The following is a 71,495-nucleotide window of genomic DNA, read 5'->3' as shown; positions in this document are numbered from 1 at the left end:
ATTCTTTGACAAATTATTGTCATTACACATATTGATGATATTTATCATGTTTTTATTTTATTTTATTTTATTTTTGTTTTTTTTATGACGAAGGAACCATCACTGAGAACCAGGTCACTAGTGGGCCTGCCTTCCTGCAAGTTAAAACTCCGGGTTGGGGACACGACCACTCAGCCTTACGTGCCCCAATCGATCATATAAAAGCAACAGCAGCCCCATGTGACAGAGGTGTTCGATCCTGGGCCTTCTGCTTGACACAGGACCCTGCTTACCACATGGGATACCACATCGGCAGTGATATTACTTTTGAAAATATCACGATATATTCAATATACCGCCGATATTGGTTACACAGGTCACGACTGGGCTGATTAATATGGGCTGAGGGCAGACGTTCTTGTCGCTTCAACGAATGTTGGTGGGCATTTCCGCCATTTCCAGGAAAAGTAAAAAAGGCTCTCACTTTTCCGGTTTTGGACCCTGTGTGAAGCGTCGCTATCGCCTATCGGCGTGCAACAAAGTCTAAACCTCATTTTTTATCTTTCACCTCTAACCTGTGAAACCAAAAAGCACTTTCAGAAAAAGTAGCAAAATGACGAAACTACCATCAGTTGTTTTTAAACTTGAAACTAAACAAAAAAGTGTACTGATCCGGCCAGGTCCAACCTGGACCGAACCCATTACTAGGTTTGGTTAGTCTCAACAGCACCTTATACCGTAATCAGAAGCAGTTAGGGTTGGGAAACAAGACGATCGCGGCTCATGTTTCGGCTAGTAACCAGCTTGTTCAAGCTTGTAAAATGGGCTCAACAAGCTGTGGATAATAGGTGTTGGGCAAATAATGGTGTTCATTTTATTGTGAGAAATTTCAAACTTTTTTTTCTGGTGGTTTTATTGGCAAAATTTTAATTAAAAACAAAAACAAGTATTTAAAATAAAAAGAAATTATATAACAAATTATTATTGCCATATACATGAGAGCAGGTTTTGGTGATCGACAAGATCATGACCGAGCTTGATTTGAGATGAGAGTGGAGAATTTGGGAAGCATGTAGTGCTCCACAATGAGCCAAGTAGCTCGAGCTTGGCTTGGATAAAGTAAACGAGATCGAGCTCGAACAAGTCCATGACGAGGCTCTGCTAAGCTGGTGTGCACGCCGCGGATAGACTCATCGGGATGGTGATGGGATTTTCGATCATGATCAACTTGGTCACTCTCCAAACTATCCAATCCCCATACTATGTCCCATAACCAATCCGAGCTGCTTGTGACTCGGCTCAAGATCAGCTCATAAAAAGCTCGTTCCAACTCGTAAAATATGGTCGGCAAGCTGAACATGAATTATAGGTACATGGCTTGGCTCAAATCATATAAGCTCATTAGGTAGTAAGAAACACATTTTTAGATATATTTTACTTATACTTTACATGCAACGGGCAGAGCCACATTGTGGGGTGTGTGCATGCCCACCCTGACCCAAAATGTAGGTGGGCAGTGCCCACCCTGACCTGGACTGGACTGCAGGTAGGCAATGCCCCGGGTCAAGGTATGCACCACTCATGTCCGAGCCAATTGGCAAGAGCGCTCTCTCTCTCTCTCTCTCTCTCTCTCTCTCTCTCTCTCTCTCTCTATATATATATATATATATATATATATATATATATATATATATACTTTACTCCTCATCTCCATCTTTCTCTTTATTCCATTGACTCCCCTGACTCTATAGCCACAAGACACGGCACATGTGACAGGCCCATCCGCCACAGGTCACTACCCACCTCACTATAAGTTTTCGAGGGCACCGACCATCGCCCCTTGTCTGGAGGTAGCCTCTAACGCATCATGCTTGTTGCAATGCACAAAAGACCAAGTCCTCTCTCTCTCTCTTTCTCGCCTTCTCATGTCGGTGCCCTGCGTCTGGCCATCAGCAGTCATATTTTTTTTTAAGATTAGGGTTTTTGGTAAATTTTAATTAGTATTTAATTAGGCTTTTATTATAGTTTTTTTAATTAGAATTTAAAATTAAAATTATTGTTTGTTAGGATTACGATTTGGGTTTTGATTTACTTTTTTCTTAAATAGTAATATTTCAATAACTAGGGTTTACGGTTTTTTGTGATTTTTTAAATTAGCATTTAATTTTTTTATGAGATTGATATTAATTAGTTATTTATGTATTTTTTTAATCAACATTAGACATGATCCACATACTTGATTTTAGTTAGAAATTTTGGGGGTTTTGTTATTTTTTTTTATTTTAATTAGCTTATGTATGAAAACTATGAGTGATGTTTGCTAGGATTGAGGTTTTTATTTTATTTTTTTAATAACATAGATATTTAATTAGGTTTTAGAGTTTTTTGTATTTTTTAAATAATATTTAGATTTTTATTTTATTTTTTAATAAGATGAATATTTAATTTAGGTATTTTAATATTTTTAATTAATATTAAACATGATTCTACATGCTTAATTAACATAAATGCATATTTGATGATGTAAAAATTAATGTTTCGATTTTGTATTTGTTTAAATGTCAAGAATTTTGAATTATGCTTTTAAGGTGTTATGTATTTTTTTCTTTTAATTATCATTAAACAAGAAGAATGAATACTTGACTTTAGTTAGAACTTAGAATTTAGTTTTTTTTTTCAATTAGCATAAATGAAAATTTAGGTTTTTTTTATTTCATACAGCATGTATTTGCTTTTCCAATAACAATAAATATGATTCCATCTTTGATTTCCGTTATGGTTTGATGGTTTTTTTTATTTGTTTTAGTATCCGATATATCTATATTGTCATAAAAATTATTTTTCTTTTTTACGTGCATTTGTGCTCACCCTTGTTTAAATTCCTAACTCCACCTTTACTTACATGTAATTTTTTTAATCCTATTTCTTCCTGTTCTAAAATAATATATTTTGTATATAAACAACCCAACTCGAACTCAGCTTGGTTCACCACAAGAATGAGCCAAGCTTGGACACTTCAAGCTGGGTTCATTCAACTTGTTTACCTGCCCTACTTTGACCTGATATGTTCTCGATGTCATGATTCAGTTCAGATGTAGGCATTACTGAATCTGAGCTAGTCACATCATGACTAACCCGATTCATTTTTAGATCCGAGTCGACTGGGAAACATTATACCAAGTTGAGAGGGGGATATTTAATCAGATATGTTTTGTCTATTCAAAGTTCAAAGTTGAAATTCAGAATCCAATTGGGATGTAAAACTGCATATTCAATCCGATACTAGCTAGGGGAGGCAATCGAGTCGGGTCGGCGGGTTGGTGGGTCGGGTTAACGGGTTGGCGGGTCAGAATACCTCAACACGAACACGACCCGTTTATTAAACGGGTCGAATGTGGCAAACACGAACACGACCCATTTATTAAACGGGTAACCCGACACGACATGGTTAACATGTTTAATAAACAACTCGGGTCGACACGACACGATTATACGACACGACAACCCATTTATTAAACGGGTCTACCCGATAACATAGACACGATAACCGACCCGAGTAACCCGAATAACACAATTAGAAACACAAAAAGGGTGGTGGTGTGCGCCTGTGCAGTGATGGCAACGAGGTGGAGAGGAGAGGTCTCAGGCTCTCGACTACGGCTGGGTAGGAAGGAGTTAGGTGAGTGACTAAAGTGTAAAGTTAGGAGTTAGGGTTAGATAAGTTTATATATATATATATATATATATATATATATATATATATATATATATATATATATATATATATATATATAAACGAGTTGCAGGTTGACGGGTTCGTGTAAACGGATTGACCCACCCGCCTAACCCGTTTATTAAACGGGTCAAACGGATTGGCAGGTTGGCATACCCCTAACATGAACACGACCCGTTTAATAAATGGGTTAGGTGGATCGACCCGTTTACGACGCGAACCTGTTTAAGCCAAACCCTAACCCTGCTAAGAAGCGGGTTGGCGGGTCGGGTCAGATTTTGCTACCCCTACGCTCTACCCAATATGGCTAAAATGGATTCGTATTGGGCTGGATACCGAAACCAAATCCGATCCGTTGACATCCCTGAATGCCAATCTGCCATAAAACTGAAAAAGGGAAATCGAACATTTTAAAACATAGGAAAATAAAAATAAAATAAAATAAGAGGGGGGGGAGGGCTGTACCTGTACGTCCACGAGATCACACGGCGTTCCGCTTAAAACCCTGGCAGGAAAACGCACGCAGGGAATGTTGTTAGTATCGGTATCTGCCCTGAATCGTTTGGCCACCGATTCATCTGTATTAGTCGATACCGATACTCAAGTGAATCGTTTTATATCTGCCAAAAATGATAAAAAAAATATTACGTTTCAATCATAAAGTGACACCTGTTAAAACATTAAAATAATTTAAAAATAGTATTACAATTTTTTGGTAAATTTATATTTATTAAAAAATAGCCGATTCAGGCTTACAGTCTCTCGATTTTCTGTCGATACGATTCGTATCGGCCGATACAGGACGATACGCACCGATACTCTGAGAAAAGAAAAAGACGACGACGGAATCAAACAAAAAACCAGCGGGCTCCTTTTTTGCCTCTCAAATGTCTTTAAAAAACTCCCACCTCTATCTTCCCCACTCACCCCGAGAACTCCATTTTCATTTCCTTCTCTCTCTCTCTCTCTCTCTCTCTCTCTCTCTCTCTCTCTCTCTCTCTCTCTCTCTAAAAGGTGTTTCTGTCTGCTTTGTGGAGCCTCTTTCCTCGTTAAGAATCAATGTGGCGTGGTTTTCTGCTGTGACTGAGATCAGAGAAAGAGACGTTTGTGAATTCTTTTGAATTTGGCGAGATTTTTTATCTGGTCGTGGTGATTCTTGAGAGTTTTTTCCTTTCTTGACGTGTTCTCTGAGTTCTTCTCCCCGGATATTTACGTCCTGGGAGAGGCATTATCCGAATTCCTGGTTTTCCGAGTTTTTCTCTGAAAAAAAATTAGGCCGAAGGCCAGTCGTATTCTTCAGATTGCGTAGTTTCTGACATTTTTCTCGGCAGGTTTGTTTTGTGGATGATCAGACCGAGAATTCTCGTTCTTATAGTTTTTGAGATGTTATTCTGAAGCTTTTCTCAGGAAAATCACCCAGAAAGGCGCCTCCTTGCTGAGATTTCATAGCTTCTGAGATTTTCCTGCGAAGCTTTTTCCATGGAAAATTAGTCCGGAGAAGTCTCATTCTCGAGATTCTGTAATTTCAAAGATTTTCCTCAAAAGAATTAGCGAGAGCGAGTCGTCACTCTCCTCTCGCGTTCCGCCGATCCTGAAGAAGAAGGAAAACAGAGAAACGATTGAATTTTCTCGGTTTCTACAGAGAACGTGCTGTTGTTCTCTGAAATCTTCTCGAAGAAGAAGAAGAAGGAAACGTCCTCTGTACGCTCTTTTCTGCAGAACTTATTGAAGAAGAAGAATCTTCCCGCATATCCATCCCGATGAATCCCTTCCGGTTCCTCCCGATTCTCCTCCTCGCGGCTCTCCTCCTCTGTCTGGGCGACTCGGCGACCTATCCGATTTCCTCCTCGCAGCCGATGAACCCGGGCGAGTCTTCAGGAACCGTCCCGGCTTTTCCTGTCCAGTCCGAGGCGGAGTCGTGCCGGCTGGACCTCTCGACGGAGCTCTTCGGCGGGGTGGAGGAGGCGTGCGGGCAGGGGCTGGACCGCAGCCGGTGCTGCCCGGTACTGGCCGCGTGGCTCTACGCGGCCCACGCCCGGTCCGCCCTCCGGCCGGCGGGCCCAGCCCCGTCGGACATGCCCGTGATGCCCGACGATTCGCAGAGGTGCGTCGTCTCGCTGCAGGCCTCGCTGCAGGGACGGGGGATCACCCTGCCTCGGCCCAACGCGACGTGCGATACGGTTCTGTGCTTCTGCGGGATCCGGCTCCACCAGATTGGATCGCTCAGCTGTCCCGCCGCGTTCAACGTCTCGGCCGCGCCCACCCCCGCGGTCCGCGGCCTCGAGGCTAGCTGCCAGAACTCGTCCTACGCCGGGTGCACCCGCTGCCTCACCGCCCTCCAGAAGGTAAGGGATCACCGCACCCACTCGTTACTCATTTTTTTTTGTTGTTTTTCTATTTTTCTTCGTCATCCTTAGGCAGGATCTGCGTCAGTTTGCCTAAGGATACCCCATACATTTGGCATATTGTGGAACCTTTGTCTTAGATCACAAACTAATTCACCGCTACAAACTTACTCATCTAGCGTGGAAACGTTGGAGTTCAAGAACTTGCTCAAAATTGCATAGATCTTGGTGTGGTGATGCGATCATGAGCATAGGGGGTCGTGTTTGGTTTGGCCCTGTAATTAAGGGCCTTTTGGCAGGTAAAGGAACCAAGTAGCTCGTGACTTGTTCGGTTTGGCTCGTCATGAACTCGTTCGTGATCAATTCGTATAGTTGGCGAGCCGAGCCATGAGTAGCTCGTTTAACTTAAACGAGTCGAGCCCGAACACAAAGTGTTCACCTCAGCTTGGCTAGATTACTGGTAGAGTTTGGATCATAATGATTCTTGAATTTGAATATTACAGTTCCTACCCTAACTTGTTTTTAAGAATATATATATATATATATATATATATATATATATAGAGAGAGAGAGAGAGAGAGAGAGAGAGAGTTACCTTTTTTAATAAATTTAAAACCCAATTAAACTTGTATCATTGGCGATTTTTTTGCAACTCATTTTCTTGGTATTTTTTTCAGCTGTCTTTTTTAACGCAAAACTTTTCAAATAAAATATTCAGTATTTAACGTTTTTTTTCAGTTTCGTGTTGCTAACTATGGTCCAACTAACCAATGGGGCTCCGCTTGTCTAGTAGGAGCAGCTAGTGCACGTCACCCTTGTCTTGGGAGATTGCAAGTTCAAATCCCAATGGTATCGTTGTAGCCTAATCCCCGCTTGCCTTTCAAAAAAACTACGGCCCAACTTTGGATTATTCTTTCATGGAATTAATTATTTCAACCCTTTTACCTTTAAAGATTTGCTTAACCACAATACGGCCGTTATCCCAGTTTTTAATAAAATGTTTCAGTTTCTTTTGTACCAAATTGTAAGACTCTTTCTAACTTCAAAAATTTCTTCAGCCATTCTTGGTTAGAGTGGCACCTAATAAGGTGTTTGGTTCATGGCACCACTCAATTCAGTGGAATTGAGTTTTTTTTTTTTTAAAGGCAAGCTGGGGTTAGGCAGATCCCCAACCAGTTATTATTCAATCGTACCACTGAGGTTTGAAACTGCAACATCCCCACTACCAAGAAACGTGCACTGACAGCTCCTACAAACCACGCATGGAATTGGGGTATTTGTTTCTGCCAAAGGTGTAGACAGCTTGATTGATCTTTTTTTTGTAACTGGTTGGGGGTCTGCCTGAGCCCTGCTTGGTAATAAATAAAAATAAGAAAATAAAAATAAGAATTTCTAATATGTATGTATTCCATATCTTTTGGTCAACTTACCAAAGAGGGTGGGGTCGCTTGTCTGGTAGGAGCAGTTGGTGGACGTTGCAATTTTGAATGCCAATGGTGTGGTTGTATAACTGGTAAGGGTCTGCCTAACCCCAGCTTTCTCTGTCCAAAAGAAAAAAAAAATCTTTTTGGTCAACTTGGTACTAGTTGGATTACCGCCCAACCAAATGCTAAACCAACAAACTTTTCTCTATATGTGGATGCATCCAAACATACTGTTCACCGGTTACATGCCAAATTAAATACATGCGTCTAAGATCCAGGGCATTCAAACACGATGTGGTCTTGCTACATCTGACTGATTTTCCAATTGGATCTCACGTTGGCCTCCCATACCCAGCTCGTCTGATTTAGAGTTCTGGCTGTTTCCTTCTTGCAGCTCAAGGATGACGAAAACAACACAAACGACCGGGCGAGCAAGATGTTCAGCAGAGACTGCCAATTGATGGGCTTGACATGGCTTCTGGCCAAGAACAAGACCGCCTACATTCCGACTGTCTCAGCGGTCCTCCGGGCCATCATGTACAGCACACACCCTCCCCACCAGTCCAAATGCAGCCCAGACCAGGAGAACATGCCTCTGGCCCTCGATTCTATCCAATTCTTAAAGGCAGAAGAAGCATCTGCCACCATCAGTTTAACCCCACCAGCAGTGGCCATCTTCTTGCATGTCTCACTTCTACTGGTTCTGCCATGGTTTCACTAATGGAGGTCTGGGGTCCAAAGTCATTTGATCCGGACCGGGTCATTGGGATCCAGTGAGAGGTGTGGTCACCTTCTGCATGTATAAATGATTAAAACCATCACTAGGCCCTCTGCGCTTTGGTGGTTTTGAGTCTATGACTTTAATTCATCATATATGCTTGTATTAGCGTAGTGGTTGTCCATCACCATCAGTGTTCTATGAATGTTAGCAAATGCACCTTTTACTATTCATCTGGCACCGTGCGTGTGCGTGTGGGCGGCTGGTTTAGGTCCGCACTCACCGCTAGGCTTTAACTGGGTTTGGTGTGGATCAAGTCTGTAGTCTAGACCCGTCTCAAAAGCAGGTAGTAAGAGAAGTATATATGGACTCAAACCCCTTTATGCATGGCCTATCTTTATGCTCAACTCAAGTGGTTTTATGCAATTTGTACTTGAGAGGTGGAGATGTTTTTTCTATAAAAAATTCTTTTGCATTAGGGCAACTGTTCACCTACAACACATAATTCCATGGAGTTGTCATAAGAAGAGCTTCTTTGAGAAACACATGAATGTCTTTGTGTTTTATAAACTTGTATATCTTTCTTACTTGGAAAACATGCCTGTATAAAATATGTTAGAATGATAGAATGAAATTTTGACGTGTGTTATACACATTTATAAATGCATATGTTATGTTTGAGAGAGACTTCTGTGTCTTGACTTGTTTAAAAAATATTGTATGCATTTCACGTTGGGCATGGGCATGATTAACGAGATTTGACCTATTTACTTTATATTATATGTTAATTGCTTGATCATTATCCATTTATACGAATGAATGATTGCTATATTTTTCTCTCTCTCTCTTGGGCATGTTTGGCCACCTTTCTATTTATTTGGTCAAACTACCTTTCTCTAAAAAATACCCACTGCCATTTTCTGATCTCTTTCTCGCTCATGAGTGTGGCCAACGACCCTTCTCTCTCTTTCTCTATCTATTTTCAACTCTCTCTCTCATTTTTCTCATGCTTGTACAAACAAGCAAAAACTTTTCATTTTAGAAAAGTCTTTTTTTTAAAAGTCAAGCTATGGTTAGGCAGACCCTTACCTTTACGCAATTATACCATTGAGCAATTATACCATTGAGTTTTGAAATGACAATGTCCCAACACAAGGTGACTCTGTTGATTCATTTAGAAAAGTTATCATATCAAAACTTTTTCTATGAGAATTTTTTTTTTCTATGAGATTTTTTCTTGATTTCAAATATGCCCCGAGCTTACACAACCTTAGGGAATGAGTCAAATCAAGATAGAAGTTTTGCAATTTTAGACGGTTTTGGTTCAGATTTTGAACTGAATCTTAATGTATCTAGGTCTTCCATATTCGAACCGTTTGCATCCCCAATCAAGCTTAACGTTCAACAACTCGTGTCTCTATTTGCTCTGATCACGAATAAATTCAGGATACACTACAAGAAAAATGCGGATTAGCGACGAATAGCGTCTGTCGCATAATTCTGGTCGCTAAATAACGATAGAATTATTTTGTCGTTAATTCATCGCTAAACAAGCACGGATTTGGTTTTGCGATAGAATGTAAGTTGTCGCTAGTCCATCACTATTTTAGCGACGGATTACATTCCATTGCAAAACCAAATATTAGCGACAGATTGTATCCGTCACTAATCCATAAAAAAAACAAATCTAAACGAATCTGGTCTGATCCATAAGAAACCGGGTCACAAACCCGTGCCGGGGGAACCCCCGGACCCCCTTCTATATATATATATATATATATAGCCTCACCCCCGGCACCCAAGGTTTTTGAAAGTGTTGCACCCCCCACCCATGTGACATAGATTGCAAATTAGCACTCAATAACACATCTACAATATCAAAAGTGGCATCTTCTGTGCACATCCAAGCTGTAACTTGACAACAAACATAAGGTGTGAATCGATGCACGTAATGTAGATTTATAAAGTATCAAGAATATTAATTTCCAAACCATATCCAATCATGACATAGGAAATACCAAAGATCAAAAGTGATGGTTACTTTCATGTTTCTGCTGAAGGTGCCTCAAACGCTCAAGTAGGTGGGAACCAACAACAGCACAATGCTCTTGACGGTTCTCCTTGTTGAGAATTTTCAGTACTGCAAGTCCACCAGCAGAACAAACAGGGTTCCCACCAAATGTGTTGAATTGAACTTTCTCTGACAATACATATGCAATTTCTGGTGTTGTGATTACTGCTCCTAAAGGTACGCCATTGCCAATTCCCTGTTGGTGCCAAATGAAACAATCTCAAAGCAGGAAATACATCTAGCTGATTGTTTATTGTGCACATTTGATGCAAATTTCGACTAATCAGACATGAAGCAAAAAGAAACGATTATAAGATAAAACAGAATGCTATTTGCAAAATCAGAGGAAAAAGTTGAGACCTTCGCCATGATGACAATATCAGTAATAACACCCTGTGTTTCAAATCCCCAATAATGGCTTCCAGTTCGACCAAATCCACTTTGTACTTCATCTGCTATGCAAACACCTCCAGCTTTATGAACAATGTCATATACCAGTTGTAGATATCCAGGGGTCAGCTCAACTGCTCCTCCAACACCCTAAACATGACAAATACTAGTTTTGCTCCAGTCAATGTAATTAAACCAACCATATGGATTTTTTCATAAAACACTATTTCGATTATCTTTTTATGAATATTTCAGATCAATGAAGATTGGCAAATTAATGAACTTTTTAGTTAAAGTGAAAATAAGAAAAAAAAATGCTTGTTGTATGCAGATAGACTAGGGGAGAAATTTGAGAACATAGAAACTAAAGTTATAGATTCCAATCTAAAATTTGGATTCAATGCATTCTTGCTATCAACAGGACATGCCCCATTAATAACAGAACTATTCTTTTCATTTCCAACCCCGGATGCCTTATCTTCTTGTTTATGTTAATGGACAATAATTTCACATTTGCAATATTCAGAAGGATAAACAAATGTAAACCAAGAATTGAATGGCTGAAACAAAAAAAAATCACAGGTTTTAAAGAGAACAGTGTCTGAAACCTTGTTGACATTAAAATTTTATTTTGCAAGAGCAACCCACCTCTCACAACCATCATAAAGAAGAGAGAAAAGCATTGGAAAAAGATAAAGGAGAAACAGCATGCCTCTCAAGAAAGAGAAAGACATTGGAAAAAGAGAAAGGCAAAATAGCACATGAAAATGAATCTACAAGTCAGCATGCAGTATCTCCAACTAAAGAAGCAAACAGCAAAACATCTATAGCTTGCAATCACAAGCAGATTTGGAACCTGAACCAAATACCAACCTGAAGTATGTTGTATTTCCATGTTTTTAGTGCTGTCAATCCCAGCGTACCTGAACTCCCACCATGATATGCATTTCTCAAGACAATTATGCTAACATTACCACTGTAAAGCCGAGACATAAGCATCACCAGTTCATTTGCTTCAGTACCGGAATTGACAAAATATATAACCTGTGCTTTGTTCATAACAATAAAACCTTAATCAGTAATATTGCACTAGGAGTCAATTGATACAATCAAATCTTAAAGTATAATCCAGCACAATATTCTTTAGCCTATAAGAAAAATAGTCAAGTACATCACCTAAAATAATGATCAAATTCCACCTGAAAATGAAGCTCAATGGAAAATCTTGAACCATGAATAGAGAAAAAAGATAAAGGATACAAAGAAGGGACCTGTGCTGGGGGGAACCCCCGGACCCCCCTCTAGTAAGAAAAATATATGATACTGCTAAATAGTATAATACAACACTTGGGAAAAAATGCCATTCTTACTTGAAATGAAAAAAAAATGACAATAAGAATGCATGAAGTATATTTAAATGAAAATAAAGTAAACACAGTTGAAAGTGGACAAAGCAAACATGATTAAAGATAGAACAAAGTAGTATTAGGCCATGCCAGATTGCCTGCAATTCATTCAAGTAACAACCTTGTAGAGCATATAGGATGTTCCAGTCTCTATTTGTGATTCTAGAATAGCAAACCAGAGCTTTTGTGCCTGCAACCTTCTTTGCCTTGCCCTGTATTGAAAACTAAAGTTGCTTAAAAAAGCAAATCAGAAAAAATTGCAAAGTTGCATAGTCCTTAAGTTACATAAGCCAGATAGAATACCTCTCTTTCATACTTGGCATATAGCATTTCAAATTCATCACCCCAGCAATCAGCTAGACCAGGAGCCTCATTGGGACAGAAAAGTGACCATGTTTCATTGTCCTGAACCCTCTTCATGAAGAGATCAGGTACCCAAAGTGCACAGAAAAGATCACATGCTCTGTTTTCTTCCTGAAGGTCCACATCTGGAAATAACATGTCATACTTGGATCAGATATCCGACCAAACCCGAGGTCCACCACTAATCACAAGGGGCAGGTTCAGTCCATCATTAACCATCTTCCCTATAAAACAAGAACACCGATAACAACAGCAAAGATGATAAAAAAGACAATGATGATCATTCAATTATTATGAAGAGAACAAGTCAATTAGCTTCTTTGTTTTGTTTTTTGGATTAGATGTCAATTAGAATTATTGACAAAGAAATCGGTGTCTACAGTTACAAAAACATATGCTTGATTCTTTACAACAAAACTTACAAAGGAAAATCGCCATCAAACAAAACAACAAAAATACATGTATCAAGAAATGAGAATAAAAAAAGCTACTGAGACATCTATTTTCATGCAGCAACTTTAGAAATCACAGAAATTGGGAACAACAAGCCCTGCAACGTGAGGTGCTGCCATGCTTGTGCCTGATATCATTGCAAACCTTTCACCTAATTTAATAAAATGATCGAATGAAGTTAAGGCAAATCACTCTAATTTAAAAATTAAATAAACGTCTTAATCTCCCTTGTGTGTGTGTGTGTATATATATATATATATATATATATATATATATATATATATATAGAGAGAGAGAGAGAGAGAGAGAGAGAGAGGTCATTGCCAACAGGCATATGCAAGCAACATGTTACTGGTTTATGCAAACTTTCAAAAAGAGCACCATCACTTATTTGGTGAATTGCAGTCCAAGTTTGTATGACCCACTAACAAGTAACATACCACCCTCTAATTGCCATCTTCACCAAATTAAATATAACACAAAAATGAAAAGCAGAAAGAAAGACAAAGATTTGGAAGACAAAACAAAGAACAAATCTGCCACCCTCCATCCGTAAATCCGGCTGCCTGTATTCATCATCACAGTGGGTAGTCACTGTTTTCTTAGAACAATCCAATGCTTGCTAGAACAGATCTTGGAGACCACACACAATTCATTTCTTTCATATAAAACGACCAAATCAAATCCTTATGACTCCCACAAATAAAAGAGAAAAAGCAAATAAGAAGACAGAAATGCTAATAATTCCACATGTAAGGTCTCTCTCTCTCTCTCTCTCTCTCTCTCTCTCTCTCTCTCTCTCTCTCTCTCTCTCTCTCTCTCTCTCTCTCCATATGCTAGAAAGAAAGCAAAAAGGAACTGAAACTCTTAAAATTTCATCCCTCTCTCCTTCAACCCATATGCTAGAAAAGAAAGCAAAAGGGGAATGAAACTCTAAAATTTCATCTGATTAAAACCAAGAACAATCAAACCAAAAAAGGGCCGATAACATAAGCCATCAATGATATCCCATTTGGTCACAGAAAGAAATAAAGGAAAAGGGGAAAAATAGAAAAACACATATTTTCAACTTTCAAGAGAGAGTCTGTACATACATTCCGATAATCCCCAAGACACCCTCCTCTCTCGCTGGAGGAGGGCCACCGACCACGCTCACCTGGACGGAACCGGGTGGTGGTGGTGAAACGTCTTGGCGAGGCCGTTCACCACCGAGTAGCTCCCGGAGCTAAACCCCAAGCATCCCAGCACGCCCTGCCGGTAAGGTAGGTAAGTCCTCTTCCTCATCTCAGACCAACAGAACCGACACTTGAGTCGAGAACCACAAGATCAACAAAAAGCTTACAGACATTGGGAAAAAGGGATCCAATTACAAATTCATCAGAAATGTCAGGGCAGGAGAAACTAAAAAGGAAACAGAAAAAATTCAAATGTGAACGATTAGGGATGACGATCCCAGTAGCTGTTGGCATCATCAACATTAGGGAAACCAGTGACGGATTGCAGAAGAATACGATCCTCGTAGGCACAGAAGAATACGAAGGAGATGGAGTCCGGTTCTTCCTTCGGGAGAGCGTTGATGGCGGAGAAGAAAGTTAACACAGGAGAAAGAAAGGAAGAGGGGAAAAGAAGAAGGGAAGGGAAAGGAGAGAGGAAGGAGGGGAGGACAAGAGTCGACCGACGGGGGTCGGCGACGACGTGGCTTCGACCGGTCTGCGGACGAGGACGAGGAAGAGAAAGGAGAAGAAGAGAAGGCTAGGGGGGCGGCTGATTACAGTTAAAGGGGAAAAAGTGCGAAGGGGGTGAAAAAAAATTCGCTGTTTAACCGTCTCAAAATCAATCACTAATTAATCCGTCAGTAATTAGCGATGAATAAATTTTCTCACTCATTCGTCCCGAAGTTGTAACAACAACAACAACAACAACAACAACAACAACAACGCCTTCATCCCAAAATAATTGGGGTCAGCGATATGAACCAAAAAAGAAATTCATTTTGGGTCTTCCACATGAATCATTTTCCTCCAATCATTTCTATCCAACGCCATGTCCTCGGTGAGGTTCAAAGCATTCATATCCTTTCCTATCATCTCCATCCAAGTCTTCCTAGGCCTACCCCGACCTCTTTTAACTAATATATTTTTTCATTTCTCCAACCTTCTAACTGGAGCATCATTAGGCCTTCGCCGAATATGTCCAAACCACCGTAAACGATTCTCTCGCATCTTATTTTCAATGGGTGCAACACCTACCTTCTTACGTATCTCTTCGTTCTGAATCTTATCTTTTATTGTATTTCCACACATCCATCTAAGCATCCGCATCTCAGCTACACTCATTTTTTGAATATGATGTCTCTTGGCAGCCCAACATTCTGTACCATAAAGTAAAGCGGGTCTAATAGTCGTCCTATAAAACTTTCCCTTCAACCACAATGGCATTCTACGATCGCACAGCACTCCAGTAGCACTTTTCCATTTCATCCACCCAACCTTTATCCTATGATTTACATCTCCATCAATTTCTCCATACTTTTGAATGATGGATCCCAAATATTTGAAATAATCATTCACCGGTATATCTTGCTCACCAAGCTTCACTACACTCCCATCACTACTTCGTTGCTTACTAAACCGACATTCCATATATTCAGTCTTACTCTTACTCAACTTAAAACCTCTAGCTTCCAATGTCTGTCTCCATAATTCTAACTTAGCATTAACCCCAGCTCTAGACTCATCAATCAAAACAATATCATCAGCAAACAACATACACTACGGTACATTTTCTTGAATTGATCTCGTAAGCTCATCCATCACTATCGCAAATAGGAAAGGGCTTAAAGCAGATCCTTGATGTAACCCGAAGTTGTAACAGAGATGAAATATTTTTGTCGCTAATTAATGATAGATTTTACGATGAAAAACTTTTGTTGCTAATTCCGTCGTTAATTTTAATTATGAGAATGACTAGTTTTCTCTAGTTAATCTATCATACATTTGCGACAGAAAAAATCTATCGTAAATTTTTGTCGTTAATTAACATTTTTTTTTTAGTAATAAGGATGGCGGAGGATCAAGACTAGGATAGGGGACAAGGTCTCCACCCCGCCCCGTTTCAAAATTTGAACCTTCATTCCCGCCCAGGGATGAATTTTAACCTCCACCCCTGCCTCCATCCCCGTTTCATGTCCTCCATCCCTGGTCCAAACAGGCATGAGGCGGGGCGGAGTCCCGTTTCCCCTCGATCTATAGTCATTCCTTAAAGAATTGGGAATGGGGGTGGGGAAAGGCGGGGATCGAGACGAGATAGGAAAGGGGAAAAGCATAAGTTCATCCCCACACCGAGATAGATTTTAACCTTCATCCCCGCCTCCATCCCTGTTTCATGCCCTTCATCCCCGGTCCAAACGGGGCGAGGCGAGGTGGGGGGCCGTTGTCCCCCGGTCCACTGCCATCCCTAATTCAGGACATGCAAATCCAAACCTACCCACGAGCTGCTCGCTTCTTTTTCCAGTGAACAAAAAAGTAAAGGGTCCAACAGCCAAATGGTTATGACATGCTTAATACATGCCAGCTTAATACATTGCTCTCCTTTTTTTATCCCATTTCACAGTCAAGCAATTACATGCTCTGCTTTCTGAAGTGCTTTTCATTTAAGAGGTTGGATCTTACCAGGCCCAACTAGCAATCAGACCCAACATATTCCTCGATCCGCTCTGAAGAATGCCATCCAACAGCGTTGATCAATCCAGATTACTGCAAGGCCATCCAACAACTTGGACTGCAAATGGATCCGAATGGTAGGATGTCTTCGAGTCTGGATTATCTTTAAGTAAGATTCGAATATGCACTCGGATCTGTTCAACGGGATTATTTTCTGATTTAGATCAGTAATTTAAGTCGGATCTAAAATTGATCGGATCAAAAATTGATCGGATCAAAATCCAATCTGGTCACATTTTTTTATTTTAATAGTTTGTTTTTTCTTTCATTTTTCTCGGATTCAGTATTATCAACTTGCATTTCAGATTTGGATTCAATTTACCTAATCGGATATGATTCGGATTCAGATATACTGTTTGCGTTTTGGATTCATATTCGGATCTGGACAGATCTAGCCTGAATTCGATCCGTTTTCACCCCTAGCTGCAACGCAAGAGTCCCTATAGTCAAGGAACATGCCTGATCCGGATCCGTACAGATCCGAACCTAAAAAGAAGCCGAGCATCTCCCAGAAAGGCGGACCCTCTGAATCGGACGGCAGAGCTTTCATCATCGTCACAATCGGACGGCGGTCCTCTCCTCGACTCCCCCGCCCCGCCTTCTCCCGCCACTATAAAATGCACCCCCGGCCTCCGTCCGGCGCCACCGCGGCTTCGCTCAGGGATTTTCCGGCGGCCGGTGAGTGAGGAGGACGCGAGGGAGAAAACCGCCTTCCAGGAGGCCGTCCGTTTCCCGGGCGGTTTCGGAGCCACGGTAGCGGTTTCGCGGCGATGGGGAAGGAGCGAGTCCCGCCGGACGAGCTCCGCTGCCGGCGTACGGATGGCAAGGAGTGGCGGTGCGTCCGCCAATGCATGGAGGGCCTTACGCAGTGCGAGGTCCACTACCTGCAGTCGATCCACCGCCAGCAGAAGCAGAGGGTCCCGGAAACCCTAAAGCTCAAGAGGCGGCCGGGCGGCAGAAAGAAGGCGGCGAAGGAGGATCGGCCGAAGTGTGCGGTCCCGGCGTCAACGGAGAGCCCGTCGGAGGAGTCCCCGAAGCTGCGGGGCCGGGCGAAGAAGCCACGCGTTCTGGTGGTGAGGGCGAAGGATCAGGGGATTCGCGGGAGAAGGGTGATGAAGAAGGGTGGGATCGCAATGGGCCTGAAGGAGGTTCTCGGGAGGGCTTTGAGCTTGAGCCTGAAGAAGATGAAGATGAAGAAGAGGGATTTGAAAGGGGAATTAGTGAGAATGGTGGTCAGTAGGGAGTTGGAGAGGAGGGCGAAGAGTGAGTCTCTGGTGAGAGATTTGCCCAATGGCGTCATGGTGATCCCCGGTTCGGAGGATATCGGAGACGCCGGTGATGCGTCTCAAGGGAGGGTGGGGTCGTCGACGACCTCGGTGGAACGTCGGCCGGTCCGGTCGAAGAATGCTGAACCAGCCATTGTAGGAACGTTCAAGGTAGCGGTTTTTGCTTGTCGTTCGTAGTATCTGTTTTATTTCTTTCGCTTTAATTGGAGGCCTTCGTATTCATTTCTTCTTAGTGGTGCGGTTTGGATCACGTATATGTGTTCAATTTTAGGCAATGCCGGGGAATTTTCCAATTGGAATGAATAGGAAGCACTGCCATCAGTGTCGGAGAGGTGATAGAGTGATGGTGGTTCGATGCTCAAGCTGCCATATGAAACAGTTTTGCCAAGATTGTATAGAAAGATGGTAACCTTTTGTTTTTTGAAAACCTTATTAAGTAATTTCTGCTTCTGTATAGCGTATTGCATCTTATGTGGAAAATGTATGAGTAGATTGTAGCAGAATTAAACCCAATTTGTTGAGAGTGTTGTTTCTTTGATTAACTATCCGGATAAGCCAAACAGAGAATGCCTTTTTCTTGATCGGTTTTTGTTACACCATTGATTTTCTCCAAGTATTCAAGGGCAGTTTTATCACTGTCTGTCCCGTTGCTAGATCAATGCTATGCTAATTTTTACACTTCACTATTCCTTTTCTCCTAATACCCCAATAAAGGGATGCGACACCATATGAACTTAAACAAGGGGAAAGGTCCGTGATATTGCTTTTCCTATACATGCACATTTTATGACATGCAAGTACACAAGCTAAAATAGATACGTGGCATTCAAAAGTACATATAGCAATTGCATATATATATATATGTATATTTATTTAGAGATTAGTACTTCCCATTAGATATACTTTTTTCGGGAATATGAATCGAAGCGAAAGAGTAAGTAAATAAACTCATTAAAGTATAGTATCATGAATGTTTGTAATCCATATTATGCAAGGAGAATTTACTTTTGCCTAAGCGTCTTAAAGCACTTCTAAAAGGCATAGTTGCAGGTGTTGTTTGCTTAATCCAAACCCACATATGTGCTTATCATTGGTTATTATGACCTACTAAATGAGAACATTTAATTTTTATTTCATCAAGTTTTAGTGCAATATGATCTATTGATTTTATCACTCTAAGAGTCTAAAAGTACATCCAAGCACCAGAATTGCTTAATATGATACTTTTTGTTTGCTACTTAAGCTACATATGTGCCAAAACTCTTAGCAAGTTGCCGATAGAACATGTCGTGAGTCATTGATTTCTAGGAATGCAAATAAATCTTGAACTGTCTAATAATGTCCTAGTATGGATATTTCTCCTTGAACTTTAGAATTAAAGGGCACCTCATGGACATAAATTACCACACGAAGGACATGGAACATATGCTGTTTGCTAGACTATGTATTGAGGTCCCTCTGAACTTTTCACCTATTCCTAGTATTGAAATCTAGATGGAGAACATTAAGAGTTTTACACATTGTGGAGTATGAGAGAAGTATCAAATGCTACATAGGTTGTGGGTTGACCCATTATTATGCAATTTCATATCTATATCATGTTGTTGTGAAACTAGAACAACTCTATAGCTAAGGTCATGATCACAAGATGTATTTGGCGCAAAGCAATCTGAATGGGGCTTCACTTGCAGATGATGACCAGGCTCCTTGGTGGATACACGCGTATCATGTCTGATTCTTCTATATGAGAACCACAACACTAGATCCAAGGTTAAGAATCCTGTTAAAACTACACTAGTGACTCAACTCAATGGTCTTCACTTTCAAGGAGAATCAGTAATGGTAGAAGCACCATTGTCTACCATTAGTGTTGAGACACAAAAATCAACAGGATTGGACCCTCGTTGACCATTTCTCAGTTTTGCAGCCGGTTGTTGAGAAAATACTTCTCACTTGAGGAAGGTACTTTTTGATGGCTCATCGGAAGTTTTCGGTGACGGCCTTGCGTCGAATAATCTAGAGTCTTCATTACTATCAGTTTCCCAAGATGTGGACTTGTCGGACTCCATCCTATTGGTCCAACAAACCTTCCAAGTCATCACGAGTCTGACCTACCCATGTTAAGAAACTTTTTGCATGAAACTTTTTAACAGTGTTGATTGCTACTCTCACTCCCATAGGCATAGAGTCCTACAAGGAATTTCAGTAGGAAGCCTAGCTAGAGTAGTTCAATGTTGTTAGCAAACAAGCAACCCTTAAAGACCATAGAGAACAGAAGAATAAGCCACAGTAACGTTAGGTTCAAATCAGAATATGAAACTTTTGTCCTTGTTCTTAAGGGTTAAATGACTATGTACAAGCTCATGGCATTGGATAATTTGATTCATGACCTGGATGTCCATGAGTGTGGTGGATATAGGAATTATCGCTTAACTGGTGCCACTTGAGAAAATCGCGATACCCTTCTAGGTGCTTTGACCTTTAGTTTTATTGATGACATCCAAGCCAGTTACTGGTTATTAAGGCTGATAAATGAGCTGAATGTGCCGAACATGAGGTGTTCAAGCTATGTTTGTTTTGGTGGAGAGTTAAATCTGGCTCCTTCACAAAAAATACATTTTTTTGGAGCTGGCTCATTTACAAATTCTTAATCGTTGGGCTCATGGGCTGCTACATGTGACTTTTGATGTGCTCTTCACGGAAACCAAGGACCTTGAGGATATGGTTTCCTTTGTGGCCAGTTCATCTGTTCAATTTTCTCTAATAATCATTCTTGGGTATCCTGGTTGATTATTTTGATTCAACAGCTGGACCAGTCTAAACAGGCTGTCACTGATGATCGATTGGTACAAAATTGTTGTTTGTCAGCCCTGCCCTTCAATCTGTATGTTGTTAGATCTAGCCTCCCATGATGGAGAGCGCTTGATTGGAAGAACAAATCCTCAGATTGGATTGTAACTTGTAACACATGAATCTCTTGTACCTCACTAATTTTTTGCTCTTTAGAGAAAAGAAGGGGCTCTTAATCCCTCAGCTGTTTGATTGTAAAAGACAAATTGTACTTTGATATTTTGAATTTGAAAAGTGAAAATGACTTTTTTTGACCCAAGAAAACAGCCATGCATTTTAAAGGATGCCATTGCTTTTAAGGGTGTTTTCATTTTTTATTAAGTTGAATGCTAAAAAGTAACTTTATGAATCTATCAAATTTTGCTTTTTGACCTCAAAAAGTAACCATATATTTTCAAAAAATACTACTTTTAAGGGTATTTGTCATTTTAATATGGTTGAATTCATCTAATGTTAAACACAACTAGTTTAATGTTAGATTATAACCCATATATATAGAATAATTTGATGTAAGAATGATGTTAGTCAACAGGATCATTTTTTGCTTTGTCAGGCAGGTTTAAAGTCGATCCAAACATCAATGCCCAGGTATCCATGTGAAAAAAGATGCCACCAGTGGTTTCTCTGGCCGTGGCAAGGTGAGATATTAAAGTCTTAGCCTTCAAGATGGTGTGAACTGGAAGTAGAAAAGAATAATTACTTGTAAGAGTAGGAACCTGCACCATTCAAAGAACTAGTTATGGAAGTCCTGGAGTATATGTTTATCCACGATAAACAGGAAATAGCATGTGATATTGACAGCAAAGATAAATGGTGTTCACATTTGAGACTATTGTATAACAGTCTTCTTCTTGCTAAGGATTCTCTTCTGTTTCTTATTTCCCATTTATGGGTCAGCATTACCTGTAGGTATTTGAAGTGCTTCAATATTTAAATCCATGATTTTTCTTCAGAAGAAAAAAATAGATCAATGATGTTGGGCTTTACTTTCCTGGTAAGATAGTGTTGCTTATGCTGCCTTGTACTTAGAATTTATATTATACTGCTTATAATAATTTATCATTTTGATGTATAAACAGTTGGGCATAACATGTATTTTCTTTTCAACCACTTGATAACATAGCTTCTTCGTTTTATTAATTTGTTACCTTCCCCCCCTTTTTTGTGTCAAATGCAGGTATTCTGATATGTCATCAGAAGAAATTGAAAGTGCTTGTCCGGTTTGTCGTGGGAATTGCAGTTGTGATGAGTGCATGCATGTAAGAGAGGGAGCTAAGGTCTGTGTCATTGTGCTGGTTTTTGTGTTCAGATCAAGACCAGTTTTCCCTTTTTCCCTTTTCATCATCGTTCTTCTTTTCTCTCTTAAAGTCTGCTTATTTATTGTTTAAATCTTTTTATAATAGGGATCTGTCAAGGCGACAGATAAGGTTAACAGGATCCGTCATGCTCATTATCTGATATGTGTGCTTCTTCCTGTACTAAAACAAATCAACCAAGAGCAGAAAACTGAGTTAGAAATTGAGTCAAAAATGCAGGGTATGGTCATGGCTCTTAACAATGTTCTATTGACTTGGGGTGCGTCTTTTCTTTAATCTGTCTATGTCATCACAGGGGTGACACTGTCAGGTGTTCAGCTGCAACGGATTGAATACGGATGTGATGAGCACCTGTATTGGTATGTTGGTGTTGTATTTTTAATGCTCTAAAAAAATAGTTCATCACTGTCTTGACTCTACTTTCAATAATTATGATGCACCGTCCGGTTTTTGGAGCAGTGATAACTGCAAAAGTTCTATAGTGGATTTACACAGAAGCTGTTCAAAATGTTCATACGACCTTTGCCTCAGCTGCTGTCAAGAGATTCGTAAAGGCAATCTACCGAGAGGTGTGGGGGCAGCAATTGCCAAATATAATAACAAAGGAAGAGCTTATATTCATGGTGGTGAGCCTATCTCTGCTTTAGTCAAGCAGTTAGTTCCAACAAGATTGTTTCTCATTAGCCCATCTCTTGGCTCTGCCAAGCCACAAATATGGAAACCTAATGACGATGGCAGTATTTCTTGCCCTCCGAAGGAGCTAGGAGGTTGTGGGAATTGTAATCTGGACTTAAGATGCATTTTTCCTTCTAAATGGATATCAAAGCTAGAGGTAAGTGCAGAGGAAACAGCTTACAGTTATGACTTCCCTGAGATGGCCGATGGTTCTGTCCACTGTTCATTTTGTTTCAGCAGCAATAGCAAATTATCTGAACTCAGCAGGCAGTTGAGAAAAGCAGCTGGAAGGGAGGACTCTGATGATAACTACTTGTACTGCCCCACCATACCTGACATTCAAGGAGAAGATATTGAACATTTTCAGAAGCATTGGATGAGAGGCCACCCTGTAATTGTCCGTAACGTTCTTCAGGATACAACTGAATTGAGCTGGGATCCATTGGCCATATTGCGTACCATGTGTGAAAGGAACAATAACAGACTTGTTAGTGATATGAAGATGGTAAAGGCAATTGATTGCTTAGATTGGTGTGAGGTTTGTGCTGCTAGACGAAATTTAATGTTATTCATAATTTTTAGTCACAAGATTATCAACTGGCATAATGCACTTTGTGTGTGTGTTAAATTCTGGCATGATCAATTAGAAGTTTAGATTTTAGAACACTCTTAGTGTATGCTTCTTAATTCTATATTCCTTGTAGTGAAGATCTCCGATGTGCATATGTTAGATACTTGAATATAAACAACTCTGTAAGCAGTCCATCCACTTGGTTCTAGTGTAAATTGGGCACTTGAAATTAGATATTGGTTTCCTAATCACATGAAAAAATGTTCTACTTAGTCGGGAATGAATCTCATCCTTTTGGGTTTATGACAACAAACCAAGCCTACTCTAAAGTTGGATTTTTCATGAAAACTTTAATTCCCTTTCTCAAGGAGCATATAAAGTATTATGTGGCATTTGAGGCAATTTATTCTCATCAGACAATACATAATCATTTTCAATGTTTTAAAACCCAGTGACTTGGGACTCGACTCACCGGTACTTGACTCGTGACTCTGCCAGTCAACTCGCTGGCTCGTCCGAGTCATGTTAACTTTTTAATGTATTAAATCAAACATATATATAGGTAATTACATATATAAATATATATGATGTACAATTACATAAGTATGTTTATCTATGACACACAGACTCGCCAAAGAGACTTCCGCACCCGCATCGATGCTGATGTGTTACCCGACACGACAAAATTCATGTTTTGCCGCACCGGGTGCGGTCAACCAGCACCCAGGGTTATCGTTGTACAAAATGGGCTCGGTCAACTTTGACCTAGTCCATTTTGGTCCAAAAAAAGGAATTTGGGGGGGGGGGGTAGGGCATGACCCGATCCCGACTCCTCCTCCCCCTTCTCGATTCCTCTCTTCCTCTTTCGATGGCAGTGACGGCGATGATGAAGACGGCTTTTATGTACATTTTTTTTCTCTCTATATGTTCTTCCTCCGCCTCTCTTTCTTCTTCTTTTTCCTTCTTCGCCTCCTCTCTTCTTTTTCCTTCTCCTTCTCATGTATTTCTTCTTCTTCTCCTCCCTCCACCGCCTCCTCCTCTCTTTCTTCTTCCTTCTCCTCCTCCTCCTCCTCTCTTTCTTCTTCCTTCTCCTCCTTCCTCCTTCTCCCCTCATTGGCGCAAGGGCCAAACCCAGGCCTGGGTTTAGCAGAACCAAACCCAGGCCTGTTGGGTATGGTTTTGCTGAACCCAGGGCCGAACCCAAGCCTGGGTTCACCAGGCTTGCTGGGTTCGGTTCTGCTGAACCCATAACCGAACCGAGGCTTGGGTTAAAAATTATATATATATATATCCTCCCCGCACCCAAGTTTTTGAAAAGTTCCGCACCCACACCTATGTGGCAGATTCTTACATATACATTATGCCAAATCTATACAATGTAACTCATACAATATATAAATAAACACATTATATATATATATATATATATATATATATATATATATATATATATAGAGAGAGAGAGAGAGAGAGAGAGAGAGAGAGAGAGAGAGAGAGAGAGAGTAGCTGCCTACACTGATCCATGCTTACCGCTGCCTATGGGGCTTTTGAAGGGTTCTTTTCCATATTTTTCTCTAATCTGACCATACAGATGTGTTCTACGTGTTTGATTTTATAGGAATGGACTCTTGCATCATTCGATTCCGACACACAGGTAGGTTTTTATAAGGTTTGAAAATCGATGGTGTGAATTTTTTATAAATATCATAAATATTCAAGGCTTAAAAAATCATGTTTTTTTTTATCGAAAAAATACGATCCAAGTGTCGTTTCCTAGCAAATCGACCATGCCGAATGCATCTGCGTGGTCAGATTTGGGAAAAACTACTCGGAAACCCCCTTCTGTCGTGGTAAGCTGTTGTAGGCAGTTACTTTCTTCTCTCTCTCTATATATATATGTATGTATATATATATATACACATACCCAGCGAGTCATAGCCGCGTCGTATGAAAACTCAGCTGAGTTTTGTGGAAAACCTGGTCAAACAATTTTTCTGATCAGGTGAATGGGTGAGTCGAGCCGAGTCACTGAGTTAACTTGGCAAGTTTTTAAACATTGATCATTTCTTCTAAGGCCATTAAGTGTATCCATTTTTTCACTTGGGCAGGCTTCCTAAAATTTGCATAGGTTTGTGGGAAAAAAGTCAAGTGGTTGCGTCCAATATTTCATTGTTGACTCCAGAGAAGTGGATCTTTCCCTATAAAACTTACTATAGTTTTGTTCGAGGCCTCATCTTGGCTCCTTTCCCTGTTAGAGAATACATTAATCGTGGTTTCATAGTTACCGCTTAGGAGGATCTCTACTTTGGGCTGTGGCATGCAGCCCGTGACCCACCTTTCCAAGCATACTAGGGGTCATGTTGTTAATGATCCAATCCCAGCGTACCAGGTTATTAGGCACCCACAAACCACAACCCAGGAACCTGGTGAGTGGTGACTGGACCAGAGTGTGGTCTATTCATGGTTGGAGATAGATACTTGGCATTCCTTTGTCATTTTTTGTTTACTGATGTGTTTCTACCATGAAATCTTTGTTTAATAACAGTGCAGCTATCTTGTTGCTAGTTCAAAAAATTGAATAAGGTGTGGAGTTGTAGATGAGTAGGGTGAGGTAAGGAAGAAGACAGATGGAAACACATTGGAGAATATGTTTGAGACAGGAGCATGTATATAAATGTTCTGGAAAAATAAAACTGTGCATTGATGGCAAACCATCTGAAAGTGAGCATAAGGTGTTTATTACACTTCATTTCCATTTCATGGAGAAGTGAGGGAGTCGGATTTTTGAGAGAAGTATTCTCTTCCCTGTAATATGTAGCGATGTCCTTAAAGGCCTTGTGTGTCCATGGCCCACAGGACAAGGTATTCTCATTGAATATTTATGCTTGGATACAACTACTTGACGTTTCTAGTTCATTTGTTTATACAATTTTTTTTCAGTCATTGCCACCAATAACATATGTGGCTATATCTCAATGAGACAATTTCTGATGATATTTTAGGTTTTTCTAATTTTTGGAAAAACAAAATAAGAGAATACAAAATGGAAAACAGATTTTGGTTTCTTTTCTGGGAAAAGTGTAAAGAAAGCATTAAAATATTTCTAAAATCTAAGCACATAAAGAATAAGAAAAGAACTGTTGGAAAAAGGGGCAAAAAAGAAAAAAACTGTACCAACAGATGTCATGCCTTGCCATTGACACTCATATTCGTCCTGAAATATGTTCTCTTATCTGCAATCACTGTCTTAGGCCCTGTTTTTTTATCTGTTTTGTTTCCTTATGACGATCTTGAAAGTGTGCATTATGCTTTTGTTATGTTGTTCTATGTTATGAATGATGCGAGCTTCATATTGTTTCTACTTCTACATATTGTACTAAGAAATTGAGAGTCTGTTATTTAGTTCGTTGCCCTTTTTTCTTCACATTGCAGGTAGACATTAATGTCCATCAATATTTCAGAGGATATTTTGAAGGCCGTGCACATGGCAATTTGTGGCCTGAGATGCTGAAATTGAAGGATTGGCCCCCCTCAAACATGTTTGAAGATCGATTACCATTCCATAAGGCTAAACTTATCAGCGCATTACCATTTCAAGAATATACTAACCCTCATTCTGGTCTTCTTAATCTTGTGGCAAAACTGCCAAAAGAGTTCAAGGCTGATACAAATCCAAAGACACATATAGCTTATGGATTTTCTGATGAACTTGGGAGGGGTGATTCTGTAGACAAACTACATTATGAGATGTTTGATACGGTATACGTCACACTTGAGTTTTTGTTCCCTGTTTATACCTGGCAACTTTCAAATTAGTGCATCATATTTCTAAACATGGGATTTTGTGTCCGAGTTGCATATGTTTGTGAGGTATATTTGTAATAATTGAAAATAACTGTGTAAATATCAATATGAAAATACCAAGTTGATAAACCCTATTGCTTATGAACAGACTACATGTTTTTGTCTATCCTTCACAATTACATCAAATGGATTCATGTTCACGAATAGATCAGTTATCTTATTTAATGTTACGTCCCTCTTGAATTGCCTTATTTTTTATGATTGTCATTTTAGTATATTGTCATGGGTCTAAAATTTTTGCGCCCATGATGATGCACAAGCACCTGTCTCTGGCAAGCCAAAGGGGTAATGATTCCTTGTCTCCTTAAGTTTTTGCAAGTATCATTGATCTTAGCTCCTATTGGACATGGATGGCATTTGATAAAGCCATAAAAGCACAACCAGCCTATCATGATTTACGTTTCTATAGACCTGAAACACCTCTTCTATTGCTACTCAGATGCAGTTATAAAAGGTAGTCTTTAATCTGAGGCAAATCAAGGTGTTTGTAATTTACAAAAAAATCTCTTTTGCTACTGTGATTTTCAGAAAAGGGTTGAGTTGAAGTGCAGCTGTTAGGGAGTGAGCATCTTGTTTGGGACAATATGCAGAGGATGTATTGAATGCTATGTCACATGGGTGCGGGTGCGGGTGCGGGGATGCGGTATATATATATATATATATATAAAGTCCAAAAGTTGGACATAAATGACCCTGGGTGCGTTGACTGCACCCAGGGTCAGGTTGACAGCATTGGGTGCGGCACCTAGTTGGAGAATCCCTGTGACATATAGGGCAAAAAAAATTCCTTGGAATTTTTTTTAAGTCTGAAAAATTGGACCAAAATGACCCTGGGTGCGTTGACCGCACCCAGGGTTGGGTTGACCGCACCCGGTGCCGCACCCGTGTCGCGTCGACGCTGGTGCGGCACCCTGCTAGCCGAATCCCTGTGACATAGATTGAATGTACAGTAAATAATAGACTAACTGTATCCTCTGGTATCCATGCATTAGTGCCATACTCAGTCGATATGGGCATTACACCAAAAGAGGGCTTATCTCCAGGACATGGATCTAAGGTGGTGCTTGGGATTGTTGGCAGCCATGAAAAGATCAGGTGCAATATGATTGCACAAATATTTGTGCATTAAGCACCTGATCACACTCCATCTTGGGGACAGGCCTGTTAGTTGTGGGGCCCAAGGTCTGATGGAGGGCGATCTGGTGCTTAATGCACAAAATTTGTGCAATCATATTGCACCCGATCCGGATTCCTGGCAGCCAAAATGTGACATGAAAACTTACCTTAGGATGCATGTCTTATGTTGATGAAACATGATACTAGAGACAATACTTTGCGCCATGACACTTAATGGCCATTGTCAAACCTGTGTCAGATATAGATAACACTTTACCTAATTTCATTTTTAATGATTTTTACTTGCATTTTCTTTTTCATATTTCAACTCAGAGTTCAGTATCTAATGTTTATTAATCATAGCGTCCTAGAAATTAGAATTGTAGCTTATCACTTTAGATTAAGAATTTTGAAGGTGTGTGTTATCCTAGTGTCCTTGTTTTTAGAAAAACCTGTGTGTCCTGTATTTGTGTCTGTGCCTGTAACATAGCTGTCGGCATATCCAGTAGCAGTAGTATAATGATGAAAACAGTTCTTCAAGAACAAACTAAAGAATCAAATGTGTGTAGTTTAGCTGATGAAAATTTCTTCCTATGGACATGCTGATGAACTAAAATAATCTTGCTAAAATACCTGCCAGTGTTCAAAACACGCCTGAAGGCGAGGTGAGGCGCACACTCAAACTGATTGGCTCAAATGGGGGTCAAAGCCCCTGTTTGACTTTGACCCAAATCTAATACATAAAAAAAAAGAAAAGGGCGGAGGCCCGATGGATTAGGGCACTTCCCCTCTTTTACCTCTCTCTCTCTCTCTCGCTTGCCGAAAGAAGAACAAGAGGCACATACCCCCTCTGTCTCTCTCTTTCGTCTCTGCTTCTTTTGTTTCTCTCCTTTTTCTTCTTCACTTCTTCTTCTTCTTCTTCTTCGGTTCTTTTTCTTCCGGTCTTCTTATTCTTCTTTCGTTCTCCTCCTGCTTTTTCCGTTCTTCCAGTCTTCTTCTATCCTTCTTTTTTTCTTCCCTCCTTTTTTTCTTCTTCCCTTCTTCTTAATGACTGGTTTTTTGCAATTAATGGGCTATATGTAAAAACTTAATATGTCAATTTTGTTAGGTTGTTTATATAAAAATTATACATGTGAAATTGTTACTTTCAATTTGTATAATTATTTGCAAATATGCATGTGGCTGTGTATGTATGCAATTGACTGTTATATCATGGAAATTTAAAATAATTTTTTTGTTAAATAAAAATGTTTGTTTTATTGTTTGTGAGACTGTGTAGATATTGATTATTATGCGTGATTTTAGTAGTTTGATAGAGCTAATTTTTCAAACAAGCATCATTAAAAATGTTTGTTTAAAATCATCTTCATTATCTTCTTCCTATTCTCCTTCTTCGACATCCACATCGTGCTCAGGAAACATGAATACATTATGAATTGCACAAGCATGAGGTCTATGCAATAGGCAGCACATGGGGTCCAAAAGAATGACCCAATTTTTTTTGCAAATTCTTTCCGTGCCGCCCTATAATTTATTCTGCTTTATAATTTGCTGCATTATTAGCAATGAACTGGACAATGTTTTGAGGTTGAATCTCTTCTACAACTTGGTCAAAAACTCTCAACAATACATCTGCTGTCTTGGCCGTATCAGACAAATCAAGTGATTTAAAAAACATGGTTCTTTTGGGGCAATAGATAAGAAAATTTATCATGGTCCAAGACTTTCTATTTGTCTACCCATTTGCCATGATGCTACACCTGACTGTCTCATCTCATCACAATAAACTTTCATTTCATTCATATTAGCATACAAAATCTTTCCACTTAAAGCATGATATGAAGACATCTTGTATTTAGGTTGGTTATGATATCTATCATGGCCTGAAAATAAAAAGAATTTTTTGCATTGAAAGAAATGAAAGCATCATAGAACCATCTTCTAACCGTGACATCCGCCTGCTCAACTAAATGCTGAGGAGTTATAGTAGTACGAATGTCGGGCTGCGCCCCAAGGGCAATCCTTGGAGGAAAAAAGATTCTAATAGAGCCTCTAGCTCTACCTCTTGGTCTTACTCTATAAGAACTCCCTCTTGCTCTTTTTTTTTTGTATATGCGACACTACTAGCACTAACCAGACCTTTTGCCTTCGTTGCAAAACTTTTTACTTTTGTTCCTATGCTATGGGTTGTAGGATCAGAAGTAGGAGCTCATCTTCGTAATACACATTTTCACAGGGCTCCACGTACCCCATTTCTACCTCATTCATCTCTCTTATTTTTTTTCTCTCAGATCATCAAGTAATTGTTGGCATTGCCATTTTACGACATCCGACAATTTTCTTGACGTGCATGCTTGCACATTATGATGTGTCTCGTCTAAATGATGCTTCAACCGAGAGATATCACCCGAAAAACTATTTTGACAATAGTTGCATTTGATTCTTAATTGGTTTCCACTTGTTACTTGAGTACCCCATTGCCATGTCGGATCTTCTAATGCCATCTTTTCCCAAAAACACTCAATAACAAGCAAAGAATAAAGACCTTTTACCTTAATCCACTTCTTTGAATGAAAATACACTCTTGAGAAAATCGCAAAAAGCTTCTCTCTTGTGCAAGAATCAGCCTCCAAATTGATCTTAGGTGTGTGAGTTCCTTTGCAAGAGCCTCTACACATGTGTAGAAGTCTGCCTTTAAGAGAACTTTTAAACACAAAACGAAAATGTTTTTGAGTCTTTTAAAGTGCACGAGACTCGTATCGTACGATACGGGTCGATACATGGATGTATCATACAATACACCCGATATAGGTATGAGTGTGTATCGTATCGTTGGACCAAAAAGTAACGGTACGTATCGTGCTGTATTGTACGATATGGCACAATACAGACAACCTTGGTATCAACTACTAAAACAAATGTATTATCTCAATGCCACTTAAGAGTTAAGTATCGTTGAACCAAAAAGTAACGATGTGTATTTTTCTTTATTGTACGATATGGCATGATACAAACAACCTTGATATCAACTACTAGAACAAGAGTATTATCTCAATGCCACTTAAGAGCTTACACACAAAAGTGTGAATAAACATCTTTTGTCTACATATAATGACACTCTATGAGTGTATCGGCTACTAGAACGAGAATATTATATCAATGTCACTTATGGGCTAAGCACACATAAAAGTGTGAATAAATATCTCTTGTCTACGTACAATGACACTTAGATACGAGACATAAGAGGAGAAGACACTCGAGATAAGAAAACTTGTAATGGAAACACACTAATGTCACAAAAAAAATATCAATTTTAACAATCTTTCGAAACACCATGGTTTTAAATAATAGATTTCCATCACTTATAAGCATCCATAAAATGAGTAATAAAACACTCATAGAAACCAAGGTCAATCACCTATCATTGAGTGATAAAACACACTCATAAAAACTGAGGTCAATCACCTACCAATTAGATACATATCTAAAATGACAAGATGACATGAGATGCACACACAACTCACCCCAACGACTAACTCAGATTTCCAACAACAAAGAGTTCAGAGGCCAATCATCCATCAATTAGACCCAAGGCAAATGACAACACGTCACTCATAAAATTGAGAATCTAGATTGATAAGATGACATAGAGGTGCACACACAACTCATCTCAATGGCTAACCCTGACCCAATAACAACAAGGCAAAAAACAAATGATGCATTATATAAAATTCAGTGATTGAACAATTCAAATGCCATAAAAAGGCAGTATATACTCACGAACATTAATTTTCAAATAGGTGAGTTCATATCAAATATCCAATTTGAAAAACAAGTTTCAAATCAAATCCAATAAATTTAGGTAAAAACCTTAGCATAAAATTAGTGCAATCATATGTACAACAATATGTCAATTGATGCAATTATATGCAATACATGATGTTTGAGAATCCTTCAAAAGATCATAAATCTACCAACGAGAAACAAGTGCACTAAGCACATCACGTACAAAAGGTCAATAAGTCTCATTAAAGAGACAAAACCACATATGATAAGAGGTTAGAGCTAAATCATAAGTCTATTATGAGGCAATTAAAGACAATCATATGAAGATTCTTAAAGGGTTATAAAAACACTTAAGTGCACTAGTGCACAACCACACAAATACAAAGCCACTAGTGGGCAAGATACAAAAAAGCCAACTAAGGGCTACGGACAATCTTCATAAAAATAATATAGATGTTTTCTGATAAAATACTCTCAAAGAGCCATAAAGTTGCACACATATGTGATCACATCAAACAAATTTTTTTTCTCATAATGTAACATTCTTCAATAAGCATGATGTAGAATATCAATACACAAGAGAGAAATCATGAAAGATAAACACATTTATTATACAATAACAAGTTATGCTTGTGCCATTCAATAAAGAGTCATAAAGAAAGTCTTAATCCAACATGTGTCATTGAAAATAATTATACATAATAGAGCAGATATTGCTTAGCCTCATTAGAAATCGACCACAATAAAAGCTCATGCTTGATCACATCATAATATTCCAAAGATAGTCCATATGTATTTAAGAAATGCAATTTTTTAGTACTTTGCATAACATATAATATTTTAAGAAGCTACATATTCAACTTGAGTGAATAGCTACAGAAGTGTTCTCTAAGTAGCACACTCACAATACCCACAAAGGGAACCAAGAAGATGTGTTTTAAAAGAACACAATCACAAATCCCAAAAAGGGGATACACAATAAGATGCAATATAAAAAAATATTTTTATTTAAATAAGTGATTGTGCAAAAGCATATATATCTTTGCAAAATATAGATTTTCACTACGCATATCAATAATCCAATACATATATATATCAAAACACAACAATTTCTACATACTTCAAAAATATTTATTTTTAACATAATTCCTTTTAAAACTTACCGTACATATGAAAAACAAGAAGCCAAAGATACATACCGGAATGCGAAATCTTTGAATTCATTATGCGAATCTTTTCTAAGACCCCGATGCCTTGATCTGATACCATGTCTTGAAAATAGAACAAATCCCAATGCACTCTGGAATGCATCCCATAGACCAAGAATACAATGTAGTTAAGCACACATTCACAATAGAAATACCCATATAACACAAGACTTAAAAATAAACAATTTCATTAAGGATGAAATTCAAATAATACAAAAGAAATGAAAAATTACAAAACGCCTCACTACAAACACTCAAATCACACAAAACCCCAAAACTACCTATCACTCTCACGCTTACAAAGTGACACACCCACCCTTTATATAGAGAAAAAGAGGGAGAAGAGGTGATTAAAGAAGGAAAAACGGGAACCAATCTAGCTCCAACGGCAGCAGTCCAACAGCCAGCTCCTCAAGTCAACCAATAGTTGACTTGAGTATATAATATATATATATATATTATATATATATATATATAAATATACGTATATATAATATATAAATACATACCTACATACATATACAATATGTATACATATATACATATATAATATTATATATATGTAATAATATCTTAACACAGAAGACTCTACAAAATCAGAAACAATAAAGTTTTTGAGACCTCTCTCTCTCTCTTTCTCTTAATGGTTGTCCCTCTATATGGAGTATGCGAAATATTTATTTAAGAAGGTGAATTGGAAGAGGCAGCATAAACAAAATATGAAAATTGATGTAGGGAGAAAATCAGTAAGAAAGATATTTGAACAAAAACAGGCTGAAGAAGTAGGCTGTTAGTGGAAAGAAAAGGAAAGCATTGACACTAGAATGAAAGGTAAAACCATGGTTGCCAGTTGAGGAAGCGGGAGCGGGAAGCGATACGGGAAGCGGGAGCGGGAAGCGAGGCACTTTCAAAATTTTAGGAAGCGGGGAAGCGTGGGACCACTTAGGAGCGATTCGGGAAGTGTCTCGGAAGCGACCTAGGAAGCGTCTCGGAAGCGACCTAGGAAGCGTCTCGGAAGCGAGGGGGAAGCGAAAAAAATAAAAATAAAAAAATAAAAAATACAAAAAATTAAAAAAAAAACAGGGGAAGCGAGGGGGAAGCGTGATGGGAAGCGCGCTTCCCATTAAAGGGAAGCGCGTCCCCCATTAAAGGGAAACGCGTCCCCCATTAAAGGGAAACGCGCTTCCCAAAAAAGGGGGACGCTTCCCCCCACGCTTCGGAAGCGCGACGTTCCACGCTTCCGAAGCGCGCTTCGGGGAAGCGCGCTTCCCCTTTTAGCTAGGCGCTTCCGGTAACCCTGGGTAAAACTGATGAAGGAGAAGTTGTCAGTAATTATGACAGAGCCCCTGAGCTTACAGGCAAGGGATAGGCAAATTTGACAGATCAGATGCTTTAACTAGAGCTGGTAAACGAGGTGAACAAACCATAGTCACAAGTATCAGTGGCTATATCTCGGCATGCGATATTATAGTTTTGGTGATAAATCTCAAAAAAATCTTGGGGCTTAAAAAGTGTTAAAAATAATAAAAATAAGAAAATATCATGTTTAGACAAAAAATACATAAATAATAAAAGAAATAAGTAAAAAATGTAAAAGAAAGAAGAAAACATATTTAAAATGTAAAAAATAAATAAAAAACAATAAAACTAATTGATAATATTGTGATAATATCACGAGAATATCACAATATTCTCGTGATGATATTGCGATATTATCAAATTGGCGATATTTTACATATATTATCGTTTGCTGAATTTATAACGATATTATCGTGATATTTTGAAAATATTGCCGATATCTGTGACTATGAAACAAACCGATCTTGAAGTGTTCAAGCTTGGCTCATTCTTGTGGTGAGCCAAGATGAGTTCGAGCTCGTAATGAGTCTGAGTTAAACGAGCCAAGTTTGAGCTAGCTTGTTTATAGAAAGAATACATTGTTTTGGAGCAGGAAGGAATAGGATTAAAAAAAATACATGTAAAATATACCTAAAATATATTTCTTACTACCTAACGAGCTTCTATGTCACATAGGTGCGGGTGCGGATGTGGCAATTTAAAAAAACTTGGGTGTGGGGGGTGCGGGGAGGGTATATATATAATTTTTAACAATTTTAAGTTAAGAATGCGTGTATGTGTGCATTTATGTATTCATATATATAATATAGATAAAACTGGACTTGGTTAGGGTTAACTGAATCTACTTTTAGACAAAAATCGACCTCAGTGTGGTTGACTTCACTTGACACAAAGGAAGCCATGTCCAAGTGTCACACCCGCATGAGTGCGGGTGCGGTGCCCTGTTAGAAGAGTCTATGTTACATAGACGAGCTTCCACGTGTCGAGCCAAACTGAGTACTTATTTGTCCATATTCAGCTTGCCGAGCTGATTTTGTGAGTTTGAATGGTTCTTTACGAGCTGAACATGAGCCGAGCCACGAGCGACTTGGCTTGTTTCCCAGCCTTAGTCTTAACTTTATGTAATATTTGGAAGGCGAAGAATATTACACATTGTAGGTTGCCTGGAACAGATTATGTCATCTATTGGAAAACAGGTATCCTATTCAACGATAGAGCTTAGAGCAGAAATACTGCAATACTAAACGTTGAACCCATAAAAAGGCTAATAAGTTCTATTATTCTATGCTATATCACGAGGTTGCTTCAGTTTACTCCTGTGTCGTCTCCATATGATAGACCTTGGAGCAGAGTTTGCTTGCCTTAGTTAAGTTAATCCTTCTTTTAAGCTATACGAGTAGTGGTGGTCATATTTTTCAACCATGTTGTCTACTAAGTACACAATCAATGCTTAACCTACTAAGCAGGAAATATGGTTTTGGACATTTTAGGTGACACTGCTAGTATGAACTTGTTCCTGCCAGTTCAGTGATACCGAATGAACAATTTTCTTCCCATTGTGTGCATGTTTCAGTATTGATATTTTAAGTCTCTTTTTCCAACAAGATGCTGGCTTTGTTGAGTTTCTTCCCTTTTTTTCATTTTGTTCTTTCCGTGCTTTCTTCTCTGGTAGCTGTAAGCCTGTATTCTTTGGTTTTTGGTTGATGGTCTTTGCTGATTGCTTTCACCATTTACTTCTGCTCAATATAGTTTAAACTTTTGGAAACCACATGGACATGGTAGCAAGTCTTGGTTGGTGGTTCTTAGTTCCTTGCTGCTGTATCTTTTGAATAGGTTAGCGTGCTTGCACATGCAACGGAGGTTCCACTATCATTGGAACAACATATCAAGATTGAAAAATTAAAGAAAAAGCACAGAGCGCAGGATGTCAGAGAGCCTAACAAGCAGTCACAGACAGATCAACAAATGCTTATGGAAGTGAAACATGAAACATCTTCAGTGGTGCATATGGAAGGGCCAGAACATGATTCTGTTAGATCAGGATATTTTTCTAACGAAGGTGGATCCGACTCTTCTTTCGTTATTGAAGATTCTTGTGTTTCTGCTAGCACACCAAGAAGTTCTGAAGAACATGGTGATGCGATGGAAAATAACAAGCTAAATGTTGAAGATCATTACTGCATCAAAGAGAGCAATGCCATAAGTAGTTCCCAAAGCTCCAAAAAATCGGAGGATGCTGAGATTTTTGCTCTAGATCTGAGTGAAGGAGACTCCACTGATTCTCGTGACAGGCTAACATCAGATTCTTGTGGTGCTCAGTGGGATGTGTTCCGAAGAGAAGATGTTCCAAAACTGCTGAAATACCTTAAAAAATATTCATACAAGTTTAGGCACGCATATTGCTCCCCAGTTGAACATGTACTGGATGTTCTGTTGTAAAAGTTGACATTCAAAATCCGATGTTATTAATTGTAATACCCCTGATACAAGTGCTTTTTGTGCTTCTGTAATAGGTCATCCATCCAATTTATGACCAGAGTTTCTTTCTTGATGCTTCTCACATAAGGCAGCTTAAGGAGGAATATCGTGAGTTTCAGTTTCATCCTATTTATCATAATTTTTTCATAACTGACAAAATCCGATCTAAAATTATTCACTGGACATGTAGAAATAGAACCGTGGTCGTTTGAGCAGCACATTGGAGAGGCTGTTATGATTCCAGCTGGCTGTCCATATCAAGTGAGAAATGTTAAGGTAATTTTGAAGGAGCTTATTGTTTTGCATCTTTTTGAACAGTTTACTGATTTGAGGCAACTAGCTGACTAATATTGTTTTTGGTGCTCCATAAAATCTTATTTGTGTTTTTTATTTTATTTTATTTTTTTTATATAATGAACATTACTACTAGATCATGGTTACAAGAGTGTTCATCAAGGCATGAAATATCTAAAACCAAAACTGTACATTTTCTTCTGGGAATGCACTTGTTCACTTGTGCATATTTGTGTTTCTTCACTTTTTGTTGCCATTGGTAATTTGTCCTTATACATGTCAAATACTCAAATTACATTAACATACGTAACATAGAACATGGTCACCTGTATCGTTTAAGGTAATTTCTTGGTGAGGGTTTTTTTGGAGATATTTTCAAAAAGTGTTTTTTCTTTGGAAAATATCAGAAAAATCTTGGAAGCTATGAATAATAAATAAGATAAGAAATAATAGGTTTTATAGTAATTTTCTTGCAAAATTTGAAGAAACAATTAGAAAAGTTTTTAAAATATAAAAAAAACGAAAAAAAGACACTTGAACTATATAAAAGATGTTTTTTGAAAATCTCAGGAATATCTTGGGAAAATATCATGATATTTTATGTTCTGGAGATATTTTGAAATTCTTGGGAAAATATCAGCTGACCTTGAAAAACAAATGCTATCATGATATTTTCAAAATATTGGCGACATCGGTGACTGACATAGAATACCAATATTCATGAATATCATCGTACTAGCACAAGATAAAGGGTACAACTTAGTTATACCTAATCATCAAGAATAAACATATAAAAGGTAACTATATTACCTCTAGGCAACATAAGAAAGACATGAATCTAAGGGCATGACCAAATTGCATATAAGAAAAATCGGCAAATGCAGACGACCTTCCCCTGAAAGCAAGGATGACATCAAGAGTTTGCAAAGAAAGTTATTGCATGGGTATATTGGTAACACAATGATTCAACAAAGAGGGACATGCATGAGAGCGAGTGCTTGCCAGTCATTGGTGTTTGGTAGCCATGGTTGCAAAAGTTACAAATTGTAGGATACATTGTGATACATGACTTGGAATTGAGAAAATTGATATAATAATTTTGGGGTGTAATGATACTCAATATGTAAATTTTCAGGTTTTTAGCTTTGGAAGTGTTCAGAAGATTCTGGCTGGTTTTGCCTCAAATTTTCTCATGTTAAGATCGTTTTGACACTGCTAGTGCTGACATTACCTAAAGTCTTATTGTCATTATTTAGTATGTTTTTCCTTGAACTTTATAGAAGAGAGATGATTGCTGTTAAAATATTTGACTTGGTAACTTCCTACTAATACCTTTTAAAATTGAGTGGTTTAACCTGGTGCATAATTTTATACAGACTTTTTAAAATAATATTGTAACTTTTTGGTTGTTCATAAATGAATTGGCTTCAGTTGGACTTACAATCTGATGTCTCAGATATGGAGCTATAAAAAGGATCCTATTGTATATTGGGATTGATTGGGATTTACATAATTAGAGTGTGTTTGGATCTACATTTGGATTTTCTCTTGGATCCAGGTCAAATCCAAACAGTTTCTATTTTTCAATGTAACACCTTCATTCAGACCTTTTTTGTACCAGATCTGGTGTTACCATTTGGTCATTGGACCTCAATCTGATTTTACCATTTGAAAATCAGACCTAGGTCCAAGATTGACACTTATCATACTTGGGGATCCATTATGCTAAAATTCAGATCATAATCTTGACAGGCCATGATCTTGAGGCACATTTCATGTTAGTTGCTTCTTGTTTCCTTTCTTTATTATGTTGTTGTGATGTTTTTCATAGATTCTATAGAATTAAAGGGCATAATGATTGCTTGCTGTCTCAGTATTTGTCTATTTCATTTATATTATAAATTATTTTCATTACTATTTGTTTTTCATAAATCTATATACCTTTTTCTTTATGATTTTTTGTGATATTGCCTGTTTTAGCTTGGAATAGTCTTTATTTTGACAGATATATTTACTTAACTGCCTGTTGCAGTCCAATATGAAGGTTGCTATGCGGTTTGCATCTCCGGAGAGTGTGCATCACTGCATAATGTTGGCTGATGAGCTTCGTTTACTCCCTAAGCATCATCACGCTAAGGATGAGAATTCTGATGTAATCTCTTTCTTCCAGTTAATATAACTTTTGTGGTCTTTCGGTATGGTTTCACTTAGTGATGTATATGTCTTTGTTGTGTACGTGTTTCTGATCTTAATCAGGTTAAGAAGATGGCTCTCTACACTATTAATGCTGCAGTGGAAGAAATTCATGAGCTTACTTCAAGATCAAGGTGCTTCTTTTACAATCTGTTTTAATTTTTTAAAGCACTAACTATTTTCCATTGATGGGTTTTGTTCACCAGTCCATCCGTGTTTTCTTCCACTTTTAATCAAACCAGCATCTGTAGTTTTTCTTGAGGATTGATGGAGAAGAAACAGTCTTCTCCAATAGCTGTTATCTGGAATATTGCTTATTTGGATTCACACGGTAATCTTTTGTGGTGGAAACATGAAGCTGCTGGTTAATTTCGATATGGATTCTTGTGAGGAATACTGAATGATTGTATAATAGAGTTTTTTTTTTCACTCTCTCTTATATAATCTTGGTTGGGCAGACAAGTATGCCAGAGCATAGGTGGTGCATGATTTCTTGAGTGCCACCAAGATTTTTCTGTTAGCATGTTTACTTACTGCAGCTTCAGAAGAAGTTTTATGGTGAGGATTCCCTGATGTTCTAAAGATGCAACTAAACGTTTTACTAATTGTGATGATGTTATGTGTAGATAATATTGATCATCTGTAATCCAACAATACTAAGGGTGTTTTCCTTTAATTTGTGATGCCATTAACCTAGTATAATACTTAGAGATGCTGTGGTTGCTACATGTGAAGTTGATTTGACTTTCTATCAATAAATTTTCTGCATGGCTATCAGCTTTTTCATGAAATTTAATGCTCTGTTTGGGAGCCGGTGTTGGAGAGGAGATGAAAGGGGTGATGAGAGTCTAGAAGAAAATGGGTGATGATGAGAGTGGAGTTGTCAACTGCATCCTTGTGAGGATGCAGTTGGAAAAGGCCCATCTCCACTCTCTTCTCCATACCCATCACCCTTCCCATCTCCCCAAACCTGGCTTCCAAACATCAATGAGGGTAAATGGGGTAGGTAGCATTTGTTAACTCCTTATCTCGCCTCCCATCCCCAGCTCCTAAATAGAGTCTAATAGTTGCGATGTTCAAATAGTTTCAACCTTCTGTGTTCTGATGTAGTTGAAATTGGTAATAACATTTTCCATCTTTATATACAGGGCTGGTACCAAGCACAACGGTGGAGTTGGTAGAACAAGAGGATCCATTGCATAACTCCTGCATCACTCCGATAAATGGGGCCTGCTTCTTCAAGTAAACTTTTGAAGTCCGTGCATTCAATGCAAAAGTTTTGTTTCTCTTGTGCATTCTTTTTATCTCTATAGCAAGCTAATTTTTGCATGTTATTGATCCTGGAGCAGGAATGAGTTCTTATCCTATTGTGATGTACATAAACAAGGTGTATTATTTTTCAATGCCAAAAAGGTCGTCTTGTGAAATGAACTTTCAGTCATCTAAACTAGTGAAAAGGAAACCTACGCAGAAGGGACTGGCTAAAACCACCCGATTGCAGAATCCTGGTTCAGAGCCGGGAAGCTAAAATTGAGGATACTTATCCTTGCCTTTTCTTTATATGGGAAGACAAAAAGTCTCTCTGGCTCTCGCTTGTGCAGTATTCAAGCTTTGACACCAAATCATTGAACACTCTGGCACTGATATTCAAAGAAAGAGGAGCTTCAGATTTTTTTTTTAAAGGCAAGCTGGGGTTAGTCAGACCCCCACCAGTTATTATTCAACGTACTGGGTTTTGAACCTGCAACGTCCCACTACAAGGGGACGTGCACTGACAGCTCCTGCCAACCACGTGTGGAGCCCCCGTTGGAGGAGCATCAGATTTTTGCTATGGTATTATCTTCAGAAATATAGTTATTCTACAATGAACATGATTTGTCATTATAAAGAAAACAGGAATATGGACCGTTTATGTCATCTTTCATGTATGCTTTTAGGCATACAAGAAAATGTTAAAGCGAAGCTGAATTCATCGATGGTGAAATCCCAGGATCACAAGTGGAAGAGTTCATCAATTTCAATGATTTCCTTTCTTCAAACCTTGTTATGCTGCCCTGGCTTCTTCATCTTCATACACACACAGGTGCATGCCTGCGTGCACACACACACACACACAGCAGCAGCAGCACCTGCATAACAAATCTGTACTTCCATGCTGTCAGGAGTTTGTGAAATCATTAAAACGATTAGGTGATTTTAGGGCTTCTACAAAGCAATCACGAGCAGTTACTTTGTCAGGACGCCAAACAATTAGGTGAAATTTATGGCGCTGGAAACCAGAACTGTAATTACACAACAGTTTAGCAGCTTCGTTCGAATAGACTAAGTCGCCTAAGTTGCTTGTCTTTGTCAAGTCGCTGAAAACTAGACCACTTAGGGTGTGTTTGATACACAGGACACGCTTGGGTGGGGACAGACCAGTCCCTGCCTGAGCACTGTCCTGCATTTGGTACTGCAGGCTAGCTGCATTGAGAACAAGACATGGTGCATCCCGTGCAGACGCTTTTGCACCCTGCAGGAGTGAGACCTGCCTGTCCGGGACAAACAGCAACATGCGACATTTGTCCTGTGAGTCAAACACTCCCTTAATGGCTTCTGCTGTCAAGTTTTTAACCACTAAGAAAACCTGCTATCAAGGGTGTCCTCTGGCAGGCAATTGGGAGCACTGGGTCAATTGATGGCAGGATCCGATCGATTGCCTATAGGTAGGAATGTAAACGGTTTGGATTTGGATCAAATGTAGCCAATACCATATTCAATGAATCAGATGGCTAAACGGTTTGGATTCATATCTGGACAGTGAAAAGCCCATACCATATTAGGTTTTCTACATCGATTAAGATATCCGTCAATCTAGTTATTTGTCAGATTCGGCTGCACAAAATCAAAACCATATTTCCATCCAATTATAATTGGATATGGTTTTGGCTTACCAAATCCAATTAAACAGTCTTGGATTCAGTCAATCATCTGATGAAATCTGATCCATTGACATCCCTACGTATAGGTCCAATGATTGCATATCGAATTGCAGATGATGGTTAAAAGATTGCAGCCACGGGTCGCCAAATGTTGCATGCCACATATGCATGGCAAGCAAACAAACGAAAAGCTGATGGGACATATATCCAACCATATGACAAGCGTACACGCAATCATAAGCACATGTAGTGACGAGAACCGGTGCCGTGGGAGTTACTTTTTGATATTTACTTGGCTCTGCTTGCCGCACTTAAGGTCACTGTCCTGTCCGCGTAAGACTCTCAGCTTACCTTGCTCTCAGGGAGTTGCAACACTTCGGCCTGTGCAAGGGGTGATGCTCATGAGATTTGAACCTAGACGGCCTGCCTAGTAGCTTTGGCCTCATTCCACCATACCATGAGAGTAACTTCATTTCATTAAAAGCGAGGCCCAACGGGGGCTTGTTTGGTAGGAGATGTAGTGCACATCACCATGTGTTGGAACGTTGCAAGTTCAAAACCAAATGGTATGTTGTGTAACTGATGGGGGTCTGCCTAACCCCAGCTTGCCTATCAAAAAAAAAAGCAAAGCCCAACAACCAGCCTACGTTGCAAGGGAGGTCATACATATTGCATTACAACCAAAGTGTATGGCTAAGCGGCTTGTGAAGTCCCAAGGCGAGTTGATGAAGCTAGCACCATCCATCAAGCGTCGTGCGGCCTATGCTTGCTTTGTCAAGTTTTGATTTTTTTTTCGACGACCACCTTTCTCATTGGCGTAAAAAAACCCTTTCCTTGCCCAGCAGGGGCCTCATGGTAGTAAAGGATATTGCACACTGATGGGTTTCGAACTCGTAACGTCCCTTCAACTTGGTGACTTTCACTAGTTGCCCTGTCAGATGAGCAACGCCCTTGTAGATCTTTGTTTAAGCATCGATTGATAGTTTATGGTGAGTGTAAAATCGCCATGTGACTTTGGTAAAATGTGGCCTCTTTCTCACAATGTGGCGAAACCTGCAGCAGACCTTGTTCAGTATATTAGTTTGAAACATCCACAAGCCGTGAAAATACCAATAATATTGTGTTTTCTTTTTCTCAAAATCTCACTATTTTTTGATACACCGGAATGTTATCACAAGTTCATCATATTTTTTATAGTTTAATATCACAATAATTTTATATATTTCTTTGCTGCAAGGTCAAAGCTGGGTATACTCCCCGGTGGGGAGGAGGGACCTCAAAGGTTTTATCAACTGGAGACCAGCCAATGTGCGGGGTAGATTATCCAAAAAAACGTTCTATATTTATTATTTATCTAGATATTATGCACCCTGAGGTTTTCTTGCAACAAGAAAAGTTCCAATTTATTGCTAGCTTTTCCACTGCTGAGAGAATCTTGAGAGCAATAAATGTTTAACATTTTTTTCCCATAACAGTGTGTGTGTGTGTGGTTGGAATTAGGCCCCCCTCCCTTCACAAAGGTGCCTCTATAAAGCCAACCCAAACAAGCCAGAGGCTTGTTCAAACTATGAGGCAGCTATTCAACCACCGGTACCACAATGGTTCGAACTTGCAACGTCCCATCACATGGTGACTTGTTCAAACGGCTCGTACCATATGGTTGGAGCCCCCGTTGTGCAACTTGATGCTATTATCTGACGGCAAACAATTATCTGTCACACTTGACTTCTCAGGGATGCTGTTTACTTAAACGATTGCCACCGATGAATTAGCAAATAGATTTGAGTTTGTGTGAAAAATATAACAACCTTCAGGCTATGGGTTGGATCTGATTCGGACCAAGGTAGGTCCAAACCTGGATCTGACTTTGAGGTGTGCTACCGGATTCAGACTTAGGTCCAGTCAGGTCTACCATAAGAAAAACCATACCAAGGTTCTATAAGGATTACATGAACCAGATCCAGTCCAGGCCCGATAAAATAATAATTTTTAACTTTTTTACATTGAAAAATCATGGATCTTAATCAGAATTCAGGTCAGACTTGGGTTTGGTATGAAAATTCACAAACCATACCAGGCTCCAATATATTAATCAGACCCTTCGGGTCTGACCTGGGTTCCAATCAGGCCTCCTTTATTACAAAACCCTGATCCTGTAGGGTTTGTGTCAAGTCCGCGCCAAACCCAACCCATTGGCACCCCTAGTCAGGCATATACTTGAGTAAGAAATATGAGGTACCGTTTTATTTTGTCTAGGCCAAGAGAGAACCCTCCATCACCAATTGCACATTGGCAGACATCTGGTTAGTAAAAACCTTGAGGTCTTTCTATCCACTGAGTACACCCAGCTTTGACCTTGCGCAAGGGACGCCCCATTGGGTTTTAAACTTGTGACATCACGTCAACTTGGTGCTGTTCACGAGTCACCTCTGCCGAGTAGATACCCTATTATTAAAAAATCAGCTGTTCTACCTGAAATATATAGTAGTTATGTAACTATGATAATCACTACATACAGCCAACCACTTGTTGAGGACCACCCATCTTTTATATTGACTAAGGAATTCATGTATACGAGTAAATTTTCTGCCAGTTGGTCTAGAATGTTGCTAGTAAATTTTCTGCCAATTCATGTATATGAGTAAATTTCGCTGAAACTGTGAGTTTTGCTGGCGAATAAGAGTTTCACTGAAACTGTGAGTTACATTGGATCAGTGAAACCGAAAGCAGCTTTCACATTTTAGCAAAAGGGTAAAATCATCAGAAATGCTCTCAAATTCAGTGAAAATTGGGTGGGTGGCTATGCAAAGAATATTATGATATCTTCGAGCTATTTTATAAAATACCATTATTCCAAGGGGTAATATATTCATTTTTTTGAAGAATTTTAACTGTTGTATCTTGGTGAAAATCATAATGCAGAAAACTATCTGTTCAAAAGTTTACGATGGACCATTTACAGTATGACTTTGGCTTTAGTTGTGTTGTGACTTCACATAGAGATCATATCATCCCCCCCGCAAGAGATCTTGACAGACTAGAAAAACATATAAGAAAACTAGGAATTAATAACTTAATGAAGAACAGCATTCGAATTGGTTCCTTGGATTTTTTTTTCTGACCAGGTTCTCTAGAATGATTCCGTGTCCTGTTCTAATATATGAGCTATTGTAAAATTTCCGCTTTTCTACAGGGAGGAGGAAAAAAGAAAGCGAGTATGGAACAATCATGCATTGGAATGCTGAATCAGAAAACAGGCCATCATGAAAAATGACCACAAGTTCTGGCAAGGAATTCCTACCTTTTCTTCTTTTGCAGATAATTTAATGTTCTAAAGCAATGGAAAGCTTGTCTCATACAGTCATAACTGGTATGAACTGTTTCTGTACAAAAATTTAAACAAGAGAAACTTAAATAAGAATCAACATTGGCTTTTGCCCCTTCACCAACCCTTGCCTATGAGCCACAACCAATCAAGTGTAACTCCTGAAAAGATCCCGGCCAACAGGCAACAACATAACAAGTTCCCCAGTGCATTCTGCTCAGGTCCCTGAAGAACAGAAAAATTGCTTCTTAAGAACATGAGATTCCAGTACAATCCGACATCAAACTTTTTCAAGAAACTAGTGACCGGACAAGTTTCAACTCTTTGTCATACAGATTGGGTAAGAACCAAAAAGTAAGAAATGAAAAGGATGCAATCAGCAGTAAAAAAACTACCTTTGTTTGATTCTACAACTTGTAGATGAACCAGCAGTAGAAATGCAACTAACCTTGTAACCACTAGGTGCTGCTGTTAGAACACAGACAGTCAGGTGACCATTGGTTAACCCCAAGATTGATGTTAGCATAATTATCCAACCCTGATCTCCATACTTTGCTGTGAAGTAGAAAGCCGGGGCGAATAGAAACCGTGATAGGCATGCGATCATTAGGTAGCGTCTTGAAGTTATCTTCAGCATCTTGATCAAAGGAATGTACCTCCCAATGAGATCAAACACATTGTATGATGCTACCAGAACAAGTCCATACCTGAAGGAACAAATTGAATATCATCAGCTGCAGTCAATATTCACTTTGAGCAGCATTTATCATTTCAAATGCTGCAGAGCCAATAGTCAAACAGACAATCTGAAGGATTGCATTATCAAGTTGGGCACAAACTGTTTGTTAGTTTTTCTTTTAAATATAGGAGACAACATTACACTGCAGGTTTGGTTTTTCGATTATATTATGAGAACCTATCACCGCCCACTGCCCATGTGCAGTTGACAGATGATCATATCAGGTACATGTAACAACACCCACCCACATAGCCATTGCAACCACCCTGCTGGTAACAAGTAACAACACCTTAGCACTAAAAGCAATTAAATGCATCAAATACAAACAGAAGAAACTTTAACCATGTTACACACTTATCTGTTTGGAGCTGGAGTTGGAGAAGAGATGAGAGGGGTGATGCGAGTAGAAAAGAGAATGGCTAATGAGTCTGGAGTTGTCAACTACATCCTTGTTAGGATGTAGCTGAAATGGGTCATCTCCACTCTCATCACTACTCCCAAACGCAGATTTCCAAACAACAGAATTGGTGGCTGAGATCCACTAAATCCTCATCTCCCCCATCTCCAGATCCCAAACAGAGCCTTATAGTTCACTAGGGATGACTCCTCAACCACTCTATCCCACTCATAATATTCACCATGGAAAAAGAGGAAGAAGGAATGAGAGTTTTCAGACAAGAGAACAAAAGAACAAAGGGATTATCGAGACTCTAGAGGTGTCCCATGTATTAGAATTTTCTTCTTCTTTGAATGGGACAAGGAAACAAAACCCTCCATCCACCACACATTGGTAAGCCACTGGTTGATAAAACCCTTGAGGTCTGGGGAGTACACTCAGCTTAGATCATAGACAAGAGAGTCATTGGGATTTCTAGCTAGCAGTTGGGGTGATCCTAACAGCTATTTGAGCCTCCCTCTTGTATATAAGTGGGTGTTCCCCACTTGCTTTGGTATGTTTTTTCTTAAGCATTTACATATATAAAATCCTATATTTTTTAGTGTGTTGTTGGCCCCTAAGTGGCCGATGTGAATGTGAGTGGTCTTTATGCTCACCCATAAGTTGTCTTTGTGCTCCTTGATATTGCATTCTTGTAAGCCCATAAGAGGCACTCTTTTGTATTTTTTTTCGTGTTTCATTACATCCTACTCCCTGATAGCTGATCCTATACAAGATAGTCGACGGGGGAAAAGGTAACATCACAATTAAAAAGAATGATCTTCATGGCTAAGGATGAAACATGATAAACTTCAGAGGCATTAAGTTTAGGAAAAGAACTAGAAGATACACTACCAACTTTGGAAATTGCCAAAGAGGACCCGTCAGCAATGCAAAATACACTACTGCAGGGATGCCAATCGATTAGGATGCACTCATGGGTTGTCATATGACAAGATGCCTTTCAGTCTATCAACCAACCATGAGAACTAAGAATACCGACATAAGTAGTACTAAAGGAAAACTAAGGGACAGAGGTAGAGGGGGCATCGACAAACTGCACAAGAAGCTGGAGTTGCTGCATCTGCTACACTTGCTCCAATAACTGCTGTTGAGTACTACTCTGCATAAAAGATACTTCAGTCTGAGAACTATTGTTGCTTACATCCAATGGGCCAGTCTCAGTTTTGAAGCTCTCTTTCTTGGTAGAGACAACCACTATTCCACCTTTCTTCTTCTTGAGCATAGGGCGAGAATTCTTCACGTACCCAAAACTTTTGCCGTAATGACACTAGATGGAGCTCATGCCTCCACGACCTCCACCTGTACCCCCAAACTGACGAGTCACAACTGACACTCTCTGACGAGGTCTGAGTGCCAAGAGACTTCAACTTAGTCTCTTCTGCAAGAAGCTCACCCAAGGTCTCGACCAATGTAGGAAGAAAGGACCGATGCAGGATAATGGCATAAGCTATAAAATTCAGGATGCAAAGCCATGAGAAAGCCTATCACATGTTTCTGGTCCCTGGCCTCTACATCATGATTCATACATTCCACACATTTATCACACTTTGAAATGGCCATCATAGAGGTCAAGGCATCTGATGCCTAATGAAAACAAGAATAAAAGCTCTGAATGGACTCATTTCCTTGCCTCAAAGACTTCCAACTCCTGCTCTCTTCTCCCAATTAGATTGCTCATAGACCTGCTTCAAATATGCCAATGCATCCTTAGCATCTTCATATTTCATAATATTTACTGAAATATTATGCTCCACAGAGCCCGAAAGCCATGATTTCACTTTGGCTTTGTCCCTCTTGCTTGGGCTTGACTTTGGTGCCATCCAAGAACTCAATGTATCTATACCTCTAAATAACAGTTCATATAAACTTCCTATGCAAAATTAGGCTCATCAAATTTTACAGGGGTAATCTAAATGTTTTCTTTATTTTCCATAGAAACAAGCTAATGCATTAAAGAAGATTGAATAGGTGTTGATGCCATGACTCATAAAAGGAATAAAAAGGCTAAAAGCAGCCAAAAGATAGAACCAAAACGAATCAAAAGCACATTAAAATAAGGAATTAGTGATAATGTAGAGAGAGAATCAATCAATGAATGGACTAAAAAAACTGGAATCAGACATGCGTTAGACTTGAATGGGGATTTGCATTAGGATGACATCAATGACTCAGCGGCTGACATCAACAAAGGTTTTCCTATTTTTACGATGATTGATCAGATATAAACAAGGGTTGGCTATTTTTTTCTCTCTTTTCCTCTTTTTTGATAAAAAGGCATCCTATTTTTCTCTCTCTTTTTTTTGTTTTAAAATTTTAATGAACAATAAATGGGAAGCTATAGGCAGCCCGCTAGACCTAGATATGCCATATAAAAGAGAACATTGATCTTGAATAAGATAAAATTAAAAAAAGATGGGTGCAGAAAAAGAGAGGAAACTATGACAAAAAGGTTTAAGAAAAGAAAAACAAGAGAGGGCTGAAAGAGAGGAAGAGAGGTATAAGGAAGCAAGCAAGAAAGAAGAAAGATGAGATGAAGAGAAAGAAATCATTGAGAAGAAAAGACCTGAGGACTTAGCTCATTGAGGACCTGCTTTAATCCATATCAGAATATTCACATTGGGAAAAGAAGAAAAAAGAATAGTTGTTTGCAGACAAGAAAACAAGGGGTTGTCCAAACATAGGGGCCATCCCATCCATTATTCTTATCAGAAAAGGTTTACATGCTACTTCTACAACTCTAACTTGATATACATAGTTAATAGACAAACATGATGTTTCACATTAATATCACATTAAAATAGATAAAAAGCAAAGATGTGTGATCTGGGCCTTCTAGAGAAAATGACAAAATAACCCCTGTTGAAACAAAGAATACAGAAATGTCACTGCTGACCAGAATCTGCCAGAACTTCCCTGTCACAACTTGTACTCCCACTCCAGATCCATGATGCTACATTTAAAGGTTTGAAACTACACGAAACTTGTTGATTATCACATATTATGTAGGGAGAACTGAAAGTTTCAAGACAAGTTGCGCATACATTAAGGAAAAAAGATAAAAAGTAGGGAGAACTGAAAGTTTCAAAACAAGTTAAGCATATATCAAGGCACCAAATGTAGCAAAACGCCTAAAAGAAATATCCACATCTAGTTTGAAAGGAAAAGTAAAATAGCACGCACCAAGAGCCTAGGCTGTGTGATCCTGTATCTTCGTATATAAATCCAGGGAATATGGTTAGTGTCAGCACATATATAAGATACAGATCGATAGCATAATCTTTGTTCTGCCAAAGCAGCTCCTTGTTACTTAAACGTTCAGAATCCTTTGGATCCTCTGCATCCTGCAAAAGTCATTAAAAATTCACAATAGTAAACGGTGATCACACAGGTATAAATAATGTGTTGGAAGGAATAGAAGATTTGGTTTTACCCGTTGGTTGAGTTGCAGTTCGACGCCTCCTGCAACAAGGTCAGCTGACACAGTCTTTGATCCTTCTGAAGCTGCCTTTGAACGGTAATACTTCACAATTTCCAGCTTAGGGAAGACGAATGCATAGAGAATGACGCAAACCAGCTCAAACAGGGAGCAAATTGAGAAAAAGAGAACTGCATATGCAATTAGATGGAGTTAAATTAATTGAAGAATGAGATAGGTTTCCCCAGTAGAGTCGACGGACACAAAAAAATAATATAAGAAAATGAACATCTAGTGACTGAATAAGGTCATAATTTTTTGTCCATAAAGAACTTAAACTTTCCCTTGATTTAATAATCAGTACTCGACTCTAGCTTAGAATATAAATGGATATTCTGAACTACTCTAGGAAATTCTTTCAACATGAACATTAGTAATTTGAATTTGAATTCTACAGAGGAATGCTAGTTAGACATAGGGAAGTCAAGAAGAAAGCCAACAATGTTCCCACAGTAATTGGTTTGAAATAAGATCACCCACTGGCTCCTTTGCGAAGACCATTTTTAGAATTTTCAAAGGCAGCTTTTGTGATAAATCTCAAAGCAGATGCTAGAGCGCCCGAAGCGGCGAGACCAGCCATGAATGACTGCATTTATGCCAGGAAGCAAGGTTAGAAATACAATAAAATCAACAATGAAGAAAAACACCCCTATTGTTTTCCTTACCTGTATGAATTCAGGACGCATCAGAGACAAGTCACCTATCATTCCTCCCTGAGCATGACCATCTGCAATTCCAAATGCTCCACTGATGGCACAAATGCCAATAAAACTGCCGAGTCCTCCCCTTCCAGATGTTACCAAATCCAACTAACAAAGCAAGGTAATGTTTAAAATTCTCAATGTTATAATCTTGTATTGACTCATGTAATGTTCTTAAAACAGTTTCAGGCTATAAAAGATATTTGTTTTCACTATTTCAAATACAGTGCAAGGGACATCCTAAAGAGAAAACTTACAGCTATTACAAGCAGAGTGCTTATAAGGAAAAGCATGTAACCAGTTATGTTTCTAAGCCTGGTATTAATATTTGCCTCATGATGTGCCAGTATAGCAATAGTTCCCAAGGCAAAGGGTTGATACATTAAAGTGAGAACTCTTGAAGGATGGTACTTCTGCAAAAAGCAAAAAACAATGGTCATCAAACAATCTACCATCCAGGCCATCATATGCTTCTTCCACATATAAAATCCTTAAGAAAATTGTAAGACGACCAACATGGTGATGGAAGGAAAGCTTACAGGAAACAAGTAACCATAATAATCTTCAATAGTCAGCATGCTATTCCATGAAATGAGACACCCATTTCCAAGGATCCAGCACACCACAAGTGCCGCAAATTTTCCCTGTTCAGTAGCAAGAAAAAGTTTTCCTCAAATACTGCAACAAACCATCTGCTTGAATATGCTAAAAGAACCTCATGAGAAAATCCAAAGTCACAGACCTTAGCACCAACAACAGCTCCATTCCCATCGTTGGTAGCCATGGAAACTCTGTTTTTTATTCTGCAACTGCATGACAATGAAAATGAGGATAAAGAGTACTAAAAAGACGTGCCGGAATCTTGGTGAAGCAAATTAAGGTAAGATTCATAAAACGTGTCCTCTGACTCCGATAATGTAATGATTCCTAGCAAATTTTGAAATATTTAAGTCAATACACCTGCCTGTTGCCACTTGCCCGAAATGGGTTTTCTTTTTTTTATGTCTCACTTCATTTTCTTAATTCTACAAACAAATGCTCTTAAATTTTGTCTCTGGCAGGATTTGGAAAATAGAGACGTGTCAGTGACTTGCAAGCACACATACACTCTCACACAACCACCTTTGGGATTCAGTATTTTACAGAATATGATTGGACTTTGGATCCAACTTCATGCAACCCAATTGCCACATCAAAATTCGGAGCTACTAAATGAGCAGGTGCAACAAAATTGGTTTTGGGTTGGATCCAGGCTGACACTGTTCCAATTTCTTGGATCGATGCAGATCCTGATCACACTGTTTCATGAATAGTAGTGGAAGATACTAGCAGCTTGAACATAATTAAGGAAAATGGGTCCAGTTGGAACTTGGATCCTGATCCAACTTACACATACCCAACCTGGACCGGTTCTTGGAACATCTCTAATTAAGGTTCAATCTGATAGCTGGATCAGTGGGTTCCTCCAGACTATCCAAGGAGCTCCAGATTCTGTAACAGAGGAATTCTGCTAAGAATGACAAGTGCTTTTGGCCTACCACCAGCCTACCAGGCTTTTGAACAGTTTTTTCATGTTTTCTTTAAATCTGACCATACAAACATGTTCTCTATATTTGATTTTATAAAAATTGACTTTTAGATCATCCTATTCTGACACGGTAGATTTTTATAAGGTTAAAAAAATAGATGGTCTTAAGATTTTCATAAATATTCAAGGCTTAAAATATCATGTTCTTTTTTATAAAAAAAGCATGATCTAAGTGTAGTTTCTTAGCAAACCAATATGCCAAACACATCTGCAAGGTCAGATTTACGAAAAACAACCTGAAAATGCGTGCGGTTGCAGTGGGCCATAAAAGTGTTAGGGCAGCTACCACCTACTCGACCATCAAAATATTTAACTATTTAATGTTACATACGATATTTAACATTTTCATTTCTATAAATCTTCGGCTGATGGTATGAATAGCTTAGATCAGTGTCGAAAACATAGTTCTTGCAATTTTTGTCGCCAAGAAAATCTTGAGATATTCTGAAAAAAACTTTGCTTTCTAAGCAAAAAAAAATCGGCAAAATATGTCCATTTCGAATAAAAATTGAAATTAGCAAAAAAAATAAAAATTAACATAAAAAACAAGTTTATCATGAATCTAACATTTTTGTGAATTTCTTGTGATAAAAGCAAGAAATAAAATACAACTAAAACAGTGAAATTTGGGATGCTGGTTCATATTTAGGTATTCACAAATCACTATTTTTTTTTAGAGGAACAAATCACAAGATTCACAACCTGTATCTTGCACATCCGACTGAGATAGAGTCCAAAATATTGGACTAGAAACCATTGTAGTATCGTTGAATCAACCTGAATATTGTATCTACCCGAAATCAATTATTTTTAAATATTTTTTAAAAAAGTGTTTAAAATATGTTTATATTAATTTATTATTTTATTGACACGTGTCATTTGTTGGTTGAAACTTGGCTGATTCAGCTGGATTCAGTTGAGAATCTGAGTCTGCCGATTCCATGAATCGTTTTGAATATCGATTCAGGGTCCAATTATAGGATTCTGACAACATTGCCAAAACCCGTAGCCAAGATCCGAACCGGTTGGCTCTTGGTATTATCCCCATATTTTACCAATAAAATTGGGTATATAGTAGTTCCATAAAATCACTATATATTTACTTAACGATATTATCGTCATTTTTTTAACGTTCGGTAAAATATCGCGTTTATATCTGTCACCATAAGTTGGTTTTTGACCATGCAAGAAAAGACGACACTTTATTAGCAAATAATGATAAAAAGTTCGCTTATACGCAATTTCTTCTGAATCCTCGTACTAATTCGCAAAGAATCAATTCACGAGTCCACCGAAAAGACGTATTCAAAGCGCATGTTCGAGTTCCCCTTCAAAATCTCTCCGATATCGGAAATCTCTGTAGCGGGATTTACTTTCCAAGGAAAAATCGTGATAATTCGAAACTCTTTTTTTTTTATATAAAATACCGGCAAACATAAAATCCAAAGTTTATGTCAAAAAAAAAATCATAAAAGGTTAAACAATGGCTTTTATGGGGCAAACACAACAATAAATATATTATTTCTTGTAGTGTAAAGGTGCTCTCTCTCACACCGGTGTGAGTCGAACCTGGGATGAAGGGGTTAGCACCTTCTCCCCTTAATCGATATAGTGACATTTTCAGAACTACATTAGCATCCAAAAAATTGCGTTATTTTTTAAATAACACCAGAGTATTTGTAAAATGTCACGAAAGATTCACGCAAACCTGAGCATTCACGTGCTAGTTGACACAAAAAACCTTCTAACTAAAACAAACGTTGAGAAAACTTCTTCCAAAGAATAAAGAAGTAAAAATAAAACTATAGCATCTGAAAAATAAAAAAAGAGGGAGGTATCAAATACGAAATTCGTAAAAAGCATGGACAGCTAAAAAAAACAAAAGAAAAGAAAAGAAAAGGACGGAAAAATCATTTTAGTCTCTCGTCTTCGTTGTTCACTTTCCTTCCAAACAAGAGAAAATGAAGGAAAGAGAGAGAGAGAGAGATCACGAAGGGCTGAAGAAGGCTGATTCACCTGGATCCCAAGGTCGGCTCTTTTCCTCGCCTTCTTTAATTTTCCGGGGATTCTCAGTCTCAGATTTCGCTCTCCCCCTTTGGAGCTCTCCCTTCTCCCTCTCTTTGCTAATGGGAGGAAGTTTGAAAAAGTAAGGAAACCCATTCCATCGATATAAAGGATTGCCACGGAAAAGAATTCCGTAAAATTTGGTGCAATGAGCTCCATCGTAGTGGAAAAAACTGAAAGCTTTGCGCTGTAAATGAAATGACAAAAATACCCTTACCCGGATAAGTAGAGATCCACCTCCTCAAAGCTTTCAGTTTTCCACTATGATCCATTATGTCGGACCTATGATCCGGATCCGATTTTTTTATAAGATCCAAGATATGATTTCTAGTTTTTTTTTTCATAAGCATTATTAGGTTCGTTATGGCGGTTTTATATATAGCCCACAGCGGCTAGAGAACCGCTCTATTTTGGACCCAGTTGTGGATCAGTCTAGGACTTGACCCGTTTTGGTGATTTAAATCAGGTTTAGATCCACATATTCCAGGATCCGAATTTATTTAACCCATTCAGACGATAAGAAAGCAGTTCTTTTGCTGGAGGGAAACCTAGATTCCAAGCAGGTCCAAGTAAGGAAGATCCATTTTCTTCAGTTTTGGATCGTCCCTATCAGATCCAAACATAAATAAAGCGGGATAACAAACTTCAGTATCATTTTGGACTTGGAAAGGTCAACCTAATTAAATATATAAAACAAAGCTATGATATGATGCTGATGCGCTTGCTGAGCATAGTTGTCATTGGAAAGTTAAATTTACTTATATAAATGTAAATGGTTCGTATTCGGGTTGGACATGGCCAAATACCATATCCGACTAATAGGATATTGACTAATTGAAGTCCAAGACATTCAAATTCAGATAAAGAAGGCGCATACCATATTAGAATATTCACATATAATCGATCAAATACGGATATCCATCAAATCTGATATTTCTTAGATTCAATAGCAAAATTCAAAACTATATCCAAATCCGATTATAAACAGATATGGTTTTGGCTTACCACACCAGAATAGGATATCAAATAAAATCTGATCCATCGACATCCCTACTTATATTGAAACAAAAATAGGACACTATTGGTCATCTGAATGATTCACAAAGTAATGCCAACCAAACGATGGGCTGGTCACTATTAAACACCATAAGATGACAGGGTCCTTGGTGCCACCAAAACCAGAAGCCGGCTGAGGTTGTTCGGATCAGTGCTGTCAATATCGGCCTGAATCCAGAAAATTGATACGGTATTTACCTGAATCAGTTATTTTTTAATAAATATAAAAAATAGCTTAAAATGATTTTTTAATATTATTTTAATGGCTTTAACACATGTCACATTGTGATTGATATGTAATATTTTTAAAAATTATTTTTTGGCCGATTCAGAACCTTTCACTTGAGAATCGTTATCGGCCAATTCACCTGAATCATTGGCCAACCGATACAAGTCCGATACTGAACATTGGTTCTGCTTAAGGATGGCCATGGACCAGGGGAAAACCGGGCTCCTCCTCGCCCCATTTAGACCGGGGATGGAGGTTAAAATCAAAACCCGTGGAGGGATGAAGGCGAGGATGGAGGTTAAAATCAAAACCCATGCGAGGATGGAGGGCAGAATTTTGAGACAGGGTGGGGGTGGAGACCTTATCCCCCGTAAAAAGTCGTTGGAATTCAAAACGGCCAGACCTTAGCTCACCATGAGCTCTACTAACCAGATCACAGACTTCTCCCCCACCTAGGGCTGGTAAACGAGCTGAATGAAAAGAACAGATCGTGTTCAAGCTCCACTCATTCTTATCTTGTAATGAGCCAAGCCGAGCTCGAGCTTATTGTTAGTCTAACTTAAACGAGCCGAGTTCTAGATGACTCATTAAAAAAATGCATTTTTCAAAGGTGAAAATAATAGAATTTTGACTCTAAACCTACTGAGTCAAGCTTAAACTAGCTCATGTACAAAAAAATACATTGTTTCAGTAATAAAAATTGAACTTAGTGTTCATGAGCCAATCACTTAAATTATTTACATTTTATTAAATGAAATATATATAGGTAATACATAGGTGCCAAATGAAACATGCTAAATGGGTTTTTTTGGCTTTTTTCGTTGTTTTTTGCAGTTTCGACCCCATAAATGTGTTGAGCGTGGTTGATTTACTAGATATATATGGGTAATACATTCGTGCTAAATGAAACATGATAAATGGGGTTTTCAGTATTTTTGTTGTTTTTTTGGCAGCTTTAACCCCATAAATATGTTGGGCATGGTTGATTTACTAGGAATCCACACTTGAATCATGTGTTTTCCATGAAAAAAGTGATATTTAGAGCTTAAAAAATTACAAAGATTTTGTACCATTGATTATTCAAACCTTATAAAAACCCACCAGTGTCAGTGTCTGAATAGAACTCTTTAAGAGCTGATCCCTAGAAAATCAAGTACACAAATCACATATGTATGGTCAGTTAATTTAAAAATAAAACTAAAAAAGCCCAAAAACCCCATTTACTATGTTTCATTTAGCACAAATGTATTATATATATATATATAACATATTTATTACTAGGTAACGAGTCCATACAAGCCGATTAAGCTAAGCACCCGCTGTTCATGTTTGGCTTGCGAGCCAAATTCACGAGTTCCAACAAGCTCTTTGTAAGCCAAACACGAACCAACCCAAGAGGGGCTCATCTAGTTTCTCAGACCAGCCCCAACCTGAGCATGAGCACATGTTTGTGCATGTTTCATGGATTCTTAATGATAAGTCCATGACCAATGAAATACTACGCATCAAGAGAGGAAAGTAAAGATAATAATAATAATGATAATAATGTTCAAAGTCTATTTTATTAAATTTATTTTTTATAAATATATCCTTTTAATGTGTAAGTGAATCAATTCAGGGTAGAATTGGTCTGATTTCACACAAAAAAATAGCCAATTTCTTAAAATACCCAAATCATCCTCTGTTTTTCTCCACTAAAGGTCAGATTTGATCGGCAAACTCGGATGATTTTGATAAGTTTATTGTAGGTATATTCTTTTGCAGTAAACATTAACCCATTTATAACTCTAAATATTGGTAATGATAAGGCGCTCCCGGAGTATCTACTCCCATAAGCTTTAGGTTTTCAAATTTCTTAAACTTTTTTTTGTTGATCAGAGCTGTAGATATGATTTATAAGCATTATTTAGTAGAAAACTAGTTTTGGATAATGTGATTATAGCATACATGTGTATTTTTTAAGACTTTTAAAAAATCAACGGCCGACAATGTATCAAAATTTCATGACTTAAAAAAATTCTTATTTTTATGTTAAAAAAACATGATCCAAAGCATGATTCCTATCTAATAAAAAATGTTGAGTACATGCGTCCATAAAGTTTGATTTAAAAGATACAACCTCCAACCATGATTTTTAGTATATTACTCTATAAATATACTCACTTATAATTGTAATTTACATTTGCAGTACTGGTAACAACAGTACCAATGGGCGCTCGGCTTGTCTGATAGGAGCAGCTAGTGCACGTCACCTTGTGTTGGGAGGTTGCAAGTTCAAATCTCAATGGTAACTTGTACAACCGGTAGGGGTCTGCCTAACCCCAGCTTGCCTTAAAAAAAAAACAACAACAGAAACAGTATTATTAATATTAATTTTTTTTTATTATATCTCCTGCAATGAAGACAGGCGCCTAGCTTTAGCGTGTGTGTCTTCTTCACGGCAATGGGTGCTTGTCAATTCCATTCTCCCAAACGGAGATGCAACTAAAAGTGACCTGACGTTACCTTTTCCTTCGTAAAGGTGCTGTCGCACTCAAACATTCCTGGTTGTCCGCCCCCACCACCAATGAAAAAAAAACCGCAAGTCACTTTTTTGTTCCTGCTCTTTTATGCTCATTTGGTGCATAAAAAATGTTTCTTTTAAAAGATCCACAACTTATTTTCTTCTCAAAAAACAACGCTTACTAAAATGATCGCACTTAGTTTTGAACAAAGACTAAAATGTCCGAACATTGTGTTTTGGAGGTTACGATTATTAGCCAATATCGCATAATTTGTTTCTTATCTTATAGATTATATATCATGCATTAAAAGTGTCACTGACCGCGACAACGCTTTGATTAATCTTAACACCGAAAGCAGGCTTTTCAAGCGTACAAGCAAACTCTCAACACACGCACAGGTATGAAAGCAAAACTACACATGCACAAACACAAAGGAAGAACAAAGAGAAAAGAATGCATAAACTTTTTTATAACAAGTCTAAGCAAAGTTGAGAGAGAGAGAGATAGAGATGAGAGGTACCCGTTACCAAAATATACCGGAGATCTTAAGCTAAAGGCCATTTACAAGTACTAGAGAGTCCCCAAAAAGTATATACATCAGATGCAAAAAGTGAAAAATATGATGGTCTAGAACACGCTCCCCTACCTAAGCTAGCATCGAGACAACACTAATCGTTCATGATAGTCCTACACAAGTTGACGATAGTACAACATGTAATTTTTTTTAGGTGACTTCACTCTCTGGTAAACCTTTATACTACACCAAGTACTTCTTCACTTCGTCGATATAGTTGCTGGAGTGATTGATGATGATTTCTAATTCTCTGCATGGGATGCTTATTGTTGATAGAGTGCGCTGCGAAATGAGAGAATTTTGAAGTATGCTCTGTTGAGAATCTCTTTCGTCTTTATAGAACAATTTTAGGTTAGACACAATGGAGACTTGATGCACTTGAAAATTTGATGGTATGTCCAATCTATAGGTCAAGTTTTCAATGCACTTGGTGATAGTGAAGGACTTTCATATTTGTGAATGAAGCCTCGGTGATAACCCCAAAAGATAATTGTATGATCGAGAAAGAGCTTCGCTACCGCCATATCTCCAACGTGAAACTTTGCTAGCCGACGCTTTTCGTCTGTACATTTCTTCATGCGCTTTGTCTTTTTGTTCAGATACGCTTTTGCCAATTTTGTCTGATCCTATCAATTTCTAACAAACTAGTATATATAAAGCGCTTTACCATATTCTCGCATGACAAGGGAATGCAGAGTCTGCAATTGTTGTCTTGTTACAACTTTAAATGGACTATCATCAGATCACTCACTCTTCTGATTTTTGTAGCAGAATTGGGCAACACAAAAATATCCACTCAATCTCTTTGGTTGGCACTAACAAAGTGTCAAATATATTCCTCTATCATGCCACTGATTCTCTTTATTTGCCTATCGATTTGAAGATGAAAACTTGTACTGAAATGCAAGTCTGTCCCCATGAAGATAAATATTTCTCATCAAAACTTTTCAGTAAAGTGAATGTCTCGGTTGCTTGATATTCTTGAGGATTCTCCAATACTTAATTACGTTCTGCATGAACAACTTTATAGAATCTGTAGGTGGCAGAAAAAGAGGCATGCATGAAGATAACATACTTCAAAAACCTATCCAGAATCATATAAATTGAACTACATCATTAGATTTTTTATAAGCTGACTATGAAGTCCATGGAGATGCATTCCCACATATGGCGTAGTATTGGTAGTGGCTTCAAAAATCCTACAGATCTTTGGTTGACGGGCTTGTCTTGCTAATAGATCAAGCAAGTTTGTATATAAGCGTTATATTATCTTATAGTTTTGAACAATAAAACACACATTTCAACAATGCTGAAGTCCTCTTCTACCCTGGTGTCGCACCCAAATTGTATCATGATACTCATCTATTAAGCATCTTTGTAAGTATCCTGCTACATGATATACAAATGATCTCTCATAGAGAAAAGCAAATCGTCATCCAACCAAAATCTTTGTGTTTTTCCTTTCTTTACCAAGGCAATCAATTGTTGGGTTGTCAGATTATTCCTCAATGCTTTCTAAACTTTCTTGAAAAGATCGCTCATCATGTAACAAACATTGCTACCCCAAGCGAGCAGTGTTGTAAGTTCTGCCTTTTGACTCAAGGCATCAATGACAACATTGGTCATACTTGACTCAGACTCAAGGACTATATCAAATTCTGTTAGAAAATCTTGCCAACGGGCTTGTCTTGGACTCAGCTTTTTCTAAGTCTGAAAATAACTCGTTGAAATGTTGTCAGTTCGCATAATGAATTACACCAAAAGATAGTGTCTTCATATGCGAAAACAATGCATGACTGCTAACATCTCCCGTTCATGCATAGTGTATCGTCGTTTGACATTATTTAGTTTGCAACTCTCAAATTCAATGTGACGTCCTTCTTGAAGCAACACTACTCCAATCAAGAAGTTAGACATGTCAGTCTGCACTTCAAATGACTGTTGGCAATCTAGCAACCTTAGTATCGATTTTTCTGTTAGGATGCACTTAGCTTCTCAAAAGTTTTCTTTCACACATCAAACTATAGCCATAGCATGTCTTTCTTTAGAAGATAAGTGAGTAGAGCGGCAATATGAGAATATCCTTTTATGAATCGCCAGTAATAGTTAGCAAGTCCCAAAAAAATATATAATTTGAGAACCTTCGCAGGTGGCTCCCACTCCTAAATAACTTTGACCTTCTTGTTATTTATTTTCAATCTTTCTCTTTCCACAACATAGCTAAGAAAGTGATTTTTTTTGTGCCCAAATAGGCACTTTTTCTGCTTGACATACAGTTCATTATCATTTAGAGTTTGAAATACAATCTTAAGGTATTGAATATGTTTCTACATAGAGTCATTGTACACCACTATATCGTCCAAGTAAACCATGATAAACTTGTCAAGGTGCAGATAAAATATCTTGTTCATCAAGGTAGAGAAGGTCACAAGCATGTTCAAGTCAAATGACATAACAAAAAACTTGAATGCTCCATAATGCATCACACAAGCGGTCTTGACTTAACCTTCTTCAACTACTCTTACTTGCCAATAACCCAATCTCAAGTCTAACTTAGAGAAAACCCGAGCCTTTTCTAGTTGATCAATCACTATCAATTTGTTTAATGCTCTGTAGTTAACACACAAACGCTTCGACCCATCATGTTTTGCCGTAAATAACATGAGAGATCCAAAGAAAGTTTTGGATGATTGAATGATTCATACTTTTTGCATGTCATCTAGTTGCTTACGCAATTTCTGTAGCTTAGGAATTGTGATACAATATGGATCCACGTTGGTGGTCGTGCACCCATCAATAGCTCGATCAGATGATCTACCACATGCCTTGAAGGTAACTTTTTCAACATATTGGTAGGCATAATATCACCGAACACCTTCAATACAGACATTAGGGCCCCTAGAACAACAACTTGTCTCGCTTCTTTTGTTTCTTGAATTGTGATGAGAAAAGATTCATCACCTCTCTTTATTCCTTTCTTCAGTTGGAACTCATGCACGACAGATTCTCAACCTCAATGTTGATATTGTTCAAGTTAGGCATCGACAATGCCTTGTTACTTATCAAAAGTTTTATCTCAAGGATAACTTTAAAAGCATCCATCGGTGCTACTGTAAATGTGGCTCGCTCATACCAACTCTAGATTCGCACTGACACATTACAAAAAACACCCTAGATGACTTTTGCTTCAGAGTTGATCGCTTTCAACATTTTGCTTTTTCAGGAGAGATAAAGTTATACATGACATTTATGTCTACCAATGCCTTGATGAGTTTTCTCTTGAGCAGGAATTATAAGTACATTAGTTTCTTGCATATAGGTAACTGTCATCTTCATCGTGTTCACCATCTTAATTGACGCTTTTGCAAGTTGACAAATGTCTTAGCCATAAATATCATTCTCGATTACCTCCGTTCTCTTGACCACAATTCCTATTGAGACACAAATTAGCCCAATGAACATCGTGAAAAGACCAGGTGTTGTGCATTAAGAATCTAATCACCCTCCATCTTAAGAACAGGCTTGTCAGTTGTGGGGGCCAAGGCCCGATGAAAGGCAATCAAGTGCTTAATGCACAAATTTTGTGCCATTTGATTGCACTTGATTTGGACCCTAGATAGTGTTTGACACTCTCGTGGGTAAGGAGCCCCAAGCTAATTTCAGGTCATTGTGTGACTTTAAGAGTAAGTAGCATTTATTTGAGATTGTCTAGAAAGTAGGTTGCTTATGAAATTTGATTGTCATATTTCTCATAAGTTAAATCTCAGGGCAGGTTTAGAAGTGAGAAAATAGTAAAAAAATTGTAAATAAGAAAGAAAAAATTACAACTTTTCAACCTTTATAAACCAGAGAAAAGTTTTGAAATAATTTTTTAAAATTTTTTCTATCAATTTTTTTTTGTTCATCAAGATAATTCACAACACATCTCATTCTACAGGCTGCCACAATAAGAGTTTCCTTCATTCTTCTTTCACCCACCACCATTTTTAAGTCTCTCTCGTTTTTCACTTTGTTTTTCTAATGTTATATAAACAAGCTTATTTAAAATAATTATCATATCAAAACTTCTTATAAAAAAATTTATTTTCTTATGATTTTTTTTTTAACGTGCTCTACGTCTCCAAACGAGAAAATGGTAAGAAAAATGCAAGTATTAAAGAAAAAATGATAACTTTTTCAATCATTACAAATGAGATAAAAAAAATAAGAGACTATTTCAGTGGTTTCGATGTCACCGACGACATCCTCTGAGAACAGAACTTCGTCATATACAAGAACCAGGGTCACTCGGATTCCCCGCCATCTTCCCTTCGTCTACTCTTAAACTTGCAAAGTGGTGATCCTTAGGCTGTGGAAAATGAGATGATAAAAAACATAATAAGATATATCTTTTATATTCTTCTATGGGGCAAAAAGACATGGGGCATGCAGCAATTATTCGCTCATGCAATACCTAAAGATCTTTAGGCTGCCTATCAAAATCAACCCTGGAACCACAGCGGGGGTCGCCCGTGTGGCCAGCAGGGTGGTTGTAAGGGTGCTGAGGCGAAGGCACTGTATCAAACCCCACTAGTGCATGGGTGTCTCCGTAGCTTTCAGAGGTGGGGCCACATAAGGCAGGTTGGTCGTGGGGCCCCACCCGAGGTTTTTCTCACTTAGGCAAGGGTTCCTCGTCATTAAAAAAAAAAAAAAACTGGCAACAGTTCTTTTCAAAGGTTGCTTGCCTGATCTTAGTAGAATTCTTTTAAATCATTTCAAGAGAGATCCTTCATTTAATCTTCAATTATAGCTTCCTCGTTTTGTCTTCTTTGAGGAAGCTTGTAGTCACTACCCACAATGCTACTGCTGCAGGGAATTTGACACCTAATTATGAACATAAGTTTGTTGCTGAGTAGTACTTAAACTGCTTAGTCCTAAGAGCGTCTTGGCCCCCTGTCGAGGCAATGTTCTTTTCTTTGATTAGTTGAACTTAAACCAATGTAGGAGGTGGCCGTATGAAATCTGGTGCTACCACACTATAGGTGGCCATAAAACATCGAATACTGCAAAAGTGAAGTGATTACAAGTACACAGCAATCAAATGCTTCTGTCGCCAAGCCAATGTTGTCAGAATTGGTTTCTGACCTGAATCATTTTTCAAAATGATCAGAGAATCGGCTGATTTAGACTCTAATCGAATCAGGCTGAATCGACCAATTTTATTTTTTTAAATTTAATGAAATCATATAACATCAAAAGATTTAAAAAAAAAAAAAGGATCAATTCAACCCTACTTCAGCCAATTCTGCTCGATTCAAGATGAATCAGGGTTAAATTGGCTGAAATTATAAGGGGGGCAAATTGGTCCCTTTATTGAATCGATTTTGGGCAGATTCGACATGAACCAGCTGATCCACAACAATTCTGACAACACTGCACCAAGCCATTTGGTTGGAAGCCCATGTTTTTGTCTATCTGTTCCTTTCATGTGAATATTTCCATCTTCATAAACAGAAGTCTGTTCAATTGTTTGGTGCACATTAAATCTTGTGTCAAAGTAGATAAAGATTTTAAGGCTTGGTATATGGAAGATTAATGATTTGGTTATGGTATAACTTAAGTGCATCTTTGATTCATGGAATTGAAATTGGATTTATGGAATCAAAATTTTGTTTTGCATGCATCCACATTCAAGAAAAATGATGAAGGGGCGTTCCTCAATTTTAATGGAATACAGGAAAAACATCTTTTCAATTTCATCCAAGGACATTTCAACTCCATGAATGAGAACTGTTTTATGTTCCAAGATCATATTTCCAGTCTGTCTCTCCGTTAGATTTGGCTGCCTTTATCCTATAGTTTTAGAGATGGGTGTAATCCCTCAAGTTATTTACTTTTACCTAGCTCCCATTGTATATTCCTTGGTTACTATCGGACTGGTAAGGCTTTATTTAGCCATAAAGTTTCTAGATTGGATGTCTAGAAACCTGGGGTTGAGTGCATTTCAGGTGGAAATTTCTGATATGAGCTATGCAGAAAATGCATAACTTGTTGCTCTGCCATTGGTTCTAGTAGGAGGATGTGTCCACTGAGCCCCTTTATGTCCATCCTAAAAACAGAGAGAGAGAGAGAGAGAGAGAGAGAGAGAGAGAGAGAGAGTTGTGGAAAACAAAAGTGAAGAAAAAAAAAGGTCATCTGAATAGGTTTGTTGCTACAAGCCCATTTTCGGATGTTTCGCCCTTGGGTCTGACATACACGTTATCCCTGTTCTGTTTGCTTGAGGGTAGATTATCTAAAGTGTCTATAACTTGTCTAAGGTTTTAGGGTTTTGGTTTCTAGAAATAAAACTTGTGTCTTTTTGCATGGTTCGAAACTAATTGGATTTCTTTGCTTGTAAACTTGGCAAGATGTTTTCTTGCTTCTGTGTTTGCTTTGCTGATGAATCATATTGTTTTTATGTTTTAAATTATAATTTCTCTCAACAAAAGGTCTAATTTTCTATTCTTCAGTTTTGATGAATCCAAACACTTGTATTAGCACACAAAAATTATGTGGGGACGGTAAAAATTCTGTTTTATGGTCATAGTTGATGATACATATGGATAAAGGTGACAATGGTTCTTTTTTGGCCTGGTCTGGATAATTCTGCTTTATGCATTTGCAAGGCTACTCTCATTTCATTCTGCAAACTTGTGATGAACTCACATATACCTCTCTTCTTGTTAGACAGATCATAACCATTGGTAATATGATTGATAGATGAAATCTAGTTGCTCATCAAGCTTCCTAGGAGATGGTTCTTGATAATTGTGCTGGAGTAACTCATTACTAGATATGAACCTGAATACTTCGCCAGTTTCTTGGATGACCTTTTAGTAGATTCTTGTGCGTGTGCGTGTGTGCACGCATGTCTGCATTTGTCTGTGTGTGTACGTGTGTGCATGCACATGTGTGTGTGTGTTGGTAGGGACATCGCTTCTCGAGTATAGTGTTGCTGTTTTTTGCTCAAGACCCATATCAGTTTCAGGTGCCAGTAGTAAGGATTGGGTTGTCCAACCTTGTCTTTGTTGAATGTTTGGGTGATTCATAATTTGGAAACTAATTAGGCATTTATTTGATTTGCAGGGAGATCCTACTTACCTTGTTGTGGAGAATGACAGAACACTAGCTACATATGGTATCAATGCTGTCTGCACTCACCTTGGGTGTATTGTGCCATGGAATTCAGCTGAGAACAAGTTCATCTGTCAATGTCATGGTTCACAATACAACAACCAAGGGAAGGTTGTGCGTGGGCCAGCACCCCTGGTAAGGGATAAACATTTTGTTGATGCTCTATGTTTCTATCAGTTATTTGTTCCCGTTCTGTGCACAGAATCTAGAATTTTGTCCATGATAAAACTTGTATTCTTAACAAGCAAAACAAGAAAAATTTGCCATGGTTTTTTAGAAATGTACTTTTGTGTAGAAGTGGACATCAGTAATGCTGAAGTTGCAGTTGATAACTCCCGAGGGGTTACGTTCTTTATGCATTCATTTCAGAATTCATTCCAAATTTTTTATCATCTTAGCTGTTAATTACTTTTCACTGGAAATTTGAACTGAAACTTTGCTGTCTATGGCTTTGCGTCTGCAGTCTCTTGCGCTTGAGCATGCTGATATTGACGATGGTAAAGTAGTGTTTGTGCCTTGGACTGAGACAGACTTCAGAACAGGTGAAGTGCCATGGTGGTCTTAAATTCAAGCATAAACCCTGGTGAAGACTTACCAGCAGTGTTATCAGCAGCCAAACTGTTGCTCTTTTGAATTTTTTTCTGTATTCTTCATCATTCTTGTAATATATATTTGTTACTGCCGCAATTTTATTTGGACCAACAATGGAACTATATTTGAAGTTAACTATATGCTTATCAAAAATTAGAAAATTGGTTCTTCCCTTGTTTGGGTTTGCAAATGCAAATCAGTACTCTTGACATGGTTCATGGCGGCAATGGGAGAAGGGAAAAAGGAGAAGAGCTAAAACTTTGATTTAACACCTTCACCAACATAGAGTTTCGTTGTCCCTAATCTTTATCATTCACCAGCTTGGTCCTGCATGGACCAAATGCGTCACTCCTTTTACCCATGTAAGAATAGGAAACATTGAAACACAAATGCCTGATAAGGGCAGCTTTCAATGTCGAGGAAGGCCTGCCCCACTTCATACTCTTTAGTCCTTGTTATTGGCAACCTTAAGGCTCTGCTTGAGAGCCTTACGTTGAGTTGGAATTACCATTACCATGTGTTATCAAAATACGGTTTTGCCAAAATGTGGTGTTAAGGATATTGCCAAATACATCCTCTTATGATGGTGTTGAAACACGGTGTTGGGGCTGTCAACTCCATTCCTGTTGCAGTGTTTTGGCAACACCATTGCTCCCAAACAGCAGAGAGCATAAGAGTTCTGGGGGGAACCACAATACACCTCCGATTCAAGGCTCCAAAACAGAGCTTAAGGTGTGTTCGATTGTATCAGAACTTGGATCCAATGTGATCTGAGATCCATGTATGCTTTAATATGCTGATCTCTGGCCCACTCAACCCCACGGGTTTTAAGGATCTCAGATTCTGAGGTTCAGAGATTGATATTTGTTTGCAAAACTAGGATCCCTGTAGATCTGTTTACGGTTACTCCTCTTGGAAAGCTGATTTTGCAGCATCATCTTTCTTTCTTTTTTCATAACAAAACTCCCATTGTTCATACTACCAGGTGGTTAATCAACCATCCATATACCAGTGGGGTTCGAACTTGCAACATCCCATCACATGGTAACTTGCACAAACTGCTCCTACCAGATGACCAGAGCCCCGGTTGGTTGGATCATCTTTTTGTAAATGCCACAAGTCATTTTGAGCTTCTCTTTTCTTGACCCGACATAACCCGAACATGATCCCGACTGCTTAAAATTTGATTGGGTTTGTGTGCACCATGATAGGACAAATACCCATCTTGATACAGTCAAAACCTTGTTAATCTAAAAGAGCCTTCGAAGAAATTACACAAATGATCTGCATTAAACCCCTTTTGGTTTGGTCAACTCTTGGCTCAATCCACTTCTACTAGATTAAGTCTATTTGTGAGAGACCCTGAAGCCTAGTTTCTTGATCCAAAACTTAGAAATAAGAGATACCCATTTTCTAGTTGCTGTAATTGAACATTAAAGGCACGTAAAATTTTATATTGATAGTTGGTTTCTTATGATTTTTTTATGAGATATATTAGAACCTCCAGTGTCTCAATTATATTCAGATAAAACTTTTTTTTCCACATAGAAAGCTTGGGGTTAAGCGGATCCCTACCTGTCAATTGTCCCTCCACCACCTTTGTCCAAGAGCTAAGTGGTGCCGTTGTGAAATCCGTACGAGGGCTTTGAGAAGTGTCATGTTTCTCCTCACTCTCACACTCCATCGAGTTATATTCAGATAAAACTTTCTTCTAATTAGAGTCATTACTCATTTAGTAGTAAACGCAGGGGCAACTATCAAGTTTGGGAATCAGCTTCAAACGCTATTAGAGTTGAGTTTGGAATTTATCTAGCGTGGATGAATCTAAGTGAACCATTAAGATGGCCAACCAAAATCCAGTACTTGGCCGAGTACCTTAAGAGAAGGTACTGGAACATGGAGGCATCCATTGATTCCACCTAGTATCTCACTGGATCAGCTCTCTACTGTAGCAGACCTATCGGCTCTGTTTTGGGACTGGTAGTCTGAGGGAATTTATGCATTTGGAAAAGTGGTAGCTGTCAAATCCACTCTTTAGTGCAAATATAAAGGGGGGGGAGACTGTCTCACTTCCTCTCCCAAATGCATAACCAGCTGCCACTTTCCAAACAGAGCCTGAAAGAAATTCCGACGTCCCCACATAGATTTTCCTTCATAATATACCATTTTTCGTTGGTGTTGATTACACTAGTACCCACTCCCAGCTAAATCCATTCAGTTCTTGAGTAACCCAAATCTTATTCAACTCTTTAGCCTGTTGTATTGCACTAAAATTAACGAAGTTAACATGTGTTGGACATTGCAAGTTCAAAACCCAATGGTATGTAGTGTAACTGGTGGGATCTGCCTAACCTCAGCTTGCCCATCAAAAAAAAAAAGTAACGAAGTGATACAGATGGGGGGCTCCGCTTATCTGGTAGGAGCAGCTACTGCATGTCACCTTGTGTTGGGTTGTTGTAGGTTCAAAACCCAATGGTATAGTTGTATAACTGGTACGCTCTGTCTAACCCAGCTTACCTTTCAAAAAAAAAAAGTAACGAAGTGGTGTTTTTGTGCTGCACGTGAATCTCTATAGCACTTTCATAAGCTAAACGACTACAATGGATGAAGGAGAAAGTGATGAAAGGTGGTCCTAAAACTCGTTCAAAATGCGATCACATGTTTAATCGCGAGATCTGCTGGTGTGTTGCAGCCAATAGTTTAACTGTGATCCGTTAAAAATGGAAAGTTTGCTTTATACATATTTTCATGTGTGTGGATGTGTGTGTTCGTGTGTGTGTGCGCGTGCTTCAGTCTACTATCAACCTAGAAACTCAGGTGTGAGTTGTTTCGACTCAATTAGTGATCTAGATGTGTCACATGGTTGATTTAGTAGTTATTGAACTTGGAGGTTTGTGTTTTTAAGATCAAGTTTTTTAACGAAAAATGGCACAGTATTGTACGACAAAAATGGTATGTTTTATATATGTGAACTTCTTAAATATAATAATATGTGAATTTCCTTCCAAATATGCAAATTTTCACCCAATAACTTGTGAAGGTCTCCAAAATATGTGTCTTTTTTAACTAAATACTCTCACATTTATAAATGTCCTGACCTTCTCATGTGAATGTCTTCACACATTTTCAGACATCGTCCTACATGTGCCCCTTGTGTGATTTTAGTAAAAGGCGGTTCATATATTTTGGAAATATTTGCAACTCATGGTTGCAAATGTCGTAATGTATTTTGGAATGTCAGCAGGCAAATGTATCGTTAAAGGTTAAAAAACCCTTTAGTGGCGCTTTTGAAGCATTGCTAAAAGCTTTAGCAACGCTTTTAAAGCATTGGAAAAACTTTAGTGGTGCTTTTAAAGCATTACTAAAGGCTTTAGCGATGCTTTTGAAGCTCTGCTAAAGGTTTTTTACTTTTAGCAGCATTTTTTGCAAATACCAGGTTGGAAGCCCACATTCGCAAACCATGAGTTGCAAAGATCCTTAAAATGTATGAACCTCTCTTTACTAAAATCACATAAGGGGTATAGGCAAGAGGACGGTTGCAAATGTGTGAGGTCATTCGCAAATGTGAGAGTATTTAGTAAACAGAGGTTCACACATTTTAGGACATTTGCAACCATAAGAAAAACACATATTTAACATATTTAAGAGGAGATTTGTTGTTCTTAACAGCAAGAATGTGCAGACAATACTAATTTTTCAAATTTTTAGTTTTTTCTTTTAGTTTTTCTAATTTGACCTTATAGATGTAATCTATATGGACTACTTAGTAAGAATAGGGTTTTGAATCATCCGATTATGACATATGAGCAGGTTTATATAAGACTTGAAAAATCAGTGACTCCAAATTTTCATAAAGACATTCATATTGTTCCATAAAAGAAACAACAGATTCTAGCCAATGGATCGTGTTGTACACATCTGTGTGGGATCAGATTTGCCAAAAAGAGCTTGAAACATCGCAGTGTCGATACTGTATGGATGGTTAGGATGAACCAAATTTCCTATCAAACTTCTAGTAAACTATATTAAGAGCTCAAATCAGGCTCATTTTACCAAAACAAATTTGATTTTAGCAAACAAACAAGATCTAACCTATCTGGGATCGATTGAAACTCAGGTAGTTTGTGAAATGTGTAAGCTTAGCGCCCACACTAATGGACCTTAAAAAATATATTTCTGCTATGTGCCCAGATATATGAAAAAACATCTTTACTCTCAAGTTGGCTAGAAAATCAGTATACATTTATTATCAAAATAATGAACAAACATGTCACGCATCATCATTAGGACATAGCCAGTATCTGGGTTGCAGAATGATAATGCTGTCCGTAAAGTAAGATAGATTGGATGGAAATGTACAATATTTCTGAAGTGGTGCAATCTTGAAACATAAAATTCTGCTCTATATCTAGATATATGGAGGACACTTTTCTCTGCTCCCAACTTGGCCAAAAGAAAATGCACACTCACTATCATAATATTAACACTATCATTATCATTTACTATAACCGTGAT

At 38.4% G+C, this 71,495-nt stretch overlaps 4 protein-coding genes and 1 pseudogene across 7 annotated transcripts; 3 read left to right on the top strand and 2 right to left on the bottom strand.

Annotated features, from left to right (window-relative positions):
• The first annotated feature begins 5,472 nt into the window (after nucleotides 1-5,472).
• Nucleotides 5,473-8,203, top strand: LOC149830863 (putative GPI-anchored protein At4g28100 pseudogene; annotated as a pseudogene).
• A 1,940-nt stretch (nucleotides 8,204-10,143) lies between these two features.
• Nucleotides 10,144-14,600, bottom strand: LOC149830862 (alanine--glyoxylate aminotransferase 2 homolog 1, mitochondrial-like). Of its 2 annotated transcripts, none has more exons than XM_090013528.1 (6): nucleotides 13,978-14,600; nucleotides 12,371-12,654; nucleotides 12,189-12,279; nucleotides 11,535-11,705; nucleotides 10,632-10,811; nucleotides 10,144-10,467 (listed from the first exon to the last, which is right to left on the bottom strand). In XM_090013528.1, the coding sequence occupies exons 2-6, from the start codon at nucleotides 12,406-12,408 to the stop codon at nucleotides 10,225-10,227; spliced, it is 723 nt and encodes a 240-aa protein (XP_089869654.1). In that variant the 5' UTR covers nucleotides 12,409-12,654; nucleotides 13,978-14,600; the 3' UTR covers nucleotides 10,144-10,224. The 2 variants fall into 2 exon arrangements, with proteins under 2 accessions (XP_089869654.1, XP_089869653.1); XM_090013527.1 differs by having other exon boundaries at nucleotides 12,371-12,555.
• A 2,649-nt stretch (nucleotides 14,601-17,249) lies between these two features.
• LOC149830861 (lysine-specific demethylase JMJ27-like) lies at nucleotides 17,250-41,013 on the top strand. 3 transcript variants are annotated; one of them, XR_016432969.1, is made up of 14 exons: nucleotides 17,250-18,041; nucleotides 18,163-18,296; nucleotides 21,919-22,018; nucleotides 22,145-22,277; nucleotides 22,353-22,416; nucleotides 22,517-23,270; nucleotides 26,736-27,062; nucleotides 36,470-37,054; nucleotides 37,150-37,222; nucleotides 37,305-37,390; nucleotides 39,441-39,560; nucleotides 39,665-39,735; nucleotides 40,750-40,856; nucleotides 40,951-41,013. XR_016432969.1 is itself a non-coding variant. In XM_090011897.1 (14 exons), the coding sequence occupies exons 1-13, from the start codon at nucleotides 17,376-17,378 to the stop codon at nucleotides 40,802-40,804; spliced, it is 3,168 nt and encodes a 1,055-aa protein (XP_089868023.1). In that variant the 5' UTR covers nucleotides 17,250-17,375; the 3' UTR covers nucleotides 40,805-40,843; nucleotides 40,951-41,013. The 3 variants fall into 3 exon arrangements, 2 of the variants coding, with proteins under 2 accessions (XP_089868023.1, XP_089868022.1); XM_090011897.1 differs by having other exon boundaries at nucleotides 40,750-40,843; XM_090011896.1 differs by having other exon boundaries at nucleotides 40,750-41,013.
• A 4,951-nt stretch (nucleotides 41,014-45,964) lies between these two features.
• Nucleotides 45,965-52,644, bottom strand: LOC149830860 (equilibrative nucleotide transporter 3-like). Its single transcript, XM_090011848.1, has 10 exons — nucleotides 52,619-52,644; nucleotides 51,965-52,031; nucleotides 51,762-51,866; nucleotides 51,480-51,635; nucleotides 51,187-51,330; nucleotides 51,002-51,107; nucleotides 50,477-50,652; nucleotides 50,227-50,387; nucleotides 46,296-46,554; nucleotides 45,965-46,072 (listed from the first exon to the last, which is right to left on the bottom strand). Exons 1-10 carry the CDS (start codon nucleotides 52,642-52,644, stop codon nucleotides 45,965-45,967), a joined length of 1,308 nt encoding a protein of 435 aa, XP_089867974.1.
• Nucleotides 52,645-66,009: 13,365 nt separating this feature from the next.
• Nucleotides 66,010-67,093, top strand: LOC149830859 (cytochrome b6-f complex iron-sulfur subunit, chloroplastic-like). The gene is made up of 3 exons (XM_090011847.1): nucleotides 66,010-66,033; nucleotides 66,342-66,524; nucleotides 66,853-67,093. Exons 1-3 carry the CDS (start codon nucleotides 66,010-66,012, stop codon nucleotides 66,952-66,954), a joined length of 309 nt encoding a protein of 102 aa, XP_089867973.1. The 3' UTR covers nucleotides 66,955-67,093.
• Nucleotides 67,094-71,495: the final 4,402 nt, after the last annotated feature.

Source organism: Nuphar pumila, chromosome 7 (genome assembly GCF_984573655.1).
Source record: "Nuphar pumila chromosome 7, dmNupPumi1.hap1.1, whole genome shotgun sequence".
Taxonomy (NCBI): Eukaryota; Viridiplantae; Streptophyta; class Magnoliopsida; order Nymphaeales; family Nymphaeaceae; genus Nuphar; species Nuphar pumila.
This window is presented reverse-complemented; position numbering and strand designations above follow the sequence as displayed.

What these genes read in the sequence shown, in the direction of transcription:
- LOC149830859 (XM_090011847.1), top strand. Translation starts at nt 66,010, where the DNA reads ATGGTTCTTGATAATTGTGCTGGA. An exon ending in TTCTTGATAATTGTGCTGGA is followed by an intron (nt 66,034 to 66,341) that starts GTAACTCATTAC and finishes TTTGATTTGCAG; the next exon opens with GGAGATCCTACTTACCTTGT. An exon ending in TGCGTGGGCCAGCACCCCTG is followed by an intron (nt 66,525 to 66,852) that starts GTAAGGGATAAA and finishes TTGCGTCTGCAG; the next exon opens with TCTCTTGCGCTTGAGCATGC.
- LOC149830862 (XM_090013528.1), bottom strand. Translation starts at nt 12,408, where the DNA reads ATGAATTTGAAATGCTATATGCCAAGTATGAAAGAGAG. An exon ending in ATGCCAAGTATGAAAGAGAG is followed by an intron (nt 12,280 to 12,370) that starts GTATTCTATCTG and finishes TTTTCAATACAG; the next exon opens with GGCAAGGCAAAGAAGGTTGC. An exon ending in CATCCTATATGCTCTACAAG is followed by an intron (nt 11,706 to 12,188) that starts GTTGTTACTTGA and finishes AACAAAGCACAG; the next exon opens with GTTATATATTTTGTCAATTC.
- LOC149830861 (XM_090011897.1), top strand. Translation starts at nt 17,376, where the DNA reads ATGGGGAAGGAGCGAGTCCCGCCGGACGAGCTCCGCTGCCGGCGTACG. An exon ending in CCATTGTAGGAACGTTCAAG is followed by an intron (nt 18,042 to 18,162) that starts GTAGCGGTTTTT and finishes GTTCAATTTTAG; the next exon opens with GCAATGCCGGGGAATTTTCC. An exon ending in ATGTAAGAGAGGGAGCTAAG is followed by an intron (nt 22,019 to 22,144) that starts GTCTGTGTCATT and finishes TTTTTATAATAG; the next exon opens with GGATCTGTCAAGGCGACAGA.
- LOC149830860 (XM_090011848.1), bottom strand. Translation starts at nt 52,644, where the DNA reads ATGTTCCAAGAACCGGTCCAGGTTGG. An exon ending in CAAGAACCGGTCCAGGTTGG is followed by an intron (nt 52,032 to 52,618) that starts GTATGTGTAAGT and finishes ATTGTCATGCAG; the next exon opens with TTGCAGAATAAAAAACAGAG. An exon ending in AACTGCAACTCAACCAACGG is followed by an intron (nt 50,388 to 50,476) that starts GTAAAACCAAAT and finishes TGACTTTTGCAG; the next exon opens with GATGCAGAGGATCCAAAGGA.